Raw genomic sequence first — 72089 nt, 5'->3', positions numbered from 1 at the left:
AACCTGAAGGCTAATTAACTGCACATAGTATATTAAAAAAATAGTTTAAATAAATTCAGCACAAATCTCTAAAGACCAATAAGCATTTTTAGACAGTCTAACTAAATTTCCCCCCATGACACTTTGGGGTTCAACCCAGACCAGCAAGGTGTTGTATCACCACCTGTCCTGACACCTTGGATGCCTCTGTGCTGTGCAGCTTTGATTCAGAGCCCTGACACCAGTATCCTGCTTACAGCACAATGACCTCACACTGGCTTCCACCCGCCTGGTTACTTCGTGTGGGGTGGCACCAACACCCTCCCAGTCCCAAGTTTTCCCCCAAACCATCTGCCCAATAGAGTCCAGTCCTTCTGACTGTAACACTCTCAGACCTTATTAAGTTTGCTGCTCCTTTAAAGGGGCAGTGCACAGCACCAACCTGTTGTTTAGCTGAGGACTCAAACTCTCTTCAATATATAGCACTGAGATGGCTTGTAGTAAAACTAAAAATAAGTTTATTAACAAAGAACATAGGATTAAGTGATTTCCAATAAAAGTGAAAGAGATGAAAAGTTATAAACAACACACACTTTCTAGTGACTATATTTAACTGCAGCAAGTTACATTCTTGGCCTCAGGGGTGGCTCCAGGCACCAGCAAGCCAAGCGTGTGCTTGGGGCGGGAAGCCACTGGAGGCGCTCTGCCGGTCGCCGCAAGGGCGGCAGACAGGCTGCCTTCCGCGGCTTGCCTGCAGCGGACCCGCTGGTCTCGCGGCTTCGGCGGACCTCCTGCAGGTGTGCCTGTGGAGGGTCCGCTGGTTCCGTGGCTTTGGCGGACCCTCCGCAGGCAAGCCGCCAAAGGCAGCCTGCCTGCCGTGCTTGGGGCGGCAAAATGTCTAGAGCCGCCCTTGCTTGGCCTAAGCAGGTTTCTCACCTATATTCAGTTTCCATAGACTTTTCATCCCCTTAGTTGAAAGATTCCACTTTTCTCAGTTGTACATGAGCTCTGGCCTCTTGTATCTGCCCAGTAATGGATGCTGGCATGGTTTTCTGTCCTTGCTTATATCTTCCAAAGTTCAATGACTTTGTTTCTGGAAGCATGAAGGTTTCCTGGAGCTGCAGCTTCCATCTGCCATTGAAAGGGTTAAATGGCCATCTTCCACATTGGTTTTCCTGATAGCTCTGTCTACCCTTCATGTAAATGTAATTTCATGGTCTCTCTTTGCTGAATTCATATTGGAGAAACATTCATAGAATCATAGAATCATAGAATCAAAAGGTTGGAAGGGACCTCATGAGGTCATCTAGTCCAACCCCCTGCTAAAGGCAGGACCATTTTCCCTAAATAATCCCAGCCAGGGTGCGGTCTAGCCGGACGCTTAAATAGCTCTAAAAGATGGAGATTCTACCACCTCCCTAGGTAACCCCATTCCAATACTCACCACCTCTCCTAGTCAGAAAGTTTTTTTCTAATATCCACCTCGACTTCCGCCACTGCAACTTCAAACCATTGCTCTGTTCTGTCCGTCCCACCACTGAGAAACAGCCTAGCTCACGTCCTCCTTGAGAATCGCTCTAAATAGTCTGAAGTTGCTATCACAATCCCCCCTTAGCTCTCTTCATGCAGGCCCTAAATAAGCCCAATTTCCTCGTCTCTCTCTAATCATGCTCCCAGTCTCAATCATTTTTTGGTTGCCCTACCGTGGACTCTCTCCAATCCCTGTTCCACGCCTTTTTGGGTACGCCCAAACTGGACCAACAATACCGCCTCACCGTCCGATAGAGAATAAAATCACATCCCATCCTCTCAAACATTCACTAATACAGCCCAGTATCTATAGCCTTTTTGCTACAAGCACCTTAGCCACTGTTCAAACTTCTCATCTACCTAACCCCAAAGTCCTTTTCTTCAGCACTGCTCTTAGCCACAGTCCACAGCCTTACGAGTGCATGGTTTTTCTGTCCTAAGTGCGACTTTTCATTTCCTTGTTGAACCTCAATGAGGTTACTTGTAGCCCACTTCTCCAATTTGTCTAAGTCTCACTCTAACCTATCCTCCCATCCCGCGTGCTCCACCACTCCCCCAACTTGTGTCATCTGCAATCTTACTTAATGTGCAAGCTATCCATCATCAAGCATCATTAATGAAACAATTGAATAGAACGGGCCCTAAAGACAGATGACACTACTTGTACGTACCTAGAGAGTGCAATATGATACACTACCCGTACCGTGATATTAACCAGTTTTCTATCCACTCTCACAGTCCATTCCATCCAACCCATAACTTCCTTAGTTATCTGAAATGAGAATGCTGTGGAAGTGCAAAAGCCTTACTAAAGTCAAGTATCACCATCCACACAGACTTGCCCCCACCCCACAAGTCCATCCATCTCATCATTAAAAAGAAAGAAAATCAGGTTGGGTCAGGCATGATTTACCCTTGGTGAATCCATGCTGACTGCTTCTGATCACCTTGTTTTCCTCTAAGTGTTTCAGGATGGATTCCTTCAGCACCTGCTCCATGATTTTTCCAGGGATTGAGGTGAGACTGATTGGTCTGTAGTTCCCTGGATCTTCCTTTTTCCCTTTTTCAAGCAGGCAGAACCACCTTTCTGTGTCTAGGATGGTGTGACTTAAGCCTTACCTGCCAAACTCATTTTAAGAATGTATTTTCAGCACCTATTTCTTCATATATCACCTGTACATACACCACAATATTAATGATCAGCATGTCACCAGTTTATATTATGAGACCTTACCTGCCCCCTTTTAGATAAAGAATATGACAGTAGAAGGGCAAGGAGCATGACAAACCTGAAATGCGTTATGTTATACTGTTCCCTCTGCCAGTTGGTGTCAAGGGGCTTCCAGGGTCACAACCCCAAAACTCACTGAGCTATATTCTAAGCATGAAGAGGTACTGTGTGGGATTAGGACACAGAAGATGTCTGTTTATGATGTTCTTGTACAATAATCCTTTCTGTTTAATACCAAAGGAGATGGTGAGTGCTGGTATTATGAAAGACTTAATTTGTCAGTGCTATCAGTGATGCTTTTGTATCTCCCATTATAAGGCTATTAGAAATAGATTTTATCCCAAACAGTTCTGTAAGGCCACCACCTCACCCACCTTGCCTCTCCTTAACACATACATTTTTTAAAAATCAAAGTACTTCTGTGGCACTAATCTGGTAAAACAGCGCAAAGCAAATCATTCCTAATGTTTAGTTTTACAGCTTAGTCAAATATCATTATCTCATCTTGTTATCTCATAAAGTAAACCCCAAGATGTACATAAAATAACAGTATGCAGGAAAAGTGCTATAAGACCAGTGCAGAGGACAGCAGGGAGCTCAGCAAGGAGTTAAGAAGGGGGAAAATCCAGCTTTGTTCATAAAAAGATGGATCGGTCAATAACTGAGGTGTATTCAGGTCAGTGTCCAATAAATGTAGCGGTCACCCAAAAAAGTCTGTGGTTTGGCTGATGAAATGAAATGACGCATACTAAATTATCTTTAATTCTCCTAGCACAGTACCTAGAGAATGGAAACATACTTTCCTTCCCCAGGTTTTTAAATCAAGTAACATACTCTGAGCACATAGAATATAAAACACAGACTTGTGTTAAACATCTGTCTTCAGTGAAAAATATATTTAAGGGACCTTAGCTCTTAAATTGCTATAGTCCTGGCCCTATGACTTGGCTGATACTGTAATGTACCTCCTCTGTGACTTGTCTAATGTGCTTGTGTCACTGTTCCATGGAGGTGAGAGATCCCTTGGTGGCTCCAGAGGTACTTGTGAAGGTATAAGGGCTGTCATTCCTTTGCAATTAGAGGCCTGCAGCTGGCTGGCTGGCTGGCTGATTAGCCCTGCCTGCTGTACCTGAGAAAAGAGTTGGAACTTAATTAGCTGATCCTTATCAAAGAGGGCAGCAGGAAATGGAGGGGGAGATTGCAACACCCCCAGAAAGATAAAGAGGGGCCAGCAGCCATGTTCCAGACTGCTACTGGAACTACTGCAGAAAAGAATTGCTCCAGAAACCAAATGGACTAAGGGAGACTGTGTGAAATCTTTTTTCCTGATGTTCTGAGGTCAGAGCAGGGACATTTTTTGGTTGCTGAAGTTACTAGTGTGAAAGACAGATTTGGGAAAGGGACTACTCAGCCTGCACAGACTTTTGAGGGAAGACTCATGAAGTTTTGATTTTTGTTTTGTTTTGTTTAGAAGGCTTAAAATAAGCCCACTGACCCTGCTGGAAATTGCTTCCCTTGATTCTGTGAGAGAAGTCCAATAGAATTACCTCAGGGAGTGAGCTGGCACAGTAAGTGCAAAATCTGGTCTGGTAGGAGAAGGGTGCTATATGTTAAGGCCCAATCCTTTACAGCACTGTAAAGTGCCTGCTTCTCCTCTCAGCTACAGCAGTTCTACACCACAGAAACAAAACCAATTTCAGTGGAATTATTCCTTGTTCACCACACTGCAAGAGAGCAGTCAGGCCCTCTATTTCCTTTATACACACAACTCCCAATAGCATTCACATGGGTTATGTATGTTACAGGGAATGGAACTCTGTTACAAGGTGACTGGGAAGTCTTTACTGGAACCTTGTTTTGCATATTAATACTAAGTTATGTTTGCACATGCCAAGCACAACAGAGTCCTGGCTTCCAGGAACTCCCATAAAACAAATAACATAATGGTAGCAGCTCATCAGAAGATAGGTCAAATCATGCTGTACAGAGAAAAGTCTATTTACAGGGTAGGAAACTTTGAGAGTTTCAGTTTGCTGAGATCATCTCCCAGTGGGAGAGATTTACTTCTTCAGGTTTGATCACCACTCCCTTCTGGCTATGCAACTCCCACAAGAGCTGTACACCTATTGTTTCCCTTAACTGGATCTGTCCTGATCTTTCTCTCTCACACACACCCTAAGAACAGAGGGAGAAACTGCATAAGTCTGTGCTGAAAGGATGGGAAAATCCATATTATATGGGGAAATCCATGCTAGTTTTACAAGGGTTGTCATGCCACAGAAAGCCCTCAATCCCTGTGTTGAACCCTCTTGGTCCAGCTATGTGTCCTTCCCCATCTAGTGTCAAATATGCAAATGTCCCACTTAGACTGACATTCAGATCTAGTTCTCATCCAGGCATGAATCTCAGAGACATTGGGTCATTCATTCCACAGCATCAGCAGCCATGCAAAACAGATCTATAGAGCTGAATATGATTCACATGTTGAATTACACTGCATCTATGTAGTCTTTCTTAGCAGCCCCAATGGCCTAAAAATGTGGTGGGAAGAAGCACATAAGCCCTCAATTACCCTTCATGTGAGATCCCTTGGGTTGGAGGAACAATTGCCCAATTCTATCCCCTGGTGCATCTGTCATAAGTAGATAGGTAAGGTAAGGGTTAAGTTTCTTTTACCTGGAAAGGGTAACCAAACACCTGACCAGAGGACCAATCAGAGAACTGGATTGTTTAAAGTCAGGAGCGGGAATTTGTATACTCGGGGACTTTTTTGTTTTCTCGGCTGTGAGTAAACAAGGTTTCCTCCTAACTCCTTCTTATCTCAAATATTATACCAAAAGTCTGTGAGTACAAAGGAACCCAAAGCAATTCGGCTGTGAGGAGCTTTGGGTTGTATTTACAGATGTGGATTGCTGGGTCTTTGTTGTTCCTCGGCTGTGAGGAACAAGCTACCTTACTGATTCCAATCTTCTTCTCATTCTACTAAGGGGCAGTGAGTACAAAACGGGAACAAAGTAAAATCGGCTATGATATGCTTTGCTTTGTACTTACTGTGTGTGATTGCTGGTCTATTTAAATTGGCTATTTTTTAAATCAGACTGGGTTATTCAGATTTTCTTAAGTAGGAGCCTGTATAAATGTTTATGCAAGTCATTAGTCTGTATTGTCTCTTTTTCTATATAAAGCTTTCTTTTTTCAAAACTTGTGGAAGTTTCTTTTTCTAGTAAGGCAGAGAAATTGAAACCTCTGTATCAGGTATCTGTCCCCCTCACGGGAAGGCAGGCACGGGGAAAGGCAAAGCCAAGCTGTTGGTATTTTGCATCTCAATTGTCCTGAGGGAAAAGAACGCTTATCTCTTGGGAAGCAGAGAAACAGGTTATCTGGAGGTCCCCCCAGGGGAGGGTTGGGGACACCAGAGAGAGGAAAGGGGGGTCAGGCCCTATCAATTCCTGACCTGGTGGCAGCCTATCAGATCTAAGCTAGAGATTAAGCTTAGAGGACTTCATGCGAGTACCTTATATTTGAACTCTAATGTTCAAATCGAGGAATAATACTACGACAGCATCCTACATAAAAAGAAGAGAGGGGAGCCAATCAAAAGAAACTCCATCCACCTCCACTAGTGACATCAGAGGAGTCAACAATTCCTTATAGTCAATAGTATGCTAAGAGATCTAAAAGGTCAACATACTTATATCTTCATCCACCACAAAAACAAAATTGTTGACCAATTCCACCAATGCAGTCTATGTCCAACAGGCAGGTCTGAACCCAGTCCAATCAGGTTAGGGAAATTTTAAGATTCCAGGTAGTGCCAGGCTTGCTTGACCACAACTACTTAATGATTTTCCCCCAAATAAGAGGAGATATGCGTGGATTTCACAACCCTGTCAGAGCCAGAGACATTTTTAAACTAAACATCCCCATCAATACCTATTTAAGAACATCTCTCACTTTGTCATTGACTCTCTTTGTGAGGGCCTTAATAAGCCAAGCAGAATAGGGTCCTAGCCATTGGTTGAGACACTGAACTCCCCTATCACCTCCAGTATCTCAGTGAATGACAATGGCCAAAAGTCAAGTGCAAAAGGGCATGGGAACATCCTTGCATCTCCTGGAGATATTATCCTAAAACTACAGAAACAGGTTGTCTGGCAATGTGAATCTGAATAGTTTTATCCACAAAGTAACATGCAAATGCCTTATAGTGAGCGAGACTCAGTTGTTTCCAAGTAGAGGCAACATAGTTTAACCGGATTATTTACCCTTGTGAGATTTCTCAGACAATCTGGCTGAGGCAAAGAACACATGCTTTGCCTTACTCAGAGCCATATAAGATCAAAATCTCATCAAAGGCTCAATACTGTTACTCAAGAGTGAGCAAACAACTTGTCACTCTAATTTGCAACCACTTTCTAATTTACAATCATTTTCTTTTTTGTTAAAATCGAACTGGGTACTTAAATGTTTCTCATGCTCAGAGTTACGTAAAAATACAAATACATAACCCCAGTGTACCTTGGGATGAATAAATTATGGAACTTCATTTTGCATTGTTTACCTAAACAGTGTGACCTTCATGGCATCTGGCAGGCTGACATCTTCAAGCATACTGCCACTGATGAGATTTAGCCCAAATCTACTGAACAAAAATCAGCAGTTATAAAACCACAGCCTATTTGTACTTGTGCATTTAAGTAGCCATACGGTTCTAAAGTATTTTTGGAAAAGACAAGGAGGATCTCATGAATAAATGAACAAATTTACTAAAAAGAGCTTCTGCTGTAGTCAAGAGTTTTCATTAATGACATCCAGATAGAGTTACCTAAAAAAAAGTATGGTGTTGGTTTGTTGCCATTTAAATCATCAACTACTGTATATTTTCAAGACCTATTGGCTCTAAGCTCAGGCTACTTAAGGGACTGTGTGAGTTATGAAAGGGACAGGCAAGAGGAAGTAGGGGGAAAAGAAAAGCTATTGGATATCCATGAGCACTATAACTAATATTACTACAAATCTGAGTTCCCATTTTCTTTGGTTTCTTTCAAAGAGAATTAGACATAATTGGAGCAAAGACTCAGGAAGAAAAGTGAGAGAAGAGACAAACCCAGTAAAGGGAGCTTATATTTACAAATCCTTAATATCTTGTCAGCTTTTTTCTAATTGATTTATTAAGTGCTTTTCAACACTGTAGTTCTTCATGAGTTCATTGGAGAGACAGTCAAGATTACTAATTAACTAATCATAGAACACAGTTTATTACCAGCAGCTTGCAAAAATCCATGAGTTTGGCTTGTACTGGCAAAAATGTGATCTGCCAGCAAAATCCTGACTGTGAGAAAATATTTATGGTTTTCTAGATGACAGAAAATAAGGTTAATGTTAACTCTGTTGCTATGTTTAAGGGACAAACTGCCTAGTTTTGAAACCAGCTAATTTCTTTACCCTTATTACTAATTATATGCTAGGCTTTTAAAAATGTTTCCAGTTTCAATAATATATTTCTTTTCCTGTTGATGCAATTTGCATTTCTCTCTGCTTGGACAGTGAAAATAAACTCATCAGATTTACTTTAGTTTCTAGTCAATTTCACTACAGGTTCTCATTCAGTAGCACAATGCTTCAGATTGAACTCAGATTTGCATGTGAGAACAAATAGAAACACAGAAACTGCACTTGTGTTTTGTATTCTCCTACTAAATTTTGTTCCTAGATTGATCTGACAGCATTCCTTTAAACTGAATATGTAGCAAAATGAAAGACTTTTCAAGGCTGATATTTCACTTGGATATATTTTCCACCATTATTCTGGTTGTGTGTGTTTACAAAAAGATCCCGATATATTTCGGCATGAAAGGTGGTTAATAGGGAACTGTAAATAACGATAGGTGACTCAAATGAAGAACCCCTCTTCCACCTATCTCCATCATTATCCTTCAGACCCATGATGAACATTTATACCAATTTTTAACAAAAATCATTTTTAATCTTCAAAAAGTTCAGTTAACTTCTTAACAAATTTTTATTGTGTTGGCACATCATGATTCTAGCCATAAGAACAAGTGCCAAAATAATAATCTTGGCATGTTTCCAGCTTGTTCAGAAGTAACTGGAACAATTTTACATACACATCCCAGAAAAAAGCCTGATTTGAGATTTATATAAATGTTCAGGTCCAGAATTTCTGCTATAACCTGTTCATTTTGCACCACTCAGATGGCACAAAGTTGATGGATTCAGCACACAAATTCCCAATGGAGAATTCCCTTTGCAGAAGGGAACTTCCCCCTTGCATAAAGCCAGCAGAGGTGAGTCTTGACCTAGGGGAAGGTTGGAATGGAACTTGAACACAGTGTTGAACTGATCTCTAAGAATGTCTCAAACAGGTGCATCCTTATCTAAAATGAACGTTCAAAAGTTTTAACATTTGTCTGTCATTAACTGTGAATCCCCCCATAAAGCTCAGAGGAAATCAGCACCTCACAGTATACAACACATTTTCAATCTCAAAAAGCTCAACTTGGGAACTTCTAGAACTTTTTAAAATAAATTTTAAAAAAGAGCATCAAAATGACTGTCTGGTCTACTTTTCAGTGAAACAGTGAATTTAAAAAACATGAGGAAAAATACAATGGTACAACCTTTGTCAGCTTTGGTGGGCCACAATGGAAGCATTAGTTGTGGTAAATGCAGTCCAGAGTTTTAGGAGCTAAATTCACTTTTTTAAAACTCCAGAGTTTTGATCATACACATCACTTATATACATGCCCTGTTGTTTATAACTGTAAGGTTATAAATGGGCCTGTACTTTTTTGGTTTATATCTGTATTTTCCTTCAGTCTGGTATAGTAAGACGTTTACATTTGAGTTCTGTATCATAAGAAGGCAGAGGTGGGGTCACCCAGATCTTTCTTGATGGAAAGTAACATATTATAGCACTATAGGGAGTACCTTGTGCCTGATATAGATGGAGAACTCTTCTCATTTGTAATTATTATGCTTTGTCTCTTCAAAAAAAGCAAGATTGTCTTGACAAGTAAAGATGACTTTGGTGACATCTTGATATTGTTGTTTCATTTTTAACATAAAAACATTCTCCTACAACAAAAATAGCACTTGAAATAAGGCTTGCCTAGCTTTGTACTGTACACGTGCTGGTTTTGTATATGGCTTCAAGAGGTGAGAATATGCAGAGCAATATAGTTTCTTTTAATTTTTCCATCATTTTACATAACTATGCCTAACTCTTCAGGAACATTCTGGGCCTTGATACAGTCACGGGAGAGCTTTATCCTATTGAATCCCACTTGATGCAACTTTCACTCTTATTCTCCACAGCACCCACAATGGACAAAACAATCAGCCAATAATTATTCCATCAGGAATGTCTGCTTGAATGTATTACCTAATGGTAAGCTCATAGAATTACTCTCTCTTATGTTCCCAAGACCTAACTACTTCCCCATAAGTGTAACAACCTCTTTAGCATTTGGAGAATAATAAACTAAATACATCTTGCCAACAGCAAATAGTGAAAGGGCAAGTTTTATTTTAATTACTGCAGACAGAAAAAAAAAGGAGTTCTTTAAGAAGTCTGTCAGTTTAAAGCTATATATAACTCTTTGAGGAATTCCTTAGTGATTTTCCTGCTTAAACAGATTTTCTTTAAAATACATTTGTTTTGCTGTGTAGGCTGGAATTATTGTAAAATCAGATACTCATTTTTCAAAAGTCTGCTCTGACTTTGTAATGTTGGCACAGCATACAATGCACACACATCCACTGGACAGCTTAGATTTACTTTATTGAATGTGTGGAACAGAGTAAAAGATTATTTTTTTTTAAAATGACCCGACATTATAGAGCTAATGTTAGCTTCCACCAAGTGCATGTGCAATCCTGTGAGGTGAAATCAATGGAAATTGGAGCTGCAAGGGACTGCTCTTCCTTCTATTGATTTCAGCAGAATTTTTTTCTTGATCCAAAGCACCTTGAAATCAATGACCGCCTTTCTAATGGCTTCAGTGGGCTTTGGATTAGGCCCTGAGTGTTCATCATATCCAGACTGCAGCTATGCTCACTTTGCCCTTTTGAGATTCCAGTTTCAGTTATATGACCCAACAGATCATCTTCCAAATCGGTGTTGCTGAAGATGTACAGCAGATAGCGTACTACTAATCTGCTTGCTGCATGGGAGGTGCAAGGAAAGACCTGGAACATGAGAAGTGCACCCCCTCATACACACACACTCCTTTTGCATTATTTTAAAGGAGAAAAAATGTTTAGACCCTGACTTGTTTCCAGATGCTGTTCTTTTGTGTAATTAAGTGTAGTTCTGAGGAATTTGAATATTTAATAAAACCTTGAGCCATTTAAGTGCTCAGCTCTGTAACGAGTTACTCAATGTTGTCATTATAGTGGTGACTTCATACTAATTTCAGGGCATGCTATATTATTCCAGGAGAACACCTTATGAAATTAGGATGGGCTGCTTTACTACGATCCCATTCCCAGTGGTGTGAGATGTGATAAGAGATGCACTGGGACAAATTCTGAGGTCATGTGTAACATGTTACAAGTTATACATCAGTAAATAGGTGAAAGGGCTGGGAACCTAATGAAGTCTGATAGTGTAAATACAAGGAGAGTCTAGAAGAGGAAAAGCAGCTAACAAGATGGTATATGAAGTTGTAATTTAAAGTCTCACACATTACTTTAGCTATACCTTCTGGTTTCTCAGAGTGCAAATTGTCCCAGGTTCAGCTAGGCTCCCATAGACACACATTCAGTTACTGACCTGTAACTTATAACACATAACATAGCAACTCTGAATTTGGCCCATTATCTCCCCAAAACATGTCATGAATGCATATCAATGCTGCAGATAGGTTTAATGTACTTATGCCATTATAAGGAATGGCTTTCTGAGTTCTATTACTGATTAACTAGGTTCTGGGTTGTTGTTTTTTAATATACTCAGGAACTCAACTTGTATGCTGAAGGGGAAAATAGTGTTCCCTAGGTTTGTGCAGATTTCTGTGGTGTGGAAGGCCCAAATATTTTTGTATTCAATCAAGGCCTTAAAGAAAACAGCTCAAAATTATACAACAATCCAGGAAGAAATGAAATATTAAGCTAGAAAATCTAGTAGTCACATGGGCATGTGTAAGACCTGGCTTGATTGCTGTTCTCTCACTTCTCAGTGCAAGTCCTGCAAAAGCTCTGAACTCAGGACTCATATCTGTTAGGTAATCAGCACCCTCAGCTCCCACTGAATTCAACAGAGTTTGGGGTAGTTAATACAGCACAAGAATGGACCCTCCATTAATACACAACGAGGATTGCTTGACTTCCCGCAACAGTGATTCTTGTAGTCAGTTAGGATAGCCCACTCTGGACTACAAAACTATGAAGACTTGATTTTGAGGTTGTATAACATACATCCTAAATTTGCTTTACCCTAGTTTGGCCCCTGGCTTACCATCTTCAACTTAGACTGAAAGATGACAGCGAATTGTTTCATAGATAAATATATCTCCTTGTTAGGACAGTCAAAAATCAGTCATTCCGGTAATTCTGATACTAAGGGTTTAGTTTGACTTTTCATATCTCCTGTCAGACATGATAAATTATTTACAGGATGGGTTTGTTTTTTGTGGGGGGTTTTTGGTCTTGTTCTGTTGGTTTTTGTTTTAAAGAAGATGGCATTTTTCCATTCCTCCTCATAAGCAGATTTGAAGAAAAGATCATTAGCAACATTTCTTGATCTGCCAGTCTAGCTCTTAAATCCAATTTAATGTGAATTTCAGATTGCTTAAAGAACTGAATGTACGATATTTAGGTATTACCAATATACTGAAAGATAGATGAGACATCCTCATGGTAATACAGCTTTTAACCTTTCCTCTCCTCTACCATGATGGGGGAGAATTACAGTAAATGATAGTTACCTTGTCTGCAGTATGGACAATTGATTTGACCTGACTGCCTCTGAAGCTCTAATGGACTTTGTGGCTGAATCCCTGGAGATATAAAATATGTCCAAGTGAATTGGGGCAGGTTAAAGAACAGACCTGCTTTTCATGGCTGGCTCAAACTATAATAGATCTCCTAGTTGTTCTGAGCAGAAGATTAAAAGTGATCAATACCCAAATTATTAAAAAAAAATGTGTTGGCCTATGTAAATCTGCTTTAGGGTTTTTCTTTTTAGTACCAAACACTTTTTTACACAGACTAGCTAAATAAATAAATAAATAAATAAAGGCAAGGGTGGGGGGAGACAATAATCATCTTCCTTGTGAACCATATAATATTTTATAAAAAGCATTTAGTTTTGTTTATTTTCTTGTAACATGTTCCCTTAATATTAAGGGCCAGACTCTCAGCAGCTATGAATCAGCATAACCACTGAAGTCATGCCAATTTACACCTTAAGTATCTTTAGTATAGATGAAATGACAATCTTATAATACATCCTGGGGCAGAAAGAGAAATGTAGGTCATGGAGCATGATAGCTAGAACCTCAATTATAAATGCACTTTTATTTCATGGTTATTATAATTAAACTGGCTGAGTCAGAAACAAGGTTTACTCTACATCTGTTAAGGAAAGAGAAAATCCTCCTGTTATTTTTAGGCCCTGCTTCAGCAAAATATTCAGCCTAATTCTAAGTACCTGCTTAGTCTCATTCACTTCAGTGGGAATCTGCACAAGCTTAAAGTTATACATTTGTTAAGTTCCTTGCTTACCAGAAGCCTGAGTGAAGAGTAATGTCAATGTTCTGTGTGTAACACATTAAATATGGTGATGGTGACTGACCACAGAAATATAGACTAGAGATGAGTCAATATGAACTCTTAATCCACATCCAAACTTCCCCAAAGTTTGGAGATGTTTGGCTCTGGAATTTTGGTTTGGCCAGCCACAGAGATAAGAACCAGTCACAACATTCAAATTTGCATATGTAGATAACCTTTCCCAGTGTTCAAAGGTATTTGGATCAATGGATTTAGCTCGGACTTGTCTCAATTGTAAATGTACTGGATAAATCAGACTGGAATGAATGAATTTATATGAAGAACTCACATTTCAGGAGTCAAAGTATTTCAGTGTAGAACTGTGGCTTATATTTGGTTTCTTTCACATGACTATCATGCAATTAGATCAATGTAGAAGTTCAGCAATTCTATACTGAAATTTTAGTTTATCTTATCCAGCAGGAATCTTGTGCTATTTTTACCTTTTACATCCCTGTGATTGTTTTAAAAGCTAAATGTGTGACACTGCCCTATGTAAGGAGAAGATTATTTAATTTAAGGGACTACCATATGCAGAAAAGGAAAGTCAGTTAACTAGCTCTTTTGTATGTATTTATGTTAGTGGCGTGGAGTTGCTCATATTCTCAGTCTTGCTGTACGTTGAAAACATAACATCCATAGGTTGTATGAAGAATAACTGGTGACCCCTCAGATCTATCTATTCTTGTATTTGGAAAGATAGTCAGGTGTTACAAGCATCTAGCCATATGAAAGGCCAAAGTTGAACACTACATTATCTGAGTAGATGACACCATATTCTTATTCCTCAACAATTCTAACAACTTACGGTCCCCCTCAGTCTCTTTATGAACACAGATGTCATTTTAATGGGTGGATAGGCGAAGTGACAAAAGATGACCTGTGGGTGAACTCAGGGGCAGGTGAGGCCTGTCAGTTTCTAATTTGAAACTGGTGTCACTCCTGAGGAATGGTTGGTATAATCAAATTTGTAACCGATATCCTATAAACTCTGCAAACATTCCAAGTGTCTCTCTTATGGGCAATATGAAATTAACAGTACATGTTTATGACTCTGGATACCGAACTAAATCAGATAGACTTTGGTAAGTATCTCGTCTCAGTACATTTTCCAGGACAGAATTATGAACTAGTTTTGCCAAAGCATTAATTATGTTCTTGCTTTAAAATAGGCATTTTGTGTTTATTTTGAAGATGCAGCATTAGTAACATACTGTAATGTAAAAGGCATGAAAAATAATTTCTTGTTTAAACAGTTTAAAATCTCACTTGTTGCCATGCCAAGTCTCTAAAACCATTCACAATTTGTAAGTCAGTGTCTGTGTTCTCGGAATCAGACCACATATTGTATCTGAAGTTTCTGAATAACTAACATAAGAGCACTGTGTAAATCATCCCTCTCAGGCACATAAAATTGCCAGCTGTATGAGTTCTGCCATTAAGGCTTGAGCCAAGTCCATAGGGTGAAGGTAGGGCAGAGTGCCAAAAAGGGGTGGAGTTATAGAAAATAATACACTTATCCACCACATAATTTTTCCCTAATCTACCCTCACTGCAGTTGAGCAAGAATGGACAGCATAACTTCAAACTGCTTTAGCTTGCACTTGATTTTTTGGATAGCTTTGCAAACCCTCCCTATTCCCCCTCTTTTGTATATTCCTTTCAACCAGTATTTTTATTAGAGAAAGCTAAAAATGTAGCATTTGGATCTAGTTTTGGTTCAATTCAGGTTTAAGTCTAAATCAGGGCTGGGATTCAGTTTCTGATTCAGTGGCTCCAAAACTTGGTAGTGAATAATATAGATTTAATCATCCACAGATGTGATCACTATAGCAGAGAATGAGTTGAAAACTTTATCAGATCATAAAGCATAAGTATATGGTGCAGAGTAAAGTGTGATTAGCCATGTATAAAACTTGATAAAAATCAAGCCCATTGAGGTCTTTTCCAATAATCAATAAATTATGCTCCTGCTTATACTGTACAGAACAGTACAATATACCCAGTACAAACATATACAATACAACATATGTTTTAAATAGAGTGCCTACTTCTGTGGAACACAGTCCAATACAACAGCATGTGTTCCTTTTGGTTCAAAGCATTACAGAATAGATCCTCTTGAGCAATATGGGCCTTTTAAATAATGTGATGCTGGACTAAAGAGCACAATATTTTGACAGAAAAAGAATGCCCGTTTTTGCATTTTTTGGTGACAGGATGTTGATGGGTTTTTTTGTTGTAGGAAGAAGGTGTGTTCTGAAACTCTACTTTTATATCGCTATAATCTGCCAGAGATAAATTTAGTCGCACTTTAATAACAATATGTAAATGTATATATTTTTTAATTCCTTAGTGAAGTATATGTGTGTATTCAGCCTCAAAAACCTTCATTAAAGTAACTTTAAGACATGATTTAAACACAGAAAAACACAGGTCAGAATTATGACTATTCCACTTGTATTTACTGGAAAACTCCTGGATTTGTGTGTCAGTGATTATGATAGACGACAGTCCCCCATGTGGAATGCTGGGTGATCTCACTACCACATGTGCTGCAGTTCATCAGTTGAAATGCTAAAAAGCAGTTGAATAGGCTGTGAAAGGTGTTTTTTAAAAGCTTTTGATTGCAGTTGGCATTGCTAACCCTATTGCAGGAATCTGTCTTCACTTATTACTTTGGTGCCACAAGAACCCAGTGGACAAGGCTGTGACTTGTTTCCATTCTGTTTAAAGATGGTTTAACTGTAATTTTAATAGTGTTGTAAGGAGGGAGAGATGAGGAAGAGGATACAAGGAGCATTTGCCTTTTCCCCTTACCCTCTGACCCCCAGTGCACCAGCATGGGAGCAGACCAGGATGCACTCCTTGTACCTCTTGGGTGCTAGAGATATGCACCTGGCAAAGTATCTGATGTCACAGATGTATCTGGTGTTGGTCTACAGCTCTAAGGGAGTGTGGTCAGTTGAGATGAGGTGTAAGCATGTTCTCAGGTGCCCTGCATACCAGCTTCAATCTGCTGCAAGAATTGGGTGAGGGAAAGGGCACATACTTCTCTTTTTTTTTTCTGAAGAGCATAAAATAGAGTTGAAACACATTGACTGCCACACTCCCATTTTCCTAAACCATCAGGTCCAATGCAGGCACAATGGTTCCTGGATTCTTCACTTGGTCCTCATATCTCTGCTCCTCCTCTTCCTTTCCCAGAAAACTATTGGTGATTTACAGCAGAATTCAGCCTTTCATGCTCTGTGAGGGAACATCCTTGGGTTGAAGATCCCGATTTACTGATATCCATAGAGATACTCTGGGTTTACTGCAGTATAACTGAAAGCAGAATTTGGCTCCAAGTTTCTCCAGTAAAGCTGGAAAATATTTCATAACCAGCTGAAACTAACCAAACTCCTCTGGCATTCAGATTCGATTACCAACCCTAAACTCATTTCACATCCTGGAAATATTCATAAGTCTCAGCTGTCTTGGACAACTTCAAAACCCACCTAGTCTCCTGCCTCTCAGAGTCTAAGACCAGAAGAGACTATCACAATCAACAAGTGTGATCTCCTGCATAATTCAGGCCATATAATTTCACACAGTAATTCCTGAATTGGACCTAACCATCTCCAGTTGAACTAGAGTAAATCTTAATCAACTCAGAAGCCCCAGTATGCCCCATCTCTTTACCAAGGAACTCTTCTGTAAGCTACCAGATGGTCTGCAACTCTTCTGACCTCAGAGACAGCAGAAAAGCAAGGCTCTTTTGTGGAGAATGGAAAAATACAGAAATGAGACAAAGGACCTTTGCTGAGGGATTAAACTTGGCAGTTTTGATATTTTAAAAATACTCTACATATCAATGCAGGGTGTGTGAGAGAATGCCATTGGACTGAATGCAAAATTTTCATGAACTAGATATTCATAATACTTCTAAGTGTTTATCTGTCATGACCTCATGATAACACGTGGTTATGCAACAGCCTTTTGAGCTGACACCATCAGACTGTGTCAAAACATCATCAAGTCATAATATAATGAAATATGAGAGCCCAAAACTAATTTCAGGACCCATGAATGTCCCAGAACCCTGACTTCTGAGATTTGACGTTATTCTGATTTTCTTGGGCAATCCTGAAAATACAGGACAGAGGGCAATACTGGACGTCTGGTTGTAAAGTAGGCTTTAACACCAGAGAAGCCGGAGTACTGCTCCACTCAAGGTGTGAAAAAATGATAAAATCAGTATAAAATAAATGGATCTTCTTCCTAATGCTATGCTCCATTTACTGCTGTTAATGTAACGAAATGGCTCTTAAATGTGACACAATTTCTCCAGTGTCCTAGACTGCATAGGTCATATAGAGTCGTAGAGTGTAAGGGCAGAAGGGACCACCAGATCATCTAGTCTGACCTCCTGAAACTAAGTGATTGGGCAACAAAATGGCAAATGAAATTTAATGTGGATAAATGTAAAGTAATGCACATTGGAAAAAATAACCCAATAATAATCAATATGCATGGGGGCTAATTTAGCTTACAACTAATTCAGGAAAAAGATCTTGGAGTCATCGTGGATAGTTCTCTGAAATGTCCCCTGCAGTGGCAGAGGCAGTTCAAAAAAGCAAACAGGATGTAGGACCCAATTGAAAAGGGATAGAGAATAGACTGAGAATACATTATTGCCCTTATATAATCCATGGTCACCCACATCTCGAGATACTGTGTACAGATCGTATCTCCTCACACTCTAAAAAGATATACTGGCACTAGAAAAGGTTCAGAAAGGGCAAGTAAATGATAGGATTTGGAGAGGGTCCCATATGAGGAAGATTAAAAGAGGCTAAGGACTCGGTTCCAGCTTGGAACAGAGGAGACTAAGGGGGATGATGATGAGAGGATATATAAATCATGAGTAATGTGGAGGAAAGTGTAAGAAAAGTCTATTAACTTAGTCCATTACGATACAGCAATCGGGGTCACCAAATTGAAATTAATAGGCCAGCAGGTTTAAACATAATCAAGGAAGTTCTTCTGACACATGCACAGCAACTTGTGAACTCCTTACCTGAGGGAGGTTGTTAAGGTAGGACTACAACAGTGTTTAAAAGAGAACGGATAAAATTCATGGTGGTAAGTCCATAAATGGCTATTAGCACAGGATAGGTAAGGAATGGTGTCCCTAGCCTCTGTTGTCAGTAGGAGGAGGATGGTGGCAGAGAGAACCACTTAGATCATCTGCCTTTGAGTTCACTCCCCGGGGCTCGCTGGCATGGGCCACTGTCGGACGACAGTATTGGACTAGATGGACTTTTGGTTGCACCCAGTTACAGCCCGTTCTTTGTTTTTAATATCACAGGCACTAAAGCACCTAGCCCTCAGACGCAAATCCAACAACATTAGTATAGGACAATGTATAACGAGACTGAGAGAGTAAATCCTTGTGATCCACAGACAAGAGAGGAAGGCAGTCCACATTCCAGCAGGGGCTCTAAGGCAGCGCAGAGTTCACGAAAAGCCTGTAAGCCACAACCACAGTCACTGAGGCCTTGAAATACATCCTGAAGTAGTGATTCCATGATCGCTTAAGGATTACAGACTCATGTAATAAAGCCACTGAAATCACAGCTATAGCAGTTGTCAGTCGACTGTGGACACCATCACTGGAATTTTACCTCAGCTACAGAATTTGGTGCTGACAAACTCTGATGATTGCTATCACCCTCTATAGCAGGTCTTTAACTTTTTCTGCCCTTCAACATGCTATAAAAACTCCAGGGCCCAGTGGAAGTAGGGGAGGTTGAGGATTCAGGGCCAGGAATGGACCCTTGCGCATAGGTGTACTTTGACTTCTATTTTCGGGGGGGCAAGGGCTAGCAGGGCTCAGGCTAGCTCCACACAGCAGGCTCCAGGGAGGGAGCGCCACCTCCGCCCCGTCTCACCTCAGCAGGCCACCCACCCGTCAGATGCTGTGTGTCAGTGGCTGCTCCATGAGGGCTCTTCCAAGCCCCAGATCTAGGTCCCACCACTCAGGCAGCTCTGACCAGCTGCTTGATCAGTCAAAGAGGGCTGGGAGCTGAGGAGCAGCCACAACCCCGGGCACCAGCAGCAGCAGCTGCCCACTCCATGGCTCCAGCAGCTAGAAGAGCAGCAGCCCCTCGCAGCCTGGCTCCAGCTTCCCGCCTAGGATCTGGCCAGAGAGTGGGGCATGAGTGGGGCTGAGGGAGAACAGTGATCCAAGAAGTTAGTTATATTGCTGCACTAGGGTGACCAGACAGCAAGTGTGGAAAATTGGGACAGAGGGTGGAGCGTAATAGGCGCCTATATAAGACAAAGTCCAAAATATCGGGACTGTCCCTATAAAATCAGGACATCTGCACACGCCAAATAAATTGGAATAAGGCAGTTATCTGAGTCCAGAGGCTGCTATTAATACCACTTATGTGGTATTTTAAAGGAAAGTGCAGTGAACATTTTCAAACCTACATAGGGATGCGTGAACTGGTTTGGCTAAAATGATAATTGACCTGAGCATCTGCATAAAACTTGAAAAGAACCTGAAGAAAACTGCTGCCCTTAAGGTATAAAAGTGTTCGGATTTATTTTTTCAGCATTTTTCATTATTGTAAGTTTCCCTGATTCCGGCCAAGAGGTGAAATGTCAGAAATACCCAGAGAGTCTAGTCCACCAATCATTTCTATCCTTTAAGTATCTCAAACTTCGGGTTGTTTTCCAAAACCAAACTCTGAACCTTTAAACCATTTGCAGATTTATTCCATTCAGAAATGGAATGACTGTTAAAACCATTGGCAAGAGTAGCACGGAATGATAGCACCTCCAGTCCAGCAAAGGGGCTGAGATCAATGGAACTTAAATGTGCACTTAGACTTAAGCTGCCTTGCTGAATATGGATGGACTTCAACACTTCCTTAAAGTTAAGCAAGTGCTTAGGTGCTTTGCTGAGCTGGGATCTTAGGGACTGATCCTGTACCTGAAGGCAGATCTTTTTGCCTGGGCAGAGCCCTGTTCATTTCAGTGGGACTCAGTGCAAGTGTAAGGGTTCACTCACACAGATTCCAGATACTGCTGATCCCGCTAACTCTGAAACTGGCCAGATCCCCAGATCAACCCTCTTACAGCCAAGGCTGGAGAAAGGACTATTCCATGGTTCCCTCCACTCTAACTAGCCAAACAAGAATATTAGAACCTAAATATTCCATTGTTAAGTACTGTCTCATCTGATTAGACTTGTGTATAGAAGCTAAAACCATCTATCCCCAGTGATAAGGATTTTTATTATGAAATAAAACAGTTATCATGTACATGACTGTTCTGTACATGCAATTTACAGAGATAGTCTGCAGATTGCTGTCACTGACAGGGTCCCCTTTAAAACACAGACTTGTATCTCTTCTTGAAATTTTCATGTTCATGGGAGGACGGGGGAAATAAATGTAATGGCATTAGCTGAAAACTTCTATTAGGAAACTTAGTGAAGTCTCTACAAGACTGCATGTCAAAACACTTTTTAATGCTAGTTGTTGAGAAGTACAATGACCTACAGCAGCACCACCATTTGTGATCATTCGTGTTTGTCTGTATTCTCCATACTTAATATCAGTTCTTCATTTGAAAAGACTGACTTTTGTGAAGTTACCAGATCCCATCTTCATAAATGCATGTTTTCATCCTCACCCTTTCAAGACTTCAAAATATTTATCAAATAGGTACAAAAAGGACATGCTAAATTAAAATAGAGTACCTAACATTTTAATGATCTCATCTCATGTTTGTAAATATCATGACCTTTAAACGTTATTAGAAGTAAGAATAGAGAATATTTTATTGAAATTAAAAGGCAGGTGAAAGTACTCTTACTCGTCTTATTAAAGCTAGGGCCTGATGATCCTGTGTATACTTATGTATGGGAATAAGTTAGTCATAAGCATACATGTTTGGCAGACTGAGCCAATGGAAGTCAATGGGAGCTTTACCTCAGGCACTTAGGGAGTACAAGGAACTTCACTAGCATAATGGAAAAAAAGGCCAGTAAAGCAGTAGTATAATAAATTTTTCAATAGAAAATTAATCTTAAAAAAGTGTGCTGTTTTATCTGTGACTTGTTCTAAAGTGGTTCTTTCTGAGCACTGCATAAACAAGGTAAAGATGTTGTGAGCTGAATTTACCTCTGTTATTAAATGTAAGTATTATGTTTCCATTCTAAATTGCTTGATGGTAAATGATCAGAATACAATCACTTTGCACAATGTACTTTTCCATTCCTGGAACTGAAGTACTGCAGATGTCAGATTGGGGGCTAATGTATGGCGTTAAAGCCCCAGCCTTGCATTGGGGCCATGCAGAGCTGTATCACCCTAGCAGGACTCCTCATAACTTTCTGCCTCAGGTACAACGCTTTCTGAAGCCCCCAAACAGTACAGCTAACATTTGAACCTGCTCTGTTGGCCATTGCAGAGGGGGAAACAACCATGTTTTCATTTCCCATTATGGCATGTGCACAGTGGAGGCACTCACCCTGCATCATCCTAGTGCAAGGATTCCCATTAGGCCTGGTTCCTGACAAGATTGCACACCATAACATTTTTATTGTTAGCAGTTGAAAATTGCCTAGAGCTAGGTAATCACCTACAGTAGCACTCCAACAACTAAGACAGGGCAGTTTTTTATACTTCTTCTTTATCTGTATTCTTCATGTTTAGTATCAGCTCTGCCTTTTAAAAGATGCAATGATTTGATTGAAGAAACAAGATCTATCAAATCAATATGCAAAGGGATGGAGCGCCACACCCAAGCCAGGCCCATCTGCTCCTTTATGTCCTTTTATTATTTGTATTAAAGAAACAATCTTTCCAATTTGATTTGACTATCTAGCTCATACCTTTAGTATCATTGTGTGTACACTACAGGCTGCGGGGTGGGGGGGAAGAGAGCCTATAATTGTAAAGAGCAACACTAGCAAACATCCACTAGATGTCAGTCATGCAGTTAGCATCAATTTACATTCCAACTACAAATGGGTGGGTAGCAGTTTTTATTTGAAAAAGTAAACACAAATTCCCTGTGATGCATCCTAATTCAACGTGCACATGCCAGAGGCATATAGCATTAGATATTTCTATCACACTAAACTCTTCCCCCTGCCAAAGGAATTTGTTGTTGTTTTTTCTCCATGATGATAGAGGTGTAGTGTGGTGTTTTTTAGGGAGGCAGGGTGCTGCCTTTAGAGATATCTGTATCTCCCAGTGAATGCACAGGTGCCAGCTGTAGAAAATCATGTACTTTATACTCTAAGGAAGTGTCAGGACAACAATGTTGTCCCATCATTAAATACTGGCCTGAAGAAAATACTACTTGAGGAAATGACAGAAGTACATCTAAAACTGAGTAGCTGAAGCTGTACTTTTAGCCCATAAAACATTGTATTTCAGAGACAGTATTTCTGGGAAAGGTTTAAAATGCACCAGTCTCTGTAGGATCAGTTCATCCCTGGGCTGCTAGGTATTTTGGGGAGTACCTATAGGCATGCGTGCACACACATACCCAAAGGTATGTATTCTGATGTCTCTCCTATTCACTGTTTGGGTGCTTATTTACCTCTAACTTACTCCCCTACTAAAAAGTGAGATAAGTACTGTAAATACTGCAGGTTGTTCTGTGCCCTTACAATCAGTTCAGCCCTTGGGTTCATACCAGTAATTCTGTGGCCTTTGGTTTTTGTACATATGAAAAATTGTGGCAATTTTTCATCCACAATTATTTGTACCCACAATTTTTCTCCTTTATACTTATGTGAAAACAGCAATTTGCAAGTCAAATAAATTGCTTTAGTTTTTCTGACAAATCCAGGAGTCTGATTCAATACCTAAACAAAGTTAACTGAGCTGCACGTTTCTGTCATATAAGCATGTGTGTTACTGTTATCTTGGAGTTGGCACAGATTTCTCTAATTCTGGGCCTAGAAATGGATATTGATTCTATTTCACTGATCAGGGAAAAAGTCCATTTTAAGTCCTTTATCTGGTTTCACCAAAAGCAAATCGTGATTTATTTCAATTCTTTCCTACTCCTAATGAAATACTCACAAAAGATTTTGTGAGGTACATGTTAATGTAACTCATCAGATCTTTCAGTTTAATAAAGAAAAATTGTTATCCATTTTCAGTGTTTGCAAGTCATTTATCATCTGCTGTGTGATACTTTAAATACTTATGAGACCATTAAGTACATTACTTTTTATCCACAATCAAGTGTCAGACTTTATTTGGATTAAATGTTTGCTGTGTGAACAGTTACAGGTAAGTCTTCCCCATCTCATCGCTAAATATACACCCGCATTCCTAGATTCACAAAATATGGGTTAATTGGTTCTGTACAGCACAGACAGTATTGTGTATGGAGAATACAGCATCTACATTTAGTTTCTGAATACACTTTCTACCTATACTAACTTTGAATGCTGTATATAAAAAAATACTTTCTCTAATGTCTGCACATTTTCTTTCATTGTAAAGAGTGTAGTTGGTAAAATCATACAATTAGGAAAAAAAACAAAAACTTGTCTGGAAGATAAACACCTATCAAATAGATTTCTTTATTTCTTCCTACATCAAATATTTAATCAAGTGATGGTAACTACAGTGACAACACTATGTTATCTATCATTACTTGTTTTCTGTCCATCCACATTACTAAACTAAATAGCAGGGGAATGTATGCTAATGTAGTGAAATCCTTCTGACTTAGAAATGCATGTCAAAGGTGCTGAGCTAGCTAACAAATATCTGAATTTTTGCTTATGTTGCTTTATGCCCTGATGGCATTTCCACACTTCAGAAGCACTCATCCATTCTGAAGAATTCTTTGACTGCAGATACTGCATCTGCTATAGGTTCTTCACTTATTGTTTTCCTGAATTGATTCTTAGTGGTTAGATAAAGAGTGAACTAAAAAGTCTCTGGGCCTAAGTCTGGACACAGTTATGCTGATGTAACTCAGCTGAGTTACATCATTGTAAAACAGTCTCTCTCTCTCTCTCTCTCTCTGCAGTTCATAAAAACTAGGCACATGTGACCTAGAGATGACCTGGAACCAACCCTAGATCCACATGAACTCAAACTTTTAACTTCACATCCAGATTTAGAGTCAGTCACTGGGGCTTGTCCACTAGCTCTGTAACCAGCCAAACCAACTCCCCTCTTTCAACCATCTTAAATCCTGAACTCTGGGGAAGCTTTGATCTAAATCCAAGCCGGACAGATTGGGCCAACCTCTAGTATGAATCTAGATATTAAACCCCCTGATATGAATATCAGAACCTGCATGCAACCTAAGCCACTTGGTGCAAGTGAAGAATTGATGCACATATTCATGACACTGGAAACCTGACACAGTTCAGATCCAAGGCTATCCACCCTTACAACTGGCACCACAAGACTCAGTGTTTGTCATCAATGCCAGATACTGGCAGTTGCAGCAATTTGGGAATGTAATTAATCACAGGATTAGCAGCCCTAATAGCAAATAACATCACTGCAAAATGTTAAAGAAGAAACAGGGAATACAAATCTAGAAGAGGAGAGCAGAAAGGGTGTTGAAAAGATAAAAGGAAGGTGAAATAAGTAAGACACACAGCAAGGTTGTAAGATACTGGTCTTTGTTTTCTGGCACTAATCACCTGATATGTGTGTTAGAAGAGGGTAGTACGCCTGTCATATGACTACTGGGTACTGTTACAGAATAAGAGAGTATAGCTGTGGTAATCTAGCCGTCCAGTCCCAGACCTGGACTTTAGTGTCCACCAGTCTGGTCCTGTCCCAACCCTGGACTTTTGCGTCCAAAGTTTGGGGGCTTACCTGAAACTCCCCCAAGCTCACTACCAGCTTGGATATTCTCGCTGCCACCAGATCAGGAATTAATCTATGGGGCCTGATCCCCCCTTTCCTCCCTCTGGTGTCCCCAACCCTCCCTTGGTGGGACACCCAGATTCCCAATCCCTTGGATGCTAAAAGCAGGGAAAATAACCCCTTCCCCCTCCTTATCAGGCTTGCCTCGCGGCTAACCTGTGTGACCCAAGAAACCAGCTTTTCTGCTTCCCTCAGGACAATGGAGATGCAAAATACCCACAGCTGGGCTCTGCCACCCCCCTTGCTCCAGGAATGAGGGAAAAACTGTAACCACCAGAGAACAGAGAGAATTCTTCGTCTCTTTCCCCGTAGTCTGCTCTTTCCCTGGACCCAAATAGGAAAATAGCCCACAGCCTGGCTTTTCCCTTTGCCTCCCTAGGAAAAGAACTTTCACAAGGTTTAACAAGAAAACTTTATAGAAAAAAAGAAAGAAAATATAAAACAATCATCTTGCATTAAGAAACTCAATACAGGCTCTTGCTTATAAGAAAATATAAAGAAACAGTCTGATTTAAAAGATAGCCCAATTAAACCAGCACAACAAATTAACATACAGGTAAATACACCCCAAAGACCATCATAGCTGAATTACTTTGCGGTTCCTGGGTACTTACAGATGTTTAGAAGAAGTATTAGGAGAGAATTAGAAGAAGACTTGTTTCCTCATAGCTAAGAAAACAACAAAGACCCCGAGTATACAAATTCCCGCCCCTGACTTTAAACAATCCAGTTCTCTGATTGGTCCTCTGGTCAGGTGTTCGGTTACCCTTTTCAGGTAAAAGAAACTTAACCCTTACCTTACCTATCCATTTATGACAATAGCAGAGGGAAATGAAGGGAGAAAGAAAGTGATTAAGGAGTAAGAATGCTCTTTTTTTAAAAAAAATTAAGACTGATGTACTAGAACTCCTCTTTTGCTCTAAAAGCAGCAAAGAATCCTGTGGCACCTTATAGACTAACAGACGTTTTGGAGCATGAGCTTCCGTGGGTGAATACCCACTTTGTCAGATGCATGTCATGTCATGATTCTTTTGCACTAAACAGCGAACTTCAAAATGGCTGAACCAATTGTTCCTTTAAAAAATATATGAACATATATATATATAAAAGGATTCACTCTTGGGCAGAGAGCTTTCAAAGCAATAAAACAATTAGCTCCATTCAATGCTTGTAACACTAAAACACTCTTAAGTATAGCGCCTTGACTGGAACAGTATTAATAAACTTAAATCTTGACAGTAAACTACTGTTGTGCTTTTGAAATAAAAATTTCAAGCTTTGGTTTTTTTTAAATTGAATGGGGGGTTGTGTTGGGGTTGGGGGCTTTTTCTATCATTTTGAGTTAGCAAATAGACTAACAGAGAAGAGGAGAAGAAAGCCTCTGTGTGGTGCGGAAAGAAGTGGCATGTACTGAAAAAGCATTAGATGTTTTGTACAGGGTGAAACATTAGAACAGAATGCTTTAGATGGCTTTTAGATGCTGCATTATTCCCCATGCCCCCATTGCAAATAATCAATGTAGGCTAGCTCCCATTTAGGCACTAAAATAAGTAGCCAGACTTTCAAAAGCACTCAGCAAGTGTAGTGCTGTGCTCATTTAAAAAAATCTGTCCACAGGAGCTGCAGGGTGCTGAACTCTTCTGGGAAATCTGGCCCTTATTTGGGTGCCTAAATAGAAGATAACATCTTCTGACAATCTGGCCCCAGTGGTGGTTGTGGCGTTATCTTTAAAGTCACTTACACTCAGATCCTCAACTGTATTTAAGTATTTAGATCCTATTGAAATCAATGGAAGTTAAGAGCCTAAATACCTTTGAAGATCTAGGCCTCAGACATTTTCAAAAATACTACCCAAATCGCTCTCCTGACCAGTTGAACTTCTTGGTGATTTTCCACTGAAGAGGTTTTTTTCAATTAAAATGTGGCTTCTACCATATCACATTTTTCCATTGGAAAATGCTTGAGTTCAATTGTGCCAGTGTCCAGCATTTTTTGATCAGGAAAATAAAAGCAAAATATTCCAGTTTGAGTAGAGGCAATGCACATCGCAACAGTTGGCTTGGTTGAACTGAATTGAAATGTTTCATTTTGAGTCAGTTTGTCATTAATCTATGTCTGCCTGAGTTTTCATGGGGTCTTACATCCCCAATTCTCCTCTATAGAGTGAGATCCTTGGCTAGACTCCATCTCCCTGATGGAAAGTCTAAAAGTTTCAGCAAAATAGAAATTTAATATTTTTCTATGGAAAACTTAGCTTTGTGGAAGTCACATTTTCAGTTGAAAAAATATTTTGATAAGCTCCCAAGCAATCAGGAAATTAATAGTGTGGGTTTTTTGAAAATGACTAAGAGTACGTGAGTTACCTGAACTACAGTTCCCATGAGGCATTGTGGCAGCTCAGGCAGATTCTGGTCAACATCAGACTGAGCCAAAATGAAATGTTTTGATTCAGTTTGACAAACCAAAAGAACATATTCTGAAATAGACTCATCTAAGGCCGGAAGAGACCAACATGATGATCTAGTCTGACCTCCTGCATACCACAGACCACAGAACATTACCCCCCCCACCACCCCTACAGACACATAACCACTGGCTGTGTTACTGAACTCTTCAAATCATGATTTCAAAACTTCAAGTTACAGAGAATCCACCATTTACTCTAGTTTAAACCTGTAAGTGACCCGTGCCCCATGCTGCAGAGGAAGGCAACAAAAACCCAGGATCTCTGCCAGTCTGCTGTGGGGGGAAATTCCTCCTCGACATCAAATACGGTGATCAGTTGAACCTTGAGCAGGTCAACAAGACCCACCAGTCATTTTGATCAACCAAAAGAAAATGTTTTGATATTTTCAAATGGAAATATTTTGAAACTGTTCATTCTGTAAAATATTTCAGCTTTTAATCCTGATTCAGGATGAAAACAAATGTCAAAATATTGGAATTTCCCACAAGACAGGAATACTGATTTTTTGATCAGCTCTGTGGATTAGTAACAGAGTTACACACCCTTTTCTGAATTGGGCACTAACATAGGAAGTTCCCATCCATGTTAAGTAATTAGTCTCTGCATGATTTTATTTTTTTAAATTCAGCAACTTTAAAAATGTAATCAAAGCAACTCAGTAAGAGATCTACATCCCTCTGAATTTAAAGATTAAATGAAATGCTTTAGAAAATGAAACTAAACCCTAAGCCTCTAATCAAGTACCAGTGCAAACTTAGACAGTAATCTTGCAAAGAGCTCCAGGAGGATGAATGATCCCTGAAACTGCACAGAACTCATTGCAAGATCACAGCTTCAATCATAAAAATATGTTTAAATCAAAACAGTTGAAAATCAGTTCTTTATTTTTGAAATTCTGGCTAAACCAGAATTCAGTGTTCTGTGCTTTCCATAAAACAACATCACAAACACCCAAAGCAGAATCAAGGTTGCAATTAGTTGCACTCTTTCAGGTGTTAAGTCATCAATTGTTGCAGGAGAAACAGAACAAGTGGAAAGCACTTCCTCTCTTTGTCTCAAATATGGCCCCCATCACCACAGTATATCAAATTAATGACGTATACACAGAGACAGAGATTTCTCTTTCACGCTCTTTCTCACTCACTCTCCCTCCCCTTCCCCCAGGGAACAGGGACTGGATATTGGTATAGTATTTTAACGGGAAGGATAGGTCAAAGAAGTGTGATTTAAATTTTGCTCTGAAGGTACTGAGGTTAATGGTCACTCTAATTTTCTCCCAGGGCAAGCTCAAGATTTGTGGCCGGTCACTAAGAAATCTCTGTTTCCTGAACAGTTAAGTTTTGCTTCTTAGGTTGTTTAATTGCTCTAACAGAACATAGGTGTTTTGGGAGGTCATGATCACACAGGGTGAGGTGGTTTCTGTGCTAACTTAGGACAATCCTGTGGAGGACTTTGATGGAAACCTTGATTTCTTACTTAGTATTCAAAGGGGAGTCAGCTAGGAGAGTTGAGCACTCACTGGCCGTCTCTGTTGCAGCCATATTCTCAATCAGCTAAAGTTTTTCTGAAAGGTTAGTGGGTTCTTGTTTAGAAACAGTGAACTACAATAGAAAAGCCAAGAGGTCATGACTGTCTGGATACACAACTCGAGATCTAATAGGAGGGTACACACTTGTCTTATTGTCTAGCGATGGGAAAGGGATTTTTCATAACAATGTCTAGTTAGATATCCCAAAACAATTAGGAGTCCGGGTGAAAACTTAGGTTCAGCTCCTCCACCCCCACTAACTTCACTTTGAATCGCTGTAGCAGCACAAAATAACCTTAATGCTGCCCTAAAGGGAAAATGAGTATTGTCCCAGTGCAGAAAATTCTGGACTGGCATGGAACTGGAATAGCTTTACACCAACTCCTTCTGGGGAGGAAGCATGTCAGGTCTAGTTGGGTATGGGAGAAGGCAAAGCTGGAGCATGATGTACTCCATCAATCCTCCACCAGCAGAACAGTTCCTAGATGATCATTCCACCCAGCTAGATCTGCCCTGTGGCTACACTAACTTGCACTCAGAGGTGGTCCACATGCCGAGAATCAGGAGAGGCATAAAGGTGGCTTAGCACTACCTTTGTTACCCCATCTCAGCTGCACTGAATTTGAGCTTAGCACAGATGGAGAGCGTGCCCATAAGCTACAGACTGTACTAATGATGGAAGGGCAGATGCCCTCAGTGAAAGGTTGTGCTACAGAGATGGTGAGTTCTTGAGCTTATTTTAGGCATCTACATTAGGATATTTTGTCCAAAAAGCTTAGCAGAAGCAAAGCTGCTGATCTTCTGTTTGTCATATACTTGTATTTTTTACCTCTATTGCAGAACAGGATTTAGTGTAATGTGAACTTACATGAACTTTATATATTGCCCTTTATAAATGCACATCCTCAAATTTAGCATGGACCTTCTAGCTCCACTTTTTGTCTGACTTGAATTCTGTTTTCATAGCGTTTAGAACATGGAGCTGTATATGGGAATGTAGGAGGGGTTCGTGGTGAGCAGGTTAATATTTAGCATTGCATACTAGAAAGCCAAGACAAAAAATGAGCCAAAGGAAACCACCAGTGTTCTACTTAATGTTACATGAACAGCAAGTTAGCAATTCCAAGGAATCAGTTCCAATTTTGCAATTCATACACAAGCACCATTGCAAATCTTCCAAAAATCTGTGGCAATAAATGCCCACACATTTGAGATCAGGTTCAGACCCCAAGTGGATATTTGGCTATCTACACCCAATAGTATGCTACCTACACCCAAACAAAACAGGAATTTGTCTGTGGATGCTGTACTTAAAGAGAACAATCAGTCCCTAAGTTGTTAGCTGAAAGTCAAACATTTTGCTGTCAGTAATATTCTTATGATTGTTGTAGGTTTTAGGTAAAGATGGGTCAGAGCAGCATAAAGTAGAGGTTGCCACCGGATGAATGCCGCAAGAACTTGTTCATGCTTAGAGTTTTTCTTTGATTGTTTCCCTGCCTCATTCTTTTGTTTACTTTATATGGGTCTGATTTTCCTCTCACTTTCAACAGTTTAACTTCACTGCAGTTACTCTTGGTGTATTCATGTACCATAATGGAAAGGAGAATCGGGTCCCTTGAATTCACTTTGGGGCCATAACTTATTATATGTTTGTATAGTGACTAACACTATGCAGCTAGGACCTCTAGACACTATTGTAACACAAATACTTCATAATAAGGAAGTTCACTGATAGGACCATATACTGAAACAGTGAATGAATATCACATAATGACCATGGAAAGCAAATATCAAATGTTATGATCATGAATATTCACATGGTTAACACATCCACACAGGGAACAGAAACATAGCACATGGCCTGTGTGTCCAATCAGATTGAAAATTTTGCTTGTGAACTTGAAAGAGTCAAATCAATGAGCAGTTTGCCAGCAATCTGTTAGATAAGAGATGTTTTCATAAAACATGAATCAAATAACTTTGACCAAACACTAAATGTTCAGAAATCATGATCTGTCAGTGGACAGGTGTTTTTTTTAAAAACGGGGCTAAGTTCACTATACAAATTGTTGTCTGTGAATAGCTCCCCCTGCTCTGCTAATATCACTAGCTAGAATCAGGCTGGGAGCAGGCAATGTGCAACATTCCCACACAGTTCTGCCAGTCCAATTTTGAATTTAGGCATCCCCAGCTACTCCAACCCAGGCCTCCCACACCAGTCCTGTCCCAGTCCTGATATGCAGATTAAACACATATATATGCATTCTGTACCATTTATATAGCTCAAGACAGAATAGCTTGCCAGCTGTATGAATCATTTGTGAATACCTCAGCACACCTCTAGGTCAGACATATGCCAAACAGTTTGTCAGGATTTGGGGGAAATCTGTCCCTTTGCCTCATTTCATTGACTGCCTGATCCTTAAGCTTGTTTTCTTTTGCCAAAGAAATGAGAGCACAAGTGTAATTAAGCCAGTTTGTAGTCTTCTGGGGTTCAGAAAAGCCACAATGAAAGCTGGGTATTAGCAAAACTTCTTCTGTTCAGAGATGACAAGGTTAGATTATGGGGTGAGTACGATTTCAGTTTCTGTACCATATGTAATTATGTAACATGCTTGCCTGGCACTGAAGTCAGTCAAATCTGGGAAAGCTGCTGCCGTCTGCTTTATTATGAAATTCAGTTCAGAAATCTCTGGATTCAGCACCTCTTGGAAATTTAATCCAAACGTCCATTCCAAATGAAAGCTGTATTATCTCTACAATTAATACAAGCCTGGTAAAATTCTACTTGCCCAGAACAAATAAATATCATTTTACTGGTAAGCAAAATCTCTATTGATGATTTTTTCACTGTTGTTGTAAAGGTTTGGCAAACAGATTTTATGAGTGGCCAAGTAAATTCTCATGACCATTTTGCAAGGCTTATGCAATATTGTTAATATAGGTTAATAATGCTGATTTTCAGTAGCTAATGATGTAATATTTGACAAAATGAGGGATTTACCAATTTCATCCAATTCAGCAGTATTCCCATAGCTAAATACAGTGGACTGATGCTGTATTCACAGCTCTACATGTTCCAAGTTATTCTTCTCTCTTTCCTTTCTGTCTTGCTCTTTTATCAAGCAGTCAGGTAAGATCAGATTCACCTCAGTGGCTCAGCCTACTCATCTTGATCCTATTACATTTAGAGGCAGAAAATCTGAATCTTCGCATTGCTGACCTTATTGTTTTACAGGCTATTGATTACAAGTCATCAAGTTTCAACAGTGCAAAGAGGTCAGTGTTTGGAAAAAGAAACAAAAAGAATGAGTGAATTCACACACCAGTATGGGGCTGTAGTCCAACTGGACTGACATGCCACATTAGTTGGGTTTTTGTGTAATTTGGATGAATAGTAATGAAAAGTGTCTCCCTCATCTATTTTATGCAGGGATTGAATTCAGCCACATAGAATTTTGGTGGCACATTAGAACGCACACCTGGCATGCATGCTGCACAGGTATCAGTTCAAAAAGAGAATGGGATTGGGGAAGGGGAAATAACGTGTCTAGCCCAAACAACCAGTTTGCATACATTCTTAAACTCAGAACTTAGATAACTCTTTAAATACTTGGTTTTGCAAATTGCATAACTGGCATCTAGATGCAGATAATCTTTATGCATCTTGTCAACGTTACAAAGTGATCTTTGCATATAGAGGCCCTCTTCTTAACCAATTTTTTCAATTATATGAGATAAAAATGTACTTCCCTTTAATATTAGCAAGCCAGAGACAAGATTTTCTGTAGTGGGTTTTGGATGCCTCAATATTTGGGTGTTCAAGTTGAGATGCCTTAAAGAGACTTGATTTTCAGAAAGTGAAGGGCACCCACCCTTGAAAATCAGGCCTCTTTAGGGTGTCTCTACTTGGGCATCCAAAACAACTAGTTCATTTTGAAAATCCTTGCCCATGTTTTATAGTTCTAAGTCTTTTTACCCCCCTTAATAAATATATTTTATGTCGGCCAGTGCAAGATAAATGGCACTCAATCTCTAAAGGGATGTATATGGCCCTTACTGTAATATAGTCACACACACTCCTTGCAAACATTAATGAATTTATGATCACAATTGTCCTGGGGAACAGGAAAGTATTGTTATCCTAACTTCCCTGATGGGATGTGAGATCCTAGTCCTACTGAAGTCAATGGGCGGTTTGCCACTGACTTCAGTGGGGCCAGGATTTTACACTGGGAACATAAACACAGCAAGTAAGTCACACAGCATTCCTGGGTTGGAATCTAGAACTATGGGTGCTGGAACTAGGGATACAGGGGGTGCTACTGCACCCCCTGGCTTGAAGTGGTTTCCATTATATACAGGATTTACGGTTTGGCTCAGTGGCTCTTAGTACACCCTACTATGCAAATTATTCCAGCATCCCTGTCTAGAACTGCTCTTCCCTCCCCTTTTCATGATATTACACCTTAAGTTGCAGTGAGCATTGGAGGAAGAGGGGGAAGTTATTAGTACTTTCACCTAGGCAAAAAATGTCAAAGGCTAGTTTGTAGTTTTCCCATACCCAGTGTGCAAGGAGTGTTGGGAGCAGAGATCAGCCTCTGATGTTCCAGTGCAGTGGCCCAGTACAATGGCATTCTTTGTGCTCTCCTAAGAACAAGGACTGAGCAAGACTAGCTCCAGCAGTGGCAGGGAGATGTGTGTTGGAATTGGAGGTATGGCCTCACTCCACAGCCTGCCATAGGCAGTGGAGCTGGCTGATTGTAGAGGGGGGTATATGCAGCACTGAGACTGGTCTATGTCTTCAGCAAAATCCAGTCCTTTATCTCCTGTTCAGTTACAGATTTATTTGTGACTTATTTAAGTTCCCAGTTGGTATTTAGCTATTGTACCTTTCAGAAATATATGATCAAATATCCAGGGCCAGCACTTCCATTTAGGCAACCTAGGCGGTCACCTAGGGCACCAGGATTTGGGGGGGCGGCATGTTGCCGCCCTTGGTGACAATTCAGTGGCAGGGGATCCTTCCGCGCTCTGGGTCTTCAGCGGCAACTCTGCAGCGGGTCCTTCACTCGCTCCGGGACCCGCCGCCGAAGTGCCCCGAAGACCGAGAGTGCGGAAGGACCCCCCCGCTGCAGAATTGCCGCCAACAACCAGGAGCATGGAAGGACCCCCGCCTAAGGCGCCAACAACCCTGGCGCCGCTCCTGCAAATATCTACAATGCAGGGGGCCTATAGGAAAGTAAAAGCAGCAGTACAGGAATTTGATGAGCTAGAAACTTGTTTGAAGCCAATTGTAGTTGGGCCTGGCCCTTTGCCCAGAGTTTTAGTTGCCTTGTAAATGGCAAAGAAGAAAATCTCTCTGTATAAAATGGAGAAATCCTATAATGCAGCTGTGTGTATGTGTGACCAAGACCATGTCTCCTGCTGTTAACTGGCCTCTTAAGTATAAAAGCCTGCTGCTTGCTTACAGCTATCTAAATTACTCCTTTAACCCAAGTGGTAGGGTACTTTGAGTGTTGGTGGTTTAGGACCTGGAGTCTATCTCCATTGACTTCCATGCTTTCCATGTGCTCATGAGCCAGAATTCATGACAATTATACCTAATTTTCTGCCAGTTTTAAAAAACATGTTGCTGTTTTTCACCGGCCTGACTTTGCGTTTGCATTCCAAAACAGAAAATACAAATGGAGACTTCAGCTTGCTTTTTCATGCCTAACTGATATAAGACTCCAGTTAGAAAATTATCCAGGTTTACCACAACACAGCCATTTCATATTAAGTTCTATAATTCTCTTTTTTTAAACTCTAAATCTAGCAGTAGAAACCATTTGAAAAAAGGCTGTTGAGTTTTTACAACCAACAACTCCTTTTATGATCCTTCTTAATAAATATTTCCTGACGTTGCATCCAATAACAAAATGTTAAGACTGGACATCAACATCAAAATGCAGTTCTGTAACCCAGAAAACATTATTTGCCATTAGACTCATCAGACCTTTAGAACATGAATCCGTCTGTGGATCAAGTACATTTTTATTTAAGCTTTTCGCAACTGTAATGTATTCCAAATGTTTGCTTGTTTAATTAGAAGTTAAAAGATATTTGCGTTTGAATGGACCTTGCTTCTGACCCCTCTTGCCTGTGTGTGGTTTATATTGTTCTGCCTAATGAGATATAGGATATGTACTAAACATTTGCACATTAAAAGCATCTTTCATTCAGCATGAAGGTGTTGATACATCAAGGATATCTCATACATGCTGGGATTCCAACAACTTGTCAGACAAATTAGCACCTTTTCAACCAGGGGTAAAATTGAGTTTCACATTTCTCCCTGGTAGGAGAAAAAAATCAAAAATCACTGTCCTTAATGCTTTCTTTGTTAATACAAACACAAAGGCCTTATCACTTCTAGTGCTATAAATTATAGCCCTCACTGACTATCTGATCTTAAATTCATTGGTTTTAAATGATCCCTGACAATACAGACCAATCCATTATATCATCTCCTGAGACTCTCTTTGGGCAGATACTTTCACTCTTTTTAACATGTTTTTTTCCCTTTATTAAAAATACATATATATTAAAATAGAAGGAAATCAAAGCCCAAAACTGACAACTGAAATAATATGTACCACACCATAATCAAGGGATTATTGGCCAAATTTCTAAGGAGCAGGTTGAATTATATTTTTAAAAAGTTACTAGTGATTTTAGGTACCTCCATATTTTTGGCACCCAACTTAAGGTATCTTAAAGAGCTATCTTTTCAGAACATGATAAGCACCACTCTCAGATAATTAGGTCTTTGTAAAGTTTCCTAAATCGCGTACCTAAAATAGTCCAAAAAGGGAAATAAGCCATACCCACTAAAGGACTGGTATCTGTTATAGCAAAGGGTGAACCAGGGACTGAACTGTGATGTGACTGAGTCACAATTCATTCCCTGATCTGCTTCTGGGGCAACATGCTACATATTGGCACTTACTCAGAGCAGGTTGTATAATACAATCCAGCCCAAAAATTGGAATAATTTATGCATCAAAAGGGCTTCTAGCAACGTATGTTGTTGAAATACAAACCCACAGATGTTTATCATCATCTGATAAGTATCCTCACATCCACCTGTCCTGCATGTTTATGAGGACAAATCCCTGAAAAGTGGTGTGTTTGACCCATGGACATAACATTATTTTCCCCCTCAGTTCTCAATAATAATTTTTCTATAAGCAATGAAATGATAATAAATTCATTCAGAATAGTGTATTCATGTGAGTTTGTATGTGTAGCCCAGAGGGAGTTATCTGGATGAAATGTTTAGAATCTCCTTCATCCTTTACTGTCTCAGAATCATTTTGTAATGGATATTTAATGCTCATAGATTAGCCAGAATGTGGGGCAGGAAAACTACGGAAGATAGATAAAGTTTACTCTCCCATTAAGTTAACTATATGTGGAAGGGCTGGTTTCAGTTTCCTGAAGGTGAGCTCTGCTTTGAAAAGTTTGTGAACACTGGTATAATGACTGTAATTTACCGTCAGCCACTCTCTTCTCCCTTTTAAATGAATGCCCATTAAATAAGAACTCTAGACAGATAGATATTCATATTGTATCAATCAGCACAGGACCAATATACATGTGTTGGTATGATCCTAGTTACTACTCAGTTCTCTGCTTCATCACCAAACAGTTGTTAAATCCTGACCAGGATCAAGTGTACAACTATCCTTTACCCTTCAATCTCTCATACACACTCATTTATGTTTTAAGACTAAGAGGCCATATCCTATACCTTAATCAAGCCATTGCACAGATTAGCTACCTTAGTAAAGTGTATCAGAACAAATATGCATAAACTTCAGATAATGGGATTCCCGTTTTGTAATGTGGCATTCTACAGTGAAGATGTGACTAGGTGGGTTATAATTTACTTCCCAGAAGCCAAAACAAGGCACGCCAAAGGGATAAAGATGCTTAAGTATAGATGTGTGCATGGATTTAAATATGGATTACCCAATTACGACCTGACCGCAGGTGGCAGAAGTGTAGATCTGAACCCTCCTTCACCCAGAATTGTACACAGAGATCTGCGGAAAATCAAAGATCAGCATGTGATGTACTTTCTGCTACTCTGAGATCTGATGACTCGTGTGAATTCAAAAGGGCCAAACTGAGCCCTTCACTTGTTGGTTTGTGCCCCAGACAGCAAGCACCTGTACACCTTTTGCATTCAAAAATAAGAATCATGAGGGATCTACAGAAGTCTTAAATTCTGAACAGAGAAACAAAGTATTTTTCGTTCACATAAAGCTCCTAAGAATTTTGACAAGGTACACCAAACTTATTGTTAAAAGATGCTGACTTTTAAAGTAGACCACAAATCTGTAATTATTTATGTGTCCAGGAGATACTTGGTTTTAATAGGATGATATTCATAAGCTTTAATTGTATGTGGTCTGCTGCTTAACTTTTGAAATCAAGTCATAAAAGAAGATCACAGTTCCTTATTAGTTAAGACCACCCATAGTGCTAAAAACCTTGGATGATCAAAGAGTAGACATACTTGTGCTGAAAATGTTGGCATGCTCTTCAGCTTTTTGGCATAATACAAGATCAAAAATGAATACTTTACACAGTAGCTATTTAATAGTGTGTAACACTTTATGAGGTTACAAGAGTTTCATTTGATTGAACAGTAAATGACTGTTATTCAGTGCTACTTTCTTGTGGAGCTCATCCTATTTCAAGGATGAGTATTTATTTTATGTTCTGTAAATAGTTTTATATTAACATGTATATTAGTATTAGTGCTGGTCAAATTACTTTTTTCCTATATTATTTACTATGAATTTAACCCTCTCTTTCTGTTATGAATCAGGCTTGATTTGTGTGTGTATATTAGATATATCCACTTGCCAGATCGCTTGGATGAATACGTTTCAGTATATGGTTTTCTTGTGAACTGCTCAGTTTGAGTGTTTCCTATTCATTACTTGTAGGGTTACTGGTCATCTAAATCACATATACTTGTTTCTGATTTCTGGCTGAATGGCTGAATTTTGTTGTACAGGAGAATAATGTACAGTGAATACCAAATACTCTTGCTCACGTCTGGTTACTTTTTTGCCTATAGATATAGTGAGTGGCATAAGGAATAGCCATTTTCAAACAAAAACTTGTTCTCATGAAAGTTCACAAGTATTAACTAATAGCAGGCACAAATATGCTTGAAACAAACCTTGGTTTGGAATTTGAACAAATGTCAGTAAATGCTGGCTTGCAGAATACAAGCAGCTCTAGTTAATACTGTCATATTTTGAATTTTTTTCCACATATTCCATCTGAAGTGATTTCCTGAATATATTCTTGTCAAACACTAGATTACATGTTAGATCCTGTTTTTTGATGCTGTCATCTGAGATTTACAAAACATATCTGTTGCTTATATTCTGTGGACATAGAAGACTTCCATTTCAAGTGAAAGATGCTGGATTGAGTGGAAACGCATCCAACATTCAATTTAAAATAAAATATTTCTTATAAATATATGGCTGTAAATTGTACCTGTATCCCAATTAGTAACACAATGACATGAACCCCTTCCCACTACAAATCTTCACTGATCCAGAATGAAAACAGACTTAAAAACAAATCATACATTGACTTACTTGACTGCTCTAGCCACAGTCCAACGGAAGACTTCTTCTCTGGCAGATGTAGCATTTATAAGGAATATTTTAAACTCTCAAATAGTGAGTGATACAGATAGGTGACTTGTGAAAGTGTAAGACTGAATGTCCTTCTCTTTACTTGTAAAACAACTATAGGGCCTGGTCCTGCAGCTCTTTACTCATGGATCCAAAAGTCTGCAGCCCAATCCAAATTTCCTAACTCTCCCATAGGCAGAATCAAAACCCTTGGTCAGAGTGCAAATTTTCCCAGTTTGGGGTGTTCTGATTTGTAGACTAGATTAATCCCATGAGACAGAGAGAGAGAGATTGGAGCTATAGATCCCAAACCAGTCCCATGTCTCAAGTTCAGACCTCTGTTTTGGCTTAGGCCAATCTCTGATTACTGATACAATTCACTCAAATTGCATTTGGAAAGTCATCGTTTCTGTAAGCTGTAAAGTATTCATAAAAGCTAAAAACTGTAGGAAAATTAGCATTGATGGATATTTTCTTACTCTCCATCAGGAAACGATGTACTTGAAACTCATTACAGATCTTCGTAAAAACTCTGCTGAATGTGCCTTGGGCATTGTGCTGATCAGCACATACCAAGTTTACTGCATAATTCATATCTCTTGTGATGCATTTAATGTATAACATGTATTTCCTGTTAATTAGGAAAATAAAAATGTATCCTTTCTTCTGGAGACATAAACATGAAATTACTATAGAAATTAGGAAACACGGAGTTATATTATCCCCATTTTACATGAGACTTCTATTTTATTTCATTGTAATTTTCTCTTCTACCCAGTAATGGAAAGGGAGAAAAAAATTGCTACAAGAACTGACCCCCCATCTGGGGTTGGGCTCCTTTCACCATTCTACCCATGGCCTGTCTCCCACTGAGGTCAGACAAGGAATTGTGAAGGACATTATCATTCTCTTATCCATACACATCGCCACTTCTCTCACTGGGGTTGGGGAACAGAGGGGTCATTGAGTAGGTATCCCTTCCCCTTTCCTCAGCCACTTCTCTTCCCAACTGTTAGGGGTTGTTGATTGGCTCTCTGTTCATCTAGGTGGTGACTGAGTGGGTCAACAACCTGCACTCTCTCCCATTACCATTTATTTCACTGCAGCTGGAAGTTTATTCACTGGCTTTCTGCTCCACCACCCTTCCTGCATCTCCTTTCCACTTGTCTTACCAATGGGGGCAGGTGAAGCTCATAAAGATAGGGACACCATCTCAGCATCCCATCCATACCAAGACATTTTGTGCTGCCTGTCACACTGAGAGGATGAGGGAGGAAACATGGGGGATGTGGGATCATAATTATAGAGAAGAAAAAGACAGGAGGATGCAGCCAAAGACTCACCATCCTTGGTCAGAATGAGACCTGATGGTGAGACTTGTCATACTAGCATATCCAGTGTGCTTGGGTCTCACATTTACTTCCCAAACTAGCTTCCAGTCAGTTCTATGGCAATTCCACCTCTGTTTCCAGACTTTACAAATTAATGCATAGTAACCAATGGTTAGAGTACAAGAAAAAAGGTGTGGAAGATCATCAGAGCTGGTGGAAGCCAGCACTGGTATACGTGACGTGTCGTCTTGTGGTGATGGGATATAGCAAAAGCATGAGAAAGTGAGAATGAGGAAGAAATGTGTCCAAAATAAGTCAATGTTGCCAAGTGGGCAAAACATCATGATGGTCCCACCTCCTCCCCACTCTTTTTGGGATGCTGTACACCCATAGGGAGGTGAGTAAGTTGCAAGTGTAAAACATTTGCATGTTCTATGCCAAGCCACAAGAGGATGGGACTCTGCTATAGCTCCCAAGTACGGACTTAATCCTTCTAGCTCATGCTCATGTTCTTAGTACTGGAGGCCTCAAGTTCAATCATCAATGATGACCAGGAAACCAGATGTTTATATGTGCACCCTATAAAAGGACATAGCAGCAAACATGATGCCTCTGGATGCCCAGGAACATTCTGCCCATGAGGCAGTGAGACGCTGGACCTCTCTCAATGCCCAAGTGACCCCTTTATAAAGGGCTGAACCAAAATCCCAGATGTAAATTTTGCAGCTAGGAATTGCCCATCTCTAGTTTTTTATTCAGGTTTTTGAAAATTCATTTATAAGCAAAATATTTTGTGTGGTGTATATGATAGTGTTTCAGGGGAACTTGGCCTTTACATTTAAAAAAAAACAAAAACTTGTTTTTATCAATGATTATCTTTTTACTCTAGCAATGGTATAGTTCTGTGTTATTCTACTGCTCCTCAGCTCTGTTCAGCTTCCTGTCCATGCTGGAGAAACTCCCATTTTAAATGTTCCTGCGGTAAATACTAACAGGAAAATACCTGATAGTATTTCTCCAAAAAGCTGAGGGGAGGGAGACCGGATGTGGCCCCAGACCTAGTGTAGACCACAAGGATTCTGCACACATGGTCTTGTAACTGAGGAAGATTCCTGATATCTACCTGTTCCTGCGGGATCTGCGGGTTCTTAGCAGAGAAACCCCTGTTTATTTCGTAGGAGCAAACCCTGCCCTCTCCTTTGTCCCTTCCTCACCCCAAAAAAAGAATAATCTAGGGAAAAGTCTGCAAGGAGATAGTCATGGATCTTTTCCTCTACTGCATATCTGTGGGTGGAGAGAGATGCTCTGTCCCTTGGTGAGTTGAGATACAAACTTGTTCAGACTTTTAACCTGAGTTTTTGATAGTTTTCCACAACAAGTATTTAGCCCTTGCTGATTCCATTGGAGTCAGGACGGAGGAGGTTACATATATATGTCTTATACCTATCCAGGTACGTAGCAGGACATGTTTCTCATGGATTGCACATTCTCTTTTGAATAGAGAACACTTCAGAGTGACAATTTGAGAGCAAAATGATTATATGTAGCACAAGTGATACAGCCTTGCTTCCTACATTAACGCCTGAGTCTTGGTTGGAATGGTGAATGGGATTTCACAATTGCTAAATTTTTACTTGCAAGCTGAATATTTAAGCTGGCAAGAGCCATTCTAAGTGTTTGCATGAAAATGTAAATCAGTTCCTTCTATCCTACCCTCCTTTTTTACGTAGCAGAGAAGTGCAAGAAAAAGTTGAGCTCTAGAAGTTCACTTATCAATAGTGAGCCCAATCATGCAGTCCTTATTCACGTATGCTTGCCCAGCTTTAAAAACATGACCCAAGTTACTGAAGCCTCACAAGCCCTCTGTGAGGAAGGCATTCTGCTCATTTTAAAGATGAGTAAACTGTGATTCAAAAGGCCTGACTCATCTCTGTTCACGTGCTTAGACAGTTGGGAGATGCACTGTGCCACTCCCATCTCAGGCTTTTGGGGGCAAGTTTGGTCCCTAATGCAGGTGAGATCAGCCTAGGGAGCTGTCCTAATTTGCACTCTAGCTGCAAAACCCCATATGAGCTATTCAAACATCTGGAGAGAGCTGAATCTGAGACACCACCTGCACCTATTCTCCTTCAGAAGTGGTGGTTATCATCTGGTTAAGGTCACAATACAGCATTGCCAGCTCTCCCAGTCCTCTCAGGAATCATAATATTTGCTTTTATTTTTTAACCCACCAGCTTCTGGAGTCATGTAATTACATGACAGTACCAGCTTCCATTTAAAAAATAGTAAGTTTTTAGCCAGGGGCTCCCCCAGAAACTTTTCACATGGTATGCACAACTGAACCACTCTCTCTTTAACTTTGCATGGCATCCACATATACACTTTTTTATTTTGCATAGTCAAAGCCCGCTTATGTCCGCCCCTCCCCACAGGGGTCCCCATCACTCCTCTCTCAGCTGGCTTCCCCATGCGGGCATTCACTTCAGCTCCCATACTTGAGGCTGTCACTGAGCAAGTCCTGTGGGGAAAGTAGAGAGGACACAGGCTGTTGCAAGCAGGGCAAGGTCAGGCAGATCCATGCAGGTCCCAGGGCCAGATTAAGGCATAATCTAACTAAATGGCAGTTTAGGGCCACACAATATGAAGGACCTCTAAAGAAGAAAAAACTGACTCCACTGCAAATTTTATCAAAATCCGTTGATAAATAAAGGAGACAGGGCTGGCTCTAGGCACCAGAGCAGCAAGCAGGTGCTTGGGGCGGCCAAGAGGAAGGGGCGGTATGTCCGGGTCTTCGGTGGCAATTCGGCGGCAGGTCCCTCGGTCCCTCTTGGACCTGCCGCTGAAGAAGAAAGCGGTACGGTGGAGCTGCTGCCGATCGCGGCTTTTATTTTTTTCCCTCCACTTGCGGCGGCAAAAACCCTGGAGACGGCCCTGAAAGGAGATATAGAAAAAAGAAGATTCTCACTAAATATAGACATTTTGATTCAAATATGACAAAAATATACACATTTGGCTACACAAATATCCTTACCTTGCCCTTACCTTTCATTACTTGTTCATTATTGACAGGCGGGAGGCCACGGCTGAGAAAAAAACGATAATTGCATTGTAAAATTAGTATTTCTATGAGTAAGTCTGCTATCAGGCTCCTAAGGTAGCATTTTGTTGGCCAGCTGCCACTGGTAAAATTCTAATTGTGCCTTCATAACTTATTTAAATAAATAAATAATCTCACTGCTAATAAAATCAGGAAAAATGTGATGTCGGTGATGGCAGTGTCGTGAAGCAATGCTGCCAAGCTCATATTCGTATAGGAGTCATCCTAGGAGTGATGTCATGTGTAGTGTCCCCCTTGGCTGGTAATAGCCGGAAGGCCACCATCTTTTGTTTGCAGTCCAGCATGCTCAGTCTTATAGGGCCTTCACTCCTGTTTTTCTTTGTTCTTTTAAGTGTTATTGTGTTCTTTCTTCTCTTGATCTGTACATATGTACAACTGTGTATTTTAGTGTGCACACAGCTTTCTACTTCATGCACTTCACATGACTGAGTTTGCAGGTGATCATCTTTTGGACTTGGGTCGAGTGGACCTTGAGGAGGGTAAATTTGTGTTGGCTTCCCTCCATCAGTTCAGGAACCTTCACAGTAAGTATCAGAGGATGTTGATGAAGGGATAAATAGAGGGTTTTGAGAGAAGTGAAGGAAGATATACATATATAGCAAAATATTCTGAGTACTTGGTCAGCAAGTTATTTCAAACTAGGTGCATAAGTGATTTATAGGCTATTTAAGCATATAATATTCATATTATTTGCTTGAATATAGGCTAGTTTTTTTCACTTTCTCAATGCCTGTCTAGAGATTACCAGTCTTTTTTCTGGTAAATTCTTTCATTTTCTTTCATGCATATAGCTTGTTGACTCCATGTGTGTCCGAGGTGTTTACTCAAGATTAATTAGTGGTCCTGGAGGAGACAGAGGATAGAGAAGTGAATGCAAAGAGACATGTCTGCCTAGAAAATACTGCAAGAAAAGTTATCTGTCCTAAGCATTCTGTGCATCAAAAGTGACAAATTCCATAGTTTATCATTTGAGGACATCATCAATGACTTTGTTCTCCAAAAATCACAGCAGAAAATGTTTTAAATTTCAGTGTTAAAATTAATGTGATGTGCAAACAAATATTCTGCAGGTTGTACCACTTCCATTAAGCTGATCTGTGTAACTGTAACTGTTTTTGTGTTGCTGTAGATATAAAGTTTTCATATCTACTAATTAAGAAATCATAGATGAAAATATGTTATTTTGAAACTATTTTATACTGCAAACAGACATATTGCAAGATATGTTTTAGTTAGATTATTATTCTATTTTTACAACTTTTCTTTTATATATATATACAAATATAAAGCTTTAGTGTTTATATATTCAGTGTCCTTTCTGTGAAAATAATAATTTTTTTATGGTATGGGGCCTCTTACACTTGATATAACTTAGGCCTCAGAATGTCATAATCTGGCTCTGGGTGGTCCCAAGCACTCCTGCACCAGTACCCGAAACAGACCAGCCAGAGCTCAGGTTGCACCCCACCATCTTGAATTGGGCCATAGGCATGTGCTAAGGTTGGCTATGCTTTAATCTGGCCCTGCCAATGGTGCACTCCATGCATAATGTGTGTATAGCTATGGGCACCATTATTTCTAGATCTCTTGGTTGAGGAGAAAAGCAAGCAAGCCTCTAAAGGCTCAAGAACCAGAAGGCAAAAAGAACCCCAGATTTAGATATTTTTAAATCATGTGATTTTTAAGGCAATCTCAGCATTTTGTGGGGAGTCTGACTCATGATCTCTGAAAGTTTAGGGGTTGGCAAACTGCACGTGTAGCCAAATGAATTTTTGGCAATCCAATACCTAAAATACCCATGTAGCAGAGTGCTGGTGCAAAAGCACCTAATTAGCCCTTGCCTGGTCAGCTCTAATCAAAGAAAGGAGATTGGGGCTGATGGAAAAGGCCTGATGTTGGCCTGAGGATTGGCAACACCTGCTGGCCTGACAAGCCAAGGGCTATAAAGGCTGGGAGGGAGCAGAAGGCGAGGGCCAGCAAGGTAGAAATCAGTCAGGGAGGGAGCAGGAGGCCTCCTAGCTGAAGGCTGACTCTGCATGTAAAGTTTGTGTATAGACGGGCGCTGATGATGGGCAGGGCTGGCTCCAGGCACCAGTTCAGCAAGCAGGTGCTTAAGTTGGGACGGCCAAGGGAAAGGGGTGGTACATCTGGCTCTTCAGTGGCAATTCAGTGGCAGGTCCCTCGGTCCCTCTCTATCACGGCTTTTTTTTTGCTTTTTTTTTTTTTTCCTGCTGCTTGGTGCGGCAAAAACCCTGGAGCCGGCCCTGGTGATGAGACAACTTTAAGTAAATAAAGACATGGGCGTTGCACAACCCTGAGGCCTCTCTGAGCCTTATTGGAGAGAGACAGCGGCCCCAGGAAGAGAGGTGAGTTGTAAACCTGCTAAAAAAACCCACTAAAAATCACTAATATAAACAGTAATCTCTATCTTTATGGGTATCTGAAGAATATGGCATCAACTTGTTTAGGAGGTGAAGCCATAAGCTGTTTCTGCATAATGTAAGTAAGCACCAAACAGAATGTAAAGAAAAAGGATCATGAAATATTCTTTTATGAAATGGGAGGATTTTGCATAGCTTAGCTCACAATAAAGCTTTTCTCATCACCTTAGCATTTAACCGCAGGGTAAAATCATAGATTTTTCTAGGTATTGATTCTTTTTTTATATCCTAAATGAGATTTAGGGAATAATAATTCTTTTTTTTTTCATTGCTAACTCTGTGTTTTGGAATATACTGCCTTGGTGTTGTTTACGCTTTTATCACACATTGAACTTGTTTCTTGTTCCTTGTCTACTTCGGGATGTTTTGCAGTTAAAGATATTTGATTTCTTTTGACACGCATTTTATCTTTTTGAAAGTTGGTTAAAAGGTTAGCAAAAAGCAACAGAATTATTAAGAATCTGAGAGATACTCCTCAAGGACAAATGATGTGCATTACAAGCCAGGAGTCACAACTACTCAAGAACACTAATTAGCTTCTTTCCATGTCTTTATACTTTATGAAATCTTTTATTGGTTTTTTCCTCCCCTTTGGGTTTCCTTGATTATTCTTTCAACTGGACTAACCAGCAAGATTGATCTTTCCTTTAAAATATATCTGTGCATATGATTTGTCCTTTGAAAAATTCTTTCATTTGTGAAATATTTCATATTTGAAAAGATTGTTATCAATCAACAATATCGGCCTAAAATGTAAGGCCAGATTTTGTTTTTATATTTTAATATATGTGATAATTTTCAACTCTGTTCATGGCGCAGTTTAATTTCTGTACTTTTAACCACAGAGGCTCAGAAATGCTACATTGATTGGCTTCTCCAATGCAGCTTCAGAGTCAAAAAGTCCTCTGTAGTAATCTTTCTGAACAAAGACTGTGGACTCCAGTAGTATCAAATTACAGTGAAAAAAGAAGTTAAGCCTTCTCTGTGGTGTGTTTAGCTATGATTCTTTTCTTTGTGTACTGGAGCTTTAAATTTAAGAATTTTGCTCTTGTATATGTTAAGTGGCAGGACTGCAATATGCTTAGATACTGCACTGAGCAGAATATCAGAGGGGTAGCTGTGTTAGTCTGGATCTGTAAAAGCTGCAAAGAGTTCTGTGGCACCTTATAGGCTAACAAATGTATTGGAGCATGAGCTTTCGTGGGTGAATACTCACTTCATCAGATGCATGACGTGCTGAGCAGCAGGAGCGGCGCCAGGGTCATTGGCGGCAATTCTGTGGTGGGGGGGGTCCTTCCACACTCCTGGTCTTTGGGGCACTTCGGTGGCAGGTCCCGGAGCGAGTGAAGGACCCGCCGCTGAATTGCTGACGATGACCCAGAGCGTGGAAGGACCCCCCGCTGCTGAATTGCCGCCCTCCCAAATCCTGGCACCCTAGGCGACTGCCTAGGTCGCCTAAATGGAAGCACCAGCCATGCTGAGAAGGGTCATCCGAATATCTAGATAGACTCAGTTGAAGAGTATTTCAAAAGAAAGATACACACTGCTTTCTCTGTCATGGGGAATTTATATTCTTTCTTTCTTTGTTGTCTTCTTTATCTAAAATAAAAATGTTCTACATTGGAAATACTGTTTGGTCTTCATGTACAGAATCATAACATAACAACATTCCCTGACGTCCCATTACCCCCCACCGATAATATCAGACTGATTCGTGTCAATTTGTCAAAATGTTCAGAGAGGATAAATAAGGAAGGAGAAACCAGCAGACAGGCACCTTTGCAATCCATCTCCTTTAAAGGAAAACAATTGTTTCCTCTGATTACCTGCCTACCTACCTAGGCTTTTCTAACAGGCACATAAGGAAAACTAGACCAAATCAAGTTTCCACAATGTACTCCAGAGTTTCTATGCATATATGTGGCCTGAGCCAAAGCCTAGAGAAGTCCATGGAAAAGGGCTTTGGATCAGGTCCATAATTAACAGATGAATGGAACTTGCCCCTGTGGCCTCCATCAAGGTTATATATTTGAAAATGTTGCATAAAATTTAGGGCAAAGAAATCTCTCAGAATACCTATTTATAAAAACTTCCACAATTTCAAGCAATACTCTCATAAACATGGTAGTTAGGAAAAACCAAAAAATCAAACACATTAGCAGCTTAACAGCTCTCCATGTATATGTTTACTTAGCTCTGCCATGCTCCCACATCCTCTAATTCCGATTTAAATTAAGCAGTAACATTCAATAGTGAGTGGAGAAAAAGCCGTGGGTCTGATTCTGGAATCACTTCCATGAGTTTAATTCTATTCACTTCAGTGGAACATCTATTTAAGATCAGAACCTGGCTGAAAACTTTACTTGCATAACACCAATGCTATGAGAGAATCATTCAGCTCACCCAATACGCAAAATAATATCAAAAATATAGATTATGTAGCACCGTTCAGCTCAAAGCATTTTACAAACTACAAAAGGATTATTTTATCCATCATTGACATTAATTGTTTAATAGGGAGAACCTTACTGAGTTTTCAGTCCCTTTCATGGATGTTTCTCCCTAAGAAACAATCTGGACCTTATTTATTTGCTGACATTTCTATCTTTGGTGTGCCTCCTTTCCGAGAGCATTTAATAAAACTGTGTAAGCTTCCCGACCCTAAGACTCTTGGCCTAAATTTTGCAGCTTCTGTGACATCCTTAGTCAGACTATGTTGCTGGCATTTTTACTTTCGTACTGTCCTAATTTGTGAGAGAGAGAACAACTGCAAAGAACTAAAAAGGCAGCAGTCACTAGGTGTCATAATTTCTAACAAGAAATTATTTCAGTCTGTATCAGAACTGTTCCTCCTGCTGGAAGTGTGAATCGTGTATCATGAAAATGAAATAGCAGATGTTTCCAAATATGCAGCAATGCACGCCATGCGTCTCAGCTATCTTTCTGGGCTACCGACATACATTATAACTATCTTCTTTTTGTTTGCAGAACGCCATTTCTAAAGAACAGATTTTTAAGTTTTTTTTAAAAAGGATTGAAATACTATAAATCTTTATTATTTTAACTGACAAAAGATAACAAAAACAATAAAAGTTAATAGGATCATGCCTAGACCTCTAGCAAGTTCTTTTAGCTTAATCTCTGACCAAAAGTCAGGCAGAATGTCTATAGAAAAATTTGATAACTGACTTCTACAATGGTCATTCAATGGATACTACATGATGAAAGCGATGAAGCTCTTTGTGTAAGAATCATGTTGTAAACTGGTGGCAGCTTTAATAACAAAACTGAGTAGAGCTTTCTAAAAAGGAACAAAGCATATTGTGAATCTGATACTCTCTCATTTTAGAGTTGATCTTTAATACACATAACCTCTCACAAAATAATTGCTGGCTTGTTTTTCATTTTATATCTTGGTGAAACAGTGAGAAAGGGAAGACATCAGTGTGAAATCTGATGCACTTTTATTTTCATACATCAGAAATAGCTGTGTAACCTACAAGCAGTGGAGCAGTGGCACAATCTGATTGTGCATGATTATCTATACTGAAGGCAAATAAAATTAATGATGTATTCTAGTTAACCCATATCAGCTTGTGCTGTTATTTAGTTAGGAGATTCTTTTAATAACAGATGGCTGTGGTTGGAGTATATACATACTCTACACATTGTACAGTAAACTAGGCTGAACGACTTCCCTAAAACCTGAAATTCACCATAACAGCAATTGCAGTGAGAAATGGAATTGAAAGTAGAGATGAGCCCAATTTCAGAATTTGCATTTGCACCCAGGTTTCAAACTTTCTGAAAGCTAAGAGGTGTTTGAATCTGGTATTTTGGTACATGTTGTTACATTAATATGTGCTAGTTATTAAATTTGATAAAAATTCTGTGATTCCACCTTAACTATAACTGGCCTGAATGTCATCCTGCTACTTTGGGCTAAAAGCCTTCATGGTTAAAAGAGAAGGCACACGACCAGAGGTAAGAAGCAGAACACATGCACTCCCAAACTGCTGATGATTACAGAAATCAGATCCAGTGCTACATTGCATTGGGAATGGAATGCTGCCACACATGATGTCAAGCTCACGCAAAGTAAGCATTTCTAGTTTTAAATTTAAACTACTTATTGATAGTTTATTGGCATTTAGCATTTCCTTATTTGGTACATACTGAAAAAACAAAACAAGAGATTTCCTAAATGATACACTTGCACTATCAAATTCTGTACTTAAGAAAATATGTCACTTGTGTAGCAATAGCTAATATTAATTACTAATAACAAGATTAATAGAATCCACCTGTTTATGCTCAAGTAAGAAACGACCACCGTGCTTTAAAGGCCATAAAATTAATCCTATCTGTTCTACCTGAGTACATTATCAAATCTGTATTAGTGGGAAGTCAAATGTAACCAGTGAACTGCATTTGTTTAGACTCTTTTTTCCAATACCGAATAGTTATATTGTTGCTATTGGTATGTCTCCATGTTTTCTTACATTTTTATCGACAGAATCTTGATTCTAATTTCTGACAGGTTTAGAACCTTGAATGTCTCCAGTGGAAGTTAAGAGTGTTCAGCCTCTCACAGGATCTGGCCCTTAAAGAGAAGTAAAAACATGTCACACAAATTTGTAGAGGTTTCATTAAAGCTATCTGCAGTGGCCTAGAGATTATAATGTTTCTATTGAAAGGGAAGAAAACATTTGGGTCTCTAGCTTTAGATATTTTTGGTATCCAGCTTTCATGAGGAGTATAATCTACTACCACTTACGCATACCATTTGTACACACCCCCACTCAAGGAAATATGCTGTCCTCTTTATGTTATTATTTATCTTACCTCATATTTCATATAGACATATTTACTGGATTTTAATTGAAATTTCAGAAGCAGGAAAGTCTTTCACTGTTGCTGTGCTAGTTCCATGACGGAGATTTGACTTTTATTTAAACTGTATGACCCAATATATTCAGTTCAACTCCTAGATCGACTGTCACTGAGCTGTCAACTGTCTGTTATGAATAGTATACAGAAGGAGAACAAGTTGACCTTGAACTCACTAAATGTTTTGTGAATACTACTCATTTCCAGAAAAATATGAATATGTTTTCCAGATTTGCTCTTTCTGCCTTCCTTAAGGCTGTCCTCAGTAGCAAATGCCTCTCATCTTATTGAGGTGCTTGTTATACTGCAGGTGTGAGCAGGGGAGAACAACATTTTAATGATGAATTTAATGCTTGTGGATTGTAAGAGGTTGATTCTATTGCAGACTGAATTCCTGGACTTAGCCAAAGGCTATGTAGAGCGTTGTAGCTGTAATGCTAACTATTACAGCCAACATTACTTCCACATTCCTATAGAATTCTGTTTTATAATACTCCATTACGAGGATAATTTACTCTCAGTGACTATTCTTTCCTTGCAATTGGCCTTTTTATTGGTGAGCAAAGATAGATTAAATAAAGCTATTTAAATAGATTAAATGAAAGCAATGATCATTTTGATCTGTCTAGAGTGCACTAATCTCTGGGTTGCTTTCCTCGATGAGTGAGATTGAAACCCAAAGGTCTCCAGCTGGTATTGGAAAGAATGCAGTTCACATGTATATGCTAGGGAGTGCTGCAGGAGAGAATTTGAGGAAAGAAGAAATGGGGCAGTGAATATTATAGAATATAGTTCATAGAATGGTTGCAAGCAACAGAGAAGCACTCAAATTAATTCCATTTAAAGAAATTTGTGCTCAGTGCTGGATTTTGATCTGAAGCTTCACAAGTAAAAAGAGAGGGACTAATTTACTGTGACATGGACTACATTGGTTTCTTTTCAAATACATACAAGCTTCTTTCAGAATTTGCAGACAAAGTGCTTCTCCAGCTAAGATATAGTTTTAAATGCTTTCCTGAAAGCCCCTTAGCTCACAGAGCTCATAGCAACAGCTCCTGCTACTGCTTTAAAAGTGCAATAATGTTTAATAAGAAGGATGCACTTCAGTTCATAGATCACTTGTTTTCTGTTTTACTTTATTTGTCATAATACTTTCCTTTCTCTTACTCAACAAAACCCCCAACAACCCTGTATTGATCTCTTTTTTTCCCAAAGCAGATTCTCTTGGTCTGGATCGAACCTGCCTCTGTCAGTAACTGTTTTTCCAGGAGACCATTCTATTTAAAATGTTTCATAGGCTACCTAGTTATTTGTTCATTTGTTAGGAATGGTGGGACAGATTATAATAGACAAGCAGTCTCAGCTGGCTGCTGGACATAAGACTAGATCTGGTAATATTACAGGAGAGGATATCTGTTCTGTGCACTGTGGAAAATAGTTTTATGATACATCTTGACCCAGGACCTAATAAAAATCTATTACTTATTTTAATTGAAGTTTAAAATGCCCTTTGGAGTTTCATTTTAGGCATTTTTTTACTAAAATATTAGTTTCAGTGCTGTGAATGAGAAATAGCTTGAGTTGCCATATGGTTTACATGACAGCTATTAATGCAGTATTGGAAACTGCATTTTCTAATTTACAGTGAAATGAAATATGTTTTCCTTCAGAGTGAACCTCATATCAGCAGTACCATTTCTTTACGTCAATCCTGCAAGAGCACACAGGTTCCGTTTATGGGCTTGTTAACCTTTGTCTAACAAGGACTGACTCAGTTCTTGAGTTTGTTTTTTTTTTAATTTTGACCCTAAGGATAGCTTCCTATGGACACAACTGTACACAAATATCAGGGCAGGAATGTGTTGTAAGTGTAATCTGGACAGTCCTCATGTCATCTGTAATATCAAAGCTCACTGATGTCAATGGAAGAGGCAGTTGGAGCTCATATCCTACATTAGGCATGGTGAGAGGAAACCTGAGACCTGTTCCTTTTCTTCTGACACACTTACAAGACAAACACATGCGCCTTTAAAAATAACACTATTCTGCTCTGATATGTTTCCCTCCCATGTGTCTGGCTTAAAAATGTGCATCAGTTCACAGTGTTATGCTTGTTAAGATATAATATTACTGCTCTGCAATGAGGCACTTCAGAGAATACAGTGGGAAACTTGGCTCCTGTTGTGCTGAAGAAAACCTTGTGCCGGAGCAAAACAACCTCTTGTTGTAGCATCGGCACTTTCCTCTCCCTGAGTTTATTCTTTGCTTGGTTTATTTATTTATTTGTTTAGTTAGTTGTGCAGGTTCCACCTTTGCAAACCGTGGTGATATAATTGACATTCCTTCCAGCTGTGGCTGAAAGCACTAGTGGGCAATGTATTACATTTTCTTTTCTCTGCACAGTAATTTGTGAGTCACCAAGCATGCAATCTCATTCTTTGCACATCTCATTGTGAAGTGCTTTTAATCTAATTTGTTACCATTATTTAAGAATAGTCTGCCAATGGGGAAAGTACCAGAATGCTGCTGCATGTTAGCCATTATTTTGATCTTGGCTTACTCCTGCACTGCAATCTGATTGCAGTTTGCAAGCACATGGAATGTTGTTCTTATTCACATATTATTTGACAGTAGTGGCACTATAACCCATAATTGCAGGAGGAGGGTTAGCATATGGTAATGTTGATGTGGGATGGGTTTTTTGGTCCATATTGTATAAAGGAATTCACCTGTATCACTAAATTTTTAAATTAAAAATCATCCATCAAAATAATGACTATCCATAATGCAAGATTCTGTATATGTGGTGCTGCATACAGGGCTTAATTGTGTGTGTGGTGGGGGAGAGGGAGGAATAAAAGATCACTTTAAGTGGTAAGAAGAAAGATTCCAAAAGAAGTAGATAAGAGCAATATTCCAATCTACATCTTGGTAATAAAGAAATCTTTACAGTCATTTTTGGTGCCTGGCTTTTATGAATGAGCATGTCACTTTGCATCCGATTTCGGGAATGAGGAACCCTTGCATTTCTCAGGAGGTAAACCACCATGGAGATTCCAGCCACTGAAATTTCCATTTAACATTAGCACTTCAGGAGCAGGATCAATGTCATTTTAGTGGTGGCTGTGAATGCTTCAAACATTTAGTGCTTACTGATACATTAGCTGATCTTAACTGTTTATCCATTAAAAAGGTTGAAGTAAAGTGACTCAAAGTGCCTGTTAATTTCGGTTTTAAAGTTTGTTATACGTTTAGTTTTTGTGAATTAAAATATCAGTATAGAATTACTTCCTAGTGGAGAAGTTTGTCACAGATTTAGATCATTTTGTTTTTGTGTAGTTTAATCAATTTCAATCTTCCTCCTCAACCTCACCTCCCCCTTAATAAATGTGTGTGGTTTAGGCCCAGACCTTAAAGGCCATATCTCCAGCTGATAGAAATTGGCATAGGTTCATTGATTTCAATGGAGCCATCTGGCCTTAAACCTGTGTTTAGGAGAGTGATAGCTCAATCAGACATGAGAGAACAAGTATCCATCACAAGTGAATATGGGGGAACAATCCTCCTCTTCCAAATTTAGGTTTGCAAGAGGCAAGTCATCCTTTAATAATATTTGAACCTGTTCATTCTGTGTCCAGCAGAACTGTAAATTAGAAAATATAGGAATGCTTGATAAAAGTCATACAGAGTTGGAGTTATAGCTGGGGTGGGGGAGCAGAGGGAATGGAAATATGTTATTTTCTATTTTTCAATGGCAAATGGCCTGATAAGGAAGATGTTTGTTTACATTTCTCAGACATGCCCTCTGTCCAATGTTGTGAGTCTTCAGTAAACACTAGTACTGATATGACATATAACTATTCAGCTTTCTAATTGTGTAAGTACAAATACTTGTGGCTAGCTTTTTATTAATAACAAACAATAGAAATGCATATGATAAGAAAGGAAAAGGTAAATTTTGCTATGAAAATTCTATGGAGCGTTGTTAAGCAAAAGTGCATATAATCATCAAGGCATATTTTATGTCATTTTAAAAGATACCCATGCTTATAATGAAGTGAAACCTGACTAACAGGAAATAATTTTTTTCAAGGTGATTAAAACTCTTTATTTTTGTTTGTTTGTTTGTTTGTTTTTAATACCTATTCAACTCTGGTGTGTCACAAACAAGAGAAACAAAAGATTCCACATGATCATCCCTCTGGCTAAAGCCAAAGAGAGCTTCCAATCCACATCTATGAGACCTGCAAGGTCAACATCCAGCAAAACAAAGATAAGACTTGGCATGCTTAATATTTTTATGTTTTGGTTTTTTTTAAGAAGAAAGAGAAAAAAACATTACAGACTTTAAACTTTTCCCTTTCCACTCTTCAAGTCACCTTTAAGAATAGCTGGCATCCCCCTACACTAGGTAATGAAACAATACCACCCTCACCCAACAATGGGCCCAGTACATGAAAATGGCTATTGTGAGACAAGGGCTCAACTCACAGGTTTTTACTTGGAGCACCTTCCGGATCACAGGGAGCCATACTAGCTGAAACAGAGGCAGAAAAAGAACTAAGGATTTTGGCCTTTGCGTTTGCCCTTTCAATCCTGCTCTGTCCCCACAACAGCAGACCAGTCAGTTCAGATCAAGAGAAATGTATTTACAAACTGACATGAAAATACTTGAGTGTGTGAAAAACTAGACTTTGTATTTTAGTAGAGGAAGCCTGGAATAACCAGGTAATTGACCTCCTGGATCAAGTCAACTGTGCAAGACTGTGGATGCAAAGAACCTGATCTCCATCTTCTGTGCAGCCACAGCATAAGACTTCAAAAACTCTTTATGTTGTAATTGATCGACTCAGCATGGGACTTCCCTCAACAGCAATCCAGCTGTCTCCCCTCTCATTTCATCTGTTGTAGGTCACACATAAACCATGCTGACCTCCAAGAGAAGGAAACCAGTGAATAAGATAGTGCCTTTACATATGCACACAAGTGTAAATAAGTTGTTCTGAGACATAACTTTTAATTTGAGGGGATTTGTCTGTTTAGCTGGAGGGAGAGGGTTGAATTCATGTAAGTCAAACATTTTTCAGATGGTTTGGGAAAATAATTTTCTCAGAATGATTGATTACTCCAGACAGGTGTTTATAATGGAAATGCAGGCAGACCCTTAATTATTGCCAAAACTGGGTATGTTTCACCTTAATAAAATAAAGCAGAGAGAGCCACTTCATGTGCATCTATAATACTTAGACAGCATAAACAGTGCTGTGACAAGCTGCCTCAAGGAAAGCCCACCATATGGGATCCAGTTAAACTTAAATGTTGTTTATTTCTGCAATCAAGGCAAAGTAAGCCTAAAATCCAAAAGACTCTATCGGAAGGAAACCTTCATGAAAAACTTTCTACGGGAATTTTATATGGAGATCAAAGACATTTTCCTGGGATCTACCAACTGGAATTAGGGATACTTGTTCCTACCACAGTTCTAATGTCCCACAGAGCTGACAGACTTTGACACTTACAACTGCTCAGGGAGTAAAGCAGATTTACAAATGGCAGTGACCTGTCTGTCAAAAGGGAAGTAAAGTAGTTAATTCCCCCTGCCCCTTAACATGACAACATCATTCAACATACAGTAGGAAAAGCACTTCAACAAAAAGTTTATGAAAGTGACATTGACATATCACTGTAAATTAGATAGAATCCCACCAGTATACCACATTTTAAATCCTTTCAGTAGCATCTTTTGTCTGACAGTGAGACTATATATGTTTGTTACCTAAATATTTTAGTGTCATCTGTTTTGCCAAAGTAACTGGAAATTGAAAAGCCATTGTAGCAGTAATTTTTAAAATAATGAATGTGTACACCAGATATTTTATCTCCCATCCACTCATCCTATAGTTAAAAAAAAAATCTATATTTAAATATTGTTGCTAGTTTTTTCTTTCTCATCTTAGATACAAGTAACATTGGGCTGTGTGGATGGCTTGTGTTCACTACCTGATTACCTTGTTTCTATAGCGACTAATAGCCAAGCTAGCCTACAAAAAAAAATAATAGAAGTTGCCTCTGCAGTTTGTTTGTTTTTTTAAATGAAATCGACTACTTTAAAACTTAGCTAACTCCTGCTTTTTAATCACAGTGCTTATGGCTGAGAATCCACTTCTCTCCTTCTCTCTCACTATCATTTCCCATACATAATAGTACAATTCAACTCATCTATTTATTTAGCTGCATGGCAGCAGTAAAGCAAAATTCCTTTCTCTGTAGACCCAATGACTAATGTGTTTTCACATAGCAGAAAATAAAATCTACTTCTGTCCATTAAAACTCTTTAAGATTCAGCGCTGAATTAAAGTAAAAGCAAATGTATTTAATTTACATATTTTTAAAATAGTTTAATAGAGCACATTACATAAGTATTCATAATAAATTTGCTCATTTTGGGCTGGAAGGAAGAAGATTGTTTGGCAACTTTATGATAAAGCAAGCTTTTCTTCTCAATCAATCCCGAGAGGGGCATTAACAATCTTAAGGGAACATACTGCAGAAGATGGCATAACTGACACACACAAACGATTCAGTAAAAGATATGTGGAGTGCTGGGAGGAAATGGAACATTTTAACATTACATCCTGGTCATACCAAGGTCCATTGACCCTATATTCATTCCAGATAATTAATTTACAACACATTAAATCTCTGTGTGAAGGAGGATGTTATGCATCAATTGTGTAGGAATAAAAAGTGCTATTGATTTAAGATTTCTACTGTATCATGCGCTGACAGAAAGATACAATCTACCTGTTTCTTATAGACAAAAAAACCTTTTCTGAAGGACACATTTGCTAATAAGTGCACTTTATACCACGCTAATTGCAGTAGTGTTGACACCCTAAGAGATATTCTTGTGGAAAAAATTGAACATAATTAGAAGAACATAGAGAGACTCACTAATATTGACAATCAGTCTGGCAATCAGATTTTTGGAGGTGATAATGCTCTTTCTTACAGTAAAGGTTTAAAATAGCAAAACACATTGACAAATATTATTTAATGAATAAAATATGAGTGAACCTGTACCATTCACACCGTGCAAAGTCTGATGTGAGTCAAGATAATTCTCTCTGTGTAGGCATTGTTGATGTTTGACCATTACGTAAGATAAGAGAATAGCTTAAAGAAGGCAAAGTTTCAAGAGACGTGAACTGGATAGCACAAGGCTAAGTTGTCTTGGCTGAAGTTTATTGACAGTTTACATTATGATTTTTTTTTTTTTTACAAAACTCATAGCAAATATCCAAATTAAGGCTGGCAAATGTTGCTAAGAATTACCTACTTAAAAAATTGTAAATTGTAGTTGTAAATCAGCCTTTCTTTTATACTGATGCACTAGTACAGTTGGAACACCTAACATACAAGCTATATACACTGTAGTTCATCGTGTCCAGCTTATAGAAATGAAACAGATTCACTGAATTTCCCGGGAACTTAATATACATCCTCAAAAAAGGTCAGTCCTGGGGCACTTTTCCTTTACAATGGGCCTGATCCAAAGCCCACTGGAGATGCCCAATATGGGTGCTACTTTAAAGCATGTGGCCCCCTGTGCAAGATCTCTTTGTAGCATCTAATGCATATTATTAACTAAAGGTGTATATAAGTGTATATATATTTCATATTACACACAAAAACTGCATTAAAAACATTAAGTAACTGGGAGTGGCTAGGCAAGGACACTGCAAGTGAAAATCAGGTAGGGAGGAGAGGCCGGGACTGCACACACAAGGCATATATACGTATGTATATTTCATATTACACAAAAGCACAGCTTCAGAAGAATATTATTAAAGTTGTTGCTGCAGTGCTTCAGTATAGACACTACCTACACCAACATTGGGGGGGGAGGTTCTTCCATCGGCATAGGTAATCCACCTCCCTGAGAGACAGTAGTTAGGTCAACAGAAGAATACTTCCATCGACCTAGCAGATCTACACCAGGGATTAGGTCAATTTAACTATGCCCCCAACAGTGTGGATTTTTCACACGTCTGAGCGATGTAGTTAAGCTGACTTCATTTTCTAGTGTACGCCAGGCCTTAATTTCATAGTTTCCAATCAATTCCTGATGTCCTGTCAAAGGAAAAATTTCAGTCAGTCCTATTTATATAATGACTACAGGATCGGGCCAAAGAAAATTTTCAGATTAGATCAGCGAACTCCATGTTCAGGTAGATGGTTTTTAAAACTTTTCACCCCCTCCTTACTCTCTCCCATAGACAGGAAAGGCTGTAGAATTCACAGATCATTGTTCGTTATAGCATAGTTTCTTTTCAGTATAAGATTGTGGAATGAAGCCCACATTCAGAAATTACGCACAAAAATGTTAGAAAAATGAAGTGTTTGAAATCAATTCTAATGTTAAATGCAAAGGACTTTCTTGGCTCATTAAGTAAAAATATCTCATTTAATGAGCAGGAAAGCACTGGAGCACACTGAACCCAGACACAAAGCAAATTATTTAAGCGATAAATTATATTTTATGGGGAATGTAAAAGTTAATAACACGCAGGGGTAAGGTAATAAATGCAGAGGTGTAACTAACTTCATTGACTGCTTTACTTGCAAACATACCATATGTACTTAGTTACTTGAAATAGTAATAAAAGGATGGGCAGAATTGCCTGGAACTGAAAAGTCACATAGAGACCTTTGCAGCATTCTTTTCCACTAAACAACCTGTGTTTTATTCTTTCCAAACTCTTTCTTCTCTACCCCCCACACCGCACTTTAGCTCTGTTCTCTTTACTTTTCACTTTTTATCAAATATTTGATTTTGCAACCATTAAAACTGAAACTTCCTTATCTATCACAAGGGCTAATAAAATCAGGTGCTCATTGACCCTCCATGATGCCCCACAAGTGACCTGAATCCTGGCTTAACGAGAACCATGTTGCAGATAGAAGAAGTCAGTGGTTCAGTATTGAATCTCACGCCATTCTAGCACTTTCCTGCTCAGTAGTGCTGAGTAGTGCTTAGTAGTGCTTATGTTATTCTCCATCAATAATTTTTCAACAAAAAGTGATTGAACCATACATGTTCTGGTGAAACTTTCACTGAGATCAGTGTCAGTGGACTGGCACACAGTGAATTTAAGCATAGAACTAAGTCTTTGCAGGTTCAGGGCCTTTATGTAAGATTAATGCACCAAAGCTGAACCCTTCATTTTATGTCTTTTAATAACACAAAGAAGTATTCTTACATCGCAGCTGAAGTAGTGGATGATACCTTTCAGTTGGTACCCAACAGAAAAATATTTCCTGAAAGTAATGCTTATATTTAAATTTAATTTGCTTCAGCCAAAGGTGGTATCAAATCATAGAAATGTAGGGCTGGATGGGCTCTTGAGAGGTCAAGTCTAGTCCCCTGTGCTGCAGCAGGACCTGGTAAACCTAGACTATCCCTGATGGCTATTTCTCCAACCTGTTCTCAGAAACCTCCCATGGCGGGGATAACACAACATCCCTTTGAAGCCTATTCCAGCATTTAACTACCCTTACAGTTAGAACGTGTTTTCTAATATCTAAGCTAAATCTCCACTGTTGTAGATTAACTACTTATCCACCTTTCAGTGGACATGGAGAACAATTGATCACTGTCCTCTTTATAACTGCTTTAACCTATTTGAGGAGTATCAGCTCCCCCCGCCCTCCCTCCCGTCGTCATTTCTCAAGACTAAACATACTCACATTTTTAAATCTTTCCTCAGAGATCAGGCTTGCTAAATATTTTATCTTTTCTTTGTTGTTGTTGCTCTCCTCTGGACTTTCCCCAATTTGTCCACACCTTTTCTAAAGTGTAGTGTCCAGAATTGGCCACAGTACTCCAGTTGAGGCCAAGTAGTATGCAACAATTATCTCCCATGTTTTACATATGACACTCTTGTTAATACATTTCAGAATTATATTAACCTTTTTTACACTGCATCATATTGTTGACTCATGTTAAATTTCTGATCCACTACCCCATACATCGTTTTCAGCAGTCCTGCCACCTAGCCAGCTTGCACTTGTCTTTATTGAAATTTCACCTTGCTGCTTTCACACTATTTTGTCAGGGGCTGAATTTTGAATTCTAATCTTGTCCTACACAGTGCTTGCAAGCCTCCCAGCTTTGTGTCATCCACTCCATTATCCAAGTCAATAATGTAAATATTGAATAATACCAGACACAGGACTGAGTCCTATGGGACCACACTAGAGGTGCCCTCCAAGTTCAACAGCAAAGCATTGATAACTATTCTTTGATTAGGGGCTTTAACCAGTTATGCATCCACCTTGGACACAGCAGGGGACAAGATTAGCAGAATCCCTTGTGCAGACATAATTAAATAAATCATACATGGGATGCAACTACACCTATGACAACAAGGACTATCCTCACACCTGTGCAATTATTCTGTGTGCGTCTCATGGGAGAATAAAGTTAAACTCTGACCCAAGCCAAAAAAATCTTATGTTAGCCCCAGTTTTCTAGGTGTGAAGCCAAGACCATTTTCTCAGAAAGGGAAATGTTTAGAATGCGATGCTATTCCCTAAGCCCTTTAGCTGTGATCGTTCCCAAAACTGCTCCCTCTCCTTGTGAGAATCAAAGCCCAGTGACGACTTCAGACAAGCCACCTGATTAAGAGTTATTCTGATCGAACAAACAACAACATGAAGTCGCATGACTGATCTCAAATTACCAGGCCAGTTTGCATTTGGCATGCCAAAATATCAACTACAAAAAGAGAACTGTTCATGATAAAGTCACAGAGTAAACAAAATCTGGTGAAAAAAAATGTTTAGAGTGGGTTCAAATCATTTTGCTCTAGAAACCATCAATAAAGATTTGAGGAATAACACTCAGGGTACCTTAGATCTAGAAGATGAGATACTTGTCTTTGAAAAATGTAAGGGATTGTAACTTCAAACATGAGGGTGTTTGAAATCATTCAGCATTTGTATAGCACTTGTAAAACGGCCAAGCTGAATTACTCCTGCTAGAAACAATCAGTTGCTAAACACTATCAATGGAGCACATCACTAACCAAATTACAATTTATAAAGGCAGAGTCTTCTAGCCTTGCACACATCCTAGGTTTAGCCACAAGACAGGTGAAACAGCAGCAATGACTCCAGAAAAAAAATACAAAATTTGTTTAAAATAAAATGTAAATTTTAATAGACTTTAAAATAAGTAGTATTATATTATTTGAAATTAGAAACCTATGAGATAACAACTTCATGCCTCGGGACACAAGCCAAATGCTAACTATCTGGAGTAAGAAAGAAATTTTCCCCAGTAGCATGTTTGTCATAAAGCATAAGTCCCAATTCTGAACCTTAGCATCCAAAATGTGGGTGTCTGCATGAACCCTCCAAGCTTAATTACCAGCTTGGATCTATAGCGCTGCCACCAGCCAGAAATTCATGTCTGGCTCACTCTGGTCTCCCCAAAACCTTCCCTGGGGGACCCCAAGACTCAGATGCCCTGAGTCTCACAACAAAGGGAAATAACCCACTTTCGAGTTCAGAAAATAAGATGCTAGCATGAAACCTTCAAGCTTAATTACCAGCTTAGATCCACCCTGGCTACAATTAGGACATTACCCTGCTTCAAATTTCCTTGAAACACAAACACACCGAAGAGATCAAGTGTCTCTCCCCCCTCACCATCAGAGGATATACAAATTCAAGCTTAGGTAACTCTAACACGAAAGAGATTTCCCCCTCCCATTCGTTCACTTAGCCTTAACCAGAGGGCGAAAAAGATCAAACTGGTCTTAAAAAGAAAGCTTTATAAATACAAAAACAATATACTATAAAATATAATATAAATTATTGTAATAATTTAATTATTATAAACAATATAATATAAAAACCTATATTGTCTTATACCTGTACTTACAACTGGGAAACAGAAGATTAGAAAGTCTGGAGATAGAGAGATCACTCTCAGAGCCGAGAGAGCAACAGAACAGAACAAAGGGACTCGCACCCAAAAACTTCCCCCCTTGAGATCTGAAAAATCTTGTTTCCTGATTGGTCCTCTGGTCAGGTGTTTGGTTCCCTTTGTTAACCCTTTACAGATAAAAGAAACATTAACCCTTAGCTATCTGTTTATGACAATGTTATTACATAGTTGTCCATGGTGGGACTTCGCTGTCTTCCTAGAAGCATGTGGTGCCGGCCACTGCTGAAGATAGGCCTAGATGGCCCAGTGGATTAATCGAACATGTAATTCTTCTATTCTTATATACAGATGAAATTTCACATGAGGGGCCTGATTCAAAGCCACTGAAGTCGATAGGAGTATTTTCACTAACTTCAGTGGGCTTTGGCTCAGATGCACTGTAATTGCTTTATGGCATATTTATAGTCACTATTCTTTGTAGTTGCATAAGCAACAATTTACTGGTGGTGGTTGATTTGACTACACTTTTGCATTTTCAGACTTTAGGATCTTGCTACTCCACACAGAGAGATTATGATGGTGTCTACACTCTGAAGTAGGGATGTAAGTCCCAGCTTGATGAGACATACCTGCACTAGCTCTAATCAAGGCAGGTCACTAAAAATAAAGTGTGAGCAACAGTGTGAGCAGGTCCTGCCTTCTCAAGTACATACCCATCTGAGACATTAGGCACTTACTCAGGGCAGCTAGTCCTGCCCTTCACTTGTGCTGCTGCATCTACACTCTATTTTTAGCACACTAGCTTGATCAGAGCTAGTCCAGATATGTCTCCCCGAGCTTGGAATTATACTCCCTGCTCCAGTGTAGACATAATCTATTATGAACAGATAAGCAAGATGTGATTGGTAAGTTTTTTCTTTAAAAATGTATTTTTGAAAAAAAAATTCCCAAAAACATTTTATATTTAGAAATCGTTTCTAGATCATATGTACAAATGGAGAAAAAGATTTTATATTTTTAAGCACTAAACACTTTTTTTGAACAAAAGATATCTTTTGCATGCAAGATTTACATTTGCATGAGCACTGACTGGAGGTTTAGAGAGGCTAAGGACTACATGGTCCATGGAGAAGGATTTAACTTCTCCAGATTAGAAGTGTTCATTTCTGGTCAGGGTGGTGGTGAATTGTCATTAGCAGGTTGGTGCAGGAATGCTTGCTCTGCTACTGCTGCATGAATTCAGTGAATAGATGCAGGATTTCAGGCTGCAGGGTTGTCACTATGGCATCTTTCATGATCTGTAAATCAATTTCAGAAATACTAAGTCTAAGAAAAATTATTTCCATTTCTGGCCAGAGCCTTTTTGTTTTTAATTTAAAACCTGAAAACAGAAATAATCCTGACAAGTTCCTAGACTAACTCCTATAAGGCAGCAGTTCACTTTAAAATTTCTTTTTAAACATGTGCTTTGCTCTTCTCATCCAAGGATCTGAAAGTGGTGCAAGTAGGATTATTTTCTCTTTGTGGATGGGTAATTGAGGCACAGAGGAATTAAGTCACACAGTGAGTTAACAACATGTTTGAGAACAGTGCCCACGTCTTCTGAAGCCCGCGCACCAGTAGATGCTAATATCTTTACTTCTTCCGCACACATGCTTTTTGTGTTTTTGGTTACATGTGGTATAACTAACGTACTGGTGCCAGTCGGATATTTTATATCACTAACCCCCACAAGCAAATTTGTTTTACACAGCAGTTGAATGAAAAACATCCTGCAGAGAGTGCAAATGCAAGGGAATGAAAAGAGAAAACACAGCACTAGCAACATGATTTAAATTAATTAAGGGAACATTAATACCTCCAAGACATTGCATTATTGCTTCAACTCTTCAGTGGGAAAAGCTATAATTTACATGTACAATATTTTTAACACCCTCTATTAATTAGACATGTACAGCAGTTCTGTTTAATTGATACTGTAAACAAAAGATCCATTCGAAAACACATGCTGCAATAATTAAAATGTTATTATGCTGACAGTGTCTTTCTTAGAGGAACTTGTAACATCTGTATTGACTGTGATAAGCATTGATTATCTGGAGTGATATAAATATTTGGGGTGCTAATAATAATCAGGTAGGAATTCAGTTCATGCTATAGACACCAAAGATAAATCACAGGAAACCTAGATCAAAGCTGGTTAGTGAATAAGTTTGTTTTTATACTTAATGCCTCACTATAAAAACACACACAGAAAACTGGTCTGAGATTTAAAGCACAAGGAAATGCCATAAAGAAACAGCCCATCCTGTGCAGCAGTTCTGTTCATCTGTAGAATCTCCATATGTAGTAAGCAGGATGTCAGCACATAAAGAGAGACGTATCCAATCCCGCAAGCCCCTACCATGCACATTTATCAGTAGACATTTCTTTGAATGATTAAGAATCAATTAAAAAATAAAAATAAAAAATCCCTGGTATAAATCTTGCCTTTGCTCACAGGTTAACTTTATAAAGTGGCTGTGTCAGCAACAATCTAATTCCAGTTCAGATCCCGGCTTACCTGGTCAGCTGCAACTTGGTTCTGATTCAGAGGCTGAACTTCTTTATTTATGCCCAGGTTTCTGATTTACCCTCATTAATTATCCCTTTTAGCCTAGTGATAGTAGAGAAATTGCAGCTAGGGCTTGGATCATCTCCTGAAGATCGAAGTCTGGAAGCGGTCCTTCCCAGGTACCTTTCCCTTCCCATTCTGATGGCTCTACACTTGGACTTCCCACTTGCTGTGCTGTCATGGATCCACAGGCTCTGTGCTACACCACAGCTTTTAAACAATCCCTTCAGTCTGCCATACCCCCACGGTGTCCCACTCTTCTTTATGGCAGGTCACGAGGATTTAATGTCTCTGAGCCTGAACCTCTGGGCTCCAACATTCCTGTTTCACGCTATCAGCTCTGTCCAGAGAGGCCAACAGAGATAGACTCCTATTCAAAGACATTTTGCCCCCCTCAGGGGTCAATGCACCTCAGCAAGTATTTTCAGGGACATCAGCAGCCTTTTCAAATTGGAGTAGGGTTTATTAGTCAACTGGAATTCAGCATCAGGAAGGCCTTAGGTTGGCACAGAGAAACAAAGGTTATGGTAGCTTTCAAATTGGCCAATATCAGGCCTCTACCCAGCCAAGCTGCTATAGAATCCATTTTCATTTCCTCCCTCTCTTGCTCTCTGTGTACCTTTGCCTGCCAGTCCAAGGTGAGAGCTGTTGCGTCTCCCCCTGTGTTTAACACAACCACATGATGCCTTTTCCCTTGTTCTCCAACTCAGGCCCTTTGCTCTGCTTCCCTGTACGGAAGTGGGGGGACAGACTATTCCTCTTGGCTGCTGGTTGCTAGGGGTGAATGTCCAGACCACTGGGGTTCCCACTGTCTTTCCAGACCCTTCATTCATGGTCAGTTTCAGCCATTCTTTTAGTGACCCAGTCATAGCACCCAGCAGTACAGTTATGTGACATGCACACACCTCAGGTCGTGTCTCCTGCTCTGCTCTCAGAGCAGCTTTTTAACCCTTTTGCACCCACTTGGTAGCAATCCCTCATCAAGTAAGTTACTGCCATGCATATTACTCATAAAAGGATCACAGATTCCCACTTGGTCATACATTCAGTTACTCTTCCCAGGACTCTAAACAGAAGGGGTGCTATGCATTTCTAGAAGTGATAGACAGTGGAGTAAGTCTTCTGGCAGAGATGGCATTGACTTTAGTGAGGTTGAAAAAAGCATGCCTGAAAGCAGGATCTGGCCCCGTGCATTCACAAACAGGAATTTGTATTCTTACTTAGCTTCCTCTTTCAAACACAGAACAAAAGCTCAGTCCTACCAGTAAATGGAAACAAGCACAAAGGATGGTTTTGTAAGATACATAATGATGTGTGCCTGCATATTCAAGGACAGGAGCTAGCACCAAAGATTCGATCCTGACTTGAGATACACCAGTGTAATTCCCACTGAAGTTGCTTGTGCCTGTGAGAGGACAGAAAGGAGCCGCAAATATTTCACTTCGATCTGTGAGTGAAATCCTGGCCGCAGTGAAGTCAAGTCACATGTCTGTGGCCCCGATTCAGTGAAGTATTTAAGCATATGCCTGACATTAAGCATGGTGTCAAGTATCAGAGGAGTAGCCGTGTTAGTCTGAATCTGTAATAGCAGCAGAGAATCCTGTGGCACCTTGTAGACGTCTGTTAGTCTATAAGGTGCCACAGGATTCTCTGCTGCTTTTTCATTAAGCATGAGTAGTCACATTGACTTCAAGTCCTGATGGGCCTCCTCACTTGCTCATGATCATTAAAGAAGCACAGTTTATAAAAACCTTCATCCATGAGTTAGAGTCAAGAAAACAGAGATTTAATTCATATTTTGTGCAAACACTCCACATTTTGTATACAATGTACTGCATTTTTTTTATTGTCATATTTTTCATTTCTTTGCTTTTATAATTTCGATCTGACACTCTTGGTTTAAGTCTCTTTTTTAAGTTATGCATTAACACATCTTTCTATAACCTCTGTGCAGCTTTTTCTGTGATTGTTGTAATAGTTTGTACTATTCAGAAGCACAGGGATTAATTGTGTCTCCAGTTTTTATCTTGTCCTTGTTTCATTCAAACTAGCAGCCTCTGAATTTTCTTCCAAACAGCTAGGAGGTTAAAAAGACATCATTTGCCCAATCACATAAACAAATGTTCTGTAGACACAACAATGGCTGTTTATTGCACCTTGCATAAACTACTTTAATTACCTTCAGATTACTGTTGTTATTCAAATCATTCATTTAGAGCTAAAAGGTACCGTGGACATTTACAGAAACTCTTTATAGTACATTGTACTTTGCACCAGGCTGCACTATAATGTATTCTATTGTTTATGGGATTCAAAACAGGAGAGAGTTATATAAATGGCTTTTCAGCTACTAATATAGTTCCTATTTTAATATCTTTATGGCTTCTATTATTTTAAATGAAAAACTGAAAACACTGTAACTGAATGCCTTAGTAAAGCAGCAGTAATGTCATCATAAATGCATTGCTATGTGTTACTCTATTGAAGGACTAGTGTGGTTTTAGCAAAGTATAGTTTGGTCAAAATTCTATATAAATCCACAGGTTTTTACATAATATAGCAGCTGTACAGTACGTTTTGGTTATACTTTGATAGCCAAAAGATAACTCTAACTCCCTCTCTGTCTCTCACTAGTCTTTGCATATGGTTGTAATGGTTACAAGGAAGGTAGCATAGTAGTGGGTATTGGAGTAGGAGTCAAAGACCTAGGGTGTGATTTTCAACAGTACCTCACTGATTTGAGAAAGTCAATGGAACTAGTGACCCTAAGTTGCTTGGGTGATTTTAAAAATTCACACCAGTGATTTCCCTGAGTGCTGTGGACTTGCGGTGTTATGCTGGCTAAGTCACTTAAATCTCTGTGTATCATTTTACTCCCATCTGCAAAATGGAGAAGATGATTTCAGAAGTTTGTAAATTGCTTTGAGGGCTATAAATAAAGAGTTCTACATATTATTAATTATTATAAACAGACGATACTTTGCCTCTTAGCTTAATAGTTCTGACTAAAATGGCTTAGACCATTCTGCAAAGTATCAGGTAGCATAGGCTTACCTTAAACTATGACAGGTGTTAGGTACTGCCCACACATGGACTATCAGCTGAAATATGGGAATAGGAAGAGTCCTGGGCCACCAGCTCATTGTGGCTTCCATAGGTTTGGATGCACAGGAAGTAAGGGAGCATAGCAGGAAGATAGTAGGGTTATTCCACCCAAAGAACCACTGGAAAGATTAGTCAGTATCTGAAGACTTGATTCTCGACCCTGAAAGACCAGACCTATTTTACAAAATTCCCCACCATCTCTGTGGTACCAGTGCCAAAGCTGGTAATACACTTGCAGACATGAACTTGATCATCATCAGAATGCTGACCACTGTTTCATCTAGACCTGGTTTCAGCAGAGCTGGACTAAGTCATCAAGCAGACTGACAGAGATATGGGAGACAGCTGTGATGGAGACAAAACATACAGAAAATGAAGATGTCCAAGGCTAACTTGCTGGTAATTCCTTGCTGGTCATGTTGGAGCCTTTCCTTTAGTGGCCTTTCACTGCTGGATATGGATAAGAGCTAGTGGGGAAACTGTGAGCCAGATTCACAGCAGTCCTGCATTATAATGTCACCTTAATTGTAGTGTTTCACTGTATTTAGAATAAGAAATCACTGTGGTAACCAAATGGTACTTGTTAGCAGATGTTGAATTTCTGGTGGTAACCAGTGTATATGGAAACAATGCTGCATAACAGACATACCTACTGGCCAAGCGGAATCTGTACCCCTATATCAGGTCCTGCATGTCTCCAGATACAGGCATGTAGAGCCCCATAAACACATAAGAATATTTTGCCTTGATCATTGTGTATGTTCTAAGGAAATTGCTTCCTACTTGTTATTAATGTATCAGCAGAAGGCAGACCCAATTTAGGGAGGTCATAAGTCATGCCCATTGTAGCCCCAAATTCAGCCTGGAGCCATGAGAGGCAGTTTCTGTCTGACAAAGTAAGGAATGGGAAGAAACTGACTTGAGGAAATTAGTGTGCAGGAGGTACAGAAGGGAACAATTCGAGGAAGGATGGTCTTATGGTTAAAATTCCGGACTGGGACTCCAGAGATCTGGGAACTGTTTTTGGCTCCGCCAAAGATTTGCTGTGTGACCTTGGGCAACTCACACACAGTCCCAGCACCTCAGTTTTCCATCTGTCTTGATTCCTTAGACTATAAGCTCTTCAAGACAGAGGGGGACAGTTGGGACCTATGTGTGCATATGATGTGTAGCACAGTGGTGCCCCGTCTCAGTTAGGTTCTTCAAGCACTACTGCAATAATAAAGTTAATAGAGTTGTACAGGGACAAAGAAAGACGGGATTATTATTAATATTTGTATTACAGCATCACCGAGACTTCAACCAAGACTGGGGCCCTGTCGTGCCAGAGGCTGAAGGGGTGAGGTCTCTGTCAGATAACTTCACTTGTTACTATTTCCAATTTAATTTAAAATAAAGTATGCAAAGTTTGCAGCATAAATCTCTCTAATGCTACAGGTACAACTAAAGGAAATTCATATTGGTTTATTGTAATCATATATGTGTCAAGTATCAGAGGGGTAGCCGTGTTAGTCTGGATCTGTAAAAGCAGCAGAGAATCCTGTGGCACCTTATAGACTAACAGACGTTTTGGAGCGTGAGCTTTCGTGGGTGAATACCCACTTCATCAGATGCATGTCAAGTGGGTATTCACCCATGAAAGCTCACGCTCCAAAACGTCTGTTAGTCTATAAGGTGCCACAGGATTCTCTGCTGCATATATGTGTTAGACTCTTGAAACAATACATTTTATATGATGCTTTTCTTTATTGCTACATTATCATAAATACTGCACAATTGGTTATTTTTTTTTCAATCCAGTCATGACACCCACATTTTAAATTTAGAAACTATGCCACTTCACATACAGCTACATATCACAAAACCGGGCAGCTTTTCTATCTTATAAATATGTTTCCATGTACATATGACTCTGAACTGTGTATAAAGTAATTCCATTTGGAAGGTGGAAATTCCATTTACATAGATGGTCCCCTTACATTTTTGTGTCAAAGATTACATACTAATTAGAAAGCTCCACAGCATTTTTTATTCATGCTAGAGTAACTCTCATATAGAACTGTTATGTTAATGATCACTGTAATTTGAGACTAGGTTTTTATAAGTGTCAAAGATGTCTGAACACATTTGTTTCTAAACAAGAGAGAGACTGTGACAAATACACATGTGAATAGTAAAAGAAGGGAGAGTGGTTAGGGGGACTGGAATTTAAAAATGAAACAAAAAACATAACAGCCTGTTCTAGTGACCTTAATAAAGAATCTACTATTTAGCTTTAAGCTGGGTTTCAACTATTTATTCCATTCTGGTTCTCTCTTTATTTAGTATCGGTGGCAACAGCAGAAGAAATCTGGGGGGAAAATAATAAGATCTTTGTCTGAAGATGGGGGGAATACATAAAGTGACTTAATATTAACATCATAAAATCATGTGTCTTCACCGTAAAATAATTTGTACATAACTATAAATGTTTCATGTTTCTATCAAACATTGATAATAAAGGTTTTAATATTTATTGTTACCCTTGGCCAAACTCTCAGAGTTCCCTCTCCAGTAGGGTAGGCACACAGAGGTACAGATTGCCTTTGGATACTGCTGATTGGGGTAGTGAGCACACTGGGGATTTCCCATTGGAATATAGCACTGGTACTCAGTTCTTCTTAATATTCAGTTTCATGCATTCATCTGTAATTATCTTTATCTTGAATTCTAATGAGTTCTGTTTTTACATTGGGAGCTGTCTCTTTAAACAATCAATGTTATTAAAATGACTCTTGATACTTCATGATTCTACAGTGGGGATTTTCAAAGCTATGTACAAAAGTGCTGTTCATTACCACTTTAATGTGGAAGTTAAGAGTCAGAACTTCTTTCCATGGTTCTCAAAGCTATTTTAGTAGCTTTGAACAGTTGTTTGGCCCACCACGGTGAGCACTGCAAGACTTTGGCATGCTCCCCATGGCAGCCAGACAACTGTTCAAACAACATAAGAAACGTGGGGTAGGAGATTGGATGGCTTCTAGGGTGTGTGATAGGCTCTGTCTTTGACCTCTTGGTCACTGGTCTGAATGTAGCTCAGGAAGGTAGTAATAAAAAATCACTGACATCTGATAGGTGCTTGGTGCTCTGTATTTTACTGGGATAACTTTGGGGGGGGTTGTATAGTTATCTTTTAATTGCTGAATTTATGCAATGGCTCCAAACTGACATGATGGATAAAATTTATTGTGAAGTAAGTTTGATGTTTGCAGTCCAGTTCCTATTGGACAGGTGAACACACCTCAGAAGCTACCAAAATAACAGCATGTTTGTTAGTGGTAATAGCAGAGCGGCTACGTGTAAAATTTAGCCATCATTCACAGCACGGCTTACTTATTAAAAGTGTTTAAATGGTGTTTTAAGCTGGAGTTATGGTAGAATAATTATAGTCGCAGATGTATGGTATCAGTGCACAAGAGTGAATTGGTGCAAGAG

The sequence above is a fragment of the Chelonoidis abingdonii genome, chromosome 7, assembly GCF_003597395.2.
Source record: "Chelonoidis abingdonii isolate Lonesome George chromosome 7, CheloAbing_2.0, whole genome shotgun sequence".
Classification (NCBI taxonomy): Eukaryota; Metazoa; Chordata; order Testudines; family Testudinidae; genus Chelonoidis; species Chelonoidis abingdonii.
This window is presented reverse-complemented; position numbering follows the sequence as displayed.